Here is a 57738-nt window from a genome sequence, read left to right on the forward strand (position 1 = left end):
TAAAACTAGAGAGGCTCTGGGAAGTGTTACTGTTTTTATACGACCGCAAAAATTAAAAATTTTTTGGTCGTATATTGGTATGACGTTGGCGTCGGTGTCGTCGTCGTTGTCTGGCGTCGTCCGAAGACACATTGGTTTTTGCACTCTAACTTTAGTTTAAGTGAATGGATCTCCATGAAATTTTACCATAAGGTTCAATACCACGAAAAGAGGTTGGGATTGATTTTGGGGGTTATGGTACCAACAGTTAAGGAAAAAGGGGCCAAAAATAAGCATTTTTGTAACTTTCAGACAATAACTTGTGTGTAAGTGTATGGATCTCTCTGACATTGTACCACAAGGTTCCATATCACAAAGGGAAGGCTGTAATTGATTTTGGGGGTAATTGCCTCAAAATTTTAGGAATTAGGGGCCAAAAAAGGGGCAAAAAACAAGCATTTTTCTAGTTTCATGACAATTACTTGTGTGTAAGTGTTTGGATATTTCTGAAATTTTACTGCAAGGTACCATACCACAAAGGGAAGGCTGGGATTGAGTTTGGGGGTGATGAATCATAAGGGGGTTCAAAAAATTTGGGGGGAGGGGATTTTTTTTTTCTTTTAAAATTTTCCATTTTAAGTTGGTTATTTCTGATTTATATTTAAAAGCAAATAATAATGATATGGTAGGAGATACACACCAAACAGGATGTGTAAATTTTTATATAATAAGTATTGTGCAATAGCAAGAAATTTTCAATTGCACAGTATTGCACAATAGCAAGAAATCTTCAATTGCACAGTATTGCGCAATAGCAAGAAATATCCAATAGCACAATATTGCGCAATAGCAAGAAATTGTCAATTGTACAGTATTGCGCAATAGCAAGAAATATTCAATTGCACAGTATTGTGCAAAAGAAGATACTTCTTATAAATTGCTTATTTCTTGATCAATTTCAATGGGGTTTTATTCTTGAATTCTTGGGGTTCTTTAATATACTGAATATAACCATGTATTAAGTTTTTGGATTTTGGGCCCCGTTTTTAAATTGGTCCACATTGAGGTCCAAAGGGTCCAAAATTTAACTTTGTTTGATTTCATCAAAAATTGAATTATTGGGGTTCTTTGATATGCCAAATCTAACCCTGTATTTAGATTCTTAATTTTTGGTTCCGTTTTCAAATTGGTCTACATTAAGGTCCAAAGGGTCCAAAATTAAACTTAGTTTGATTTTAACAAAAATTGAATTTTTAGTGTTCTTTGATATGCTGAATCTAAACATGTATTTAGATTTTTGATTATGGGCCCAGTTTTCAAGTTGGTCCAAATCGGGGTCCAAAATTAAACTTTGTTTGATTTCAACAAAAATTGAATATATGGGGTTCTTTGATATGCTGAATCTAACCATGTATTTAGATTTTTTGGGCCCCGTTATCAACTTTGTCCACATTGAGGTCAAAAGGGTCCAAAATTAAACTTTGTTTGATTTCATCAAAAATTGAATTCTTGGGGTTCTTTGATATGCTGAATCTAACCATGTATTTAGATTTTGGATATTGGACCATAATAGGTGAATGTCCAATTTAAAATTTTTAAGTTCTTAGACCACATTCATTCTGTGTCAGAAACCTATGCTGTGTCAAATATTTAATCACAATCCAAATTCAGAGCTGTATCAAGCTTGAATGTTGTGTCCATACTTGCCCCAACTGTTCAGGGTTCGACCTCTGCGGACGTATCAAGCTGCGCCCTGCGGAGCATTTTATTTTTATCTTTTATCTTTATTGTTAATATACATGTAGACTACTAGCTTAAACCATTATGTAGGTTTTGCCACAATCATGACAAAGAATTAGAATTCAAAGTCAATTACTTTCAGGGGAAAGCTATAACAAATAAATAGTCAGGAGAATAGTTTAAGATGTCTTTGTAAACCCAGTAACTGAATCAGGTGGGGCATAAAGGGCATTATAATAATTAAATGCCCATCAAATTTGTTTCAAAAAATCTTTGAAGTGTTCATCATCTGTTTTCTGATAATGCATCCTTATTTTCTCAGTTTATTTTTTCTTTTGTAGTAAATTTAAGGTAGATTCGACTTAACAAGGGAGGGGACTGCAGCTTTTATAAATATTCATTTCATATATTTGAAGTGACAAGTTTTTTTCTCGATTTAACTTCATCTGGAATGCTCAACCTCTGAGAAATTGTATTGACCAACATTAGATGTGCTTTTTCAAACAGCAGCGCTATCAAGAATGTTAGTTTATGGGGAACCAATAGTGGTAGGTCAATGCAATGATCTCATTTTCATGGTGCTCTCCGTCATGGTCTATTGACTTTGAAAATTGCTCAGTTTACATGTTAAAGATTGTGTTGAGGTCAGTTTATGGGAAACTACGTATTATAAGTCAGTGGTACTTCTTGTGCAGTTGTTTTAGCATTGGCAGTTCTCATTTCCACAGTTATTATATAGGGTCTGTTCCTTCAGTCATGGTTTATTGGTTAAATGTTTTCATAGTTTACATGTTAAAGCATTGCCATTTTAATTGTCTGCATTAAACTTTCAAAATTACATATTAAAGGCAAGACACATCTCTGTGTCATCAGTTTTTATTTTTAAAGTCTTCTGTTCTGACCTGCAGATGGAAGATCACCAAAGTGGTTGATTAAGGTATTAATTATATAAAAGTTGGTGTAAACTGTAACTTGTAAACATATAAGTTTTAGCCAGAGGGTAGTATACAACTAACTACGGTTTTTAAAATGTGACACGCAAGAAAATTTGTAGGAGATATTGATCTTGAAGAGAAAAGACATATATATATATAACTCAAGATTTAGAAATAACTGGATCAAAGAGCAGAGAATATTTTATTTGATAATGGTCAGCAAAACAATATACAGAAAACTAAAGATTGAGCAACATGTACCCCATCATAAGCATAAACAACTACAATTCCATTAAGATTGAACACAACTTTCAAACCAAATGAACTGAAAAAAGGCTATTAAGAAGCCAGAATGTCAGATCAAGGAAAAAATCAAATCAAAATGATTGGTTGACAGTTTGCTGAACTCCAGTGAGAAAATAAAAAATGATAATTATAAGCATGCCAGGATCAATCCATTGCAAGCAGCAGATCATCGAATTATGACATAGGTCTTTTCTTTTTGTCACAATATCCAAATGCAGTGTTTCCTATTAACGACTTTTGACTCAGGAGTATATAATTTTTTGATGGTAACCTAATTTGTGTGGTAGAACATTCTGGTATTCTGTCAAGTAAGATCAACTGAAAGATCAAGCTTACAATTTGGGGAGAAAATAAAATATTGTCCACAGTGTTTACATAGTGTTTCTGGAATCTTTGAAACGTTGTTCATGAATTTAAGTTCTGCATCAAATAATTCTCATATTTTAATAGTACACAAGCATGAAGCATGCACATTTTATAACTGAAAATATTTTGTAAGGTATTATTTTATATATCAAACAAACAAACAAATATTTTATCATAAGCTAATTTCAAATTTGCATTTATAAAAGATTAAAGATAAATATGTTAATTTTACCATATTATACTGTTTAAATATAAGTAAATTACTGACGATCAACCATAATATATGTTTGCCATTATCAATAAAATAAAACTATTAAATGATATCATCATTGACCAAAATATATATAAATTTTTATAACCTCCCTTGTTCACAAGCAGACAAGACAACATTTCATGTCTACATTCCATTCATGAAACATTGTGAAATATCTCAATAAGACATAAAATTTAACCTTGAATAATCTCCTTTTAAAGAGAGAAAATTTCATTTAATATCAATCTACTTTGCATTACGTATACACACTTGAGGGAGTACCAGAATTTTCAACCACAGAGTAGGTAACCTGTCAAAAAATTATATACCCCAGAGTCTATATAAGTCAGTAATGTGAAAAAAATCATGTTATTTAGTTCTTGTCGTTAATATGCATGGAATATTGCTACCAGACATTAAACTTCTATGGGTATATCTCCAAAATTATTTGTATCAAAAACTAAACTATTACACACAATTTCATTTAAATATTAAACTCCAGTCAATGTTGTGGCAGGATTTGCAAATGAAAGATGTCAAGACTTTTTGTAAATAAATTGGCAATTAAAAGTCCAACCATCATTCAGATTAAAAATAGGCAGTTCATAAAAGTTGTCGCCACTGAAGATTTTTCGGAAAATTTCATTGAAAATAAGCGATTGGTATATTAGGAGTTGTGAATACAAAGTCAGTACTTCACAACAGTTATTTATATATGTCCAGCTGTACAATACAATAATAAGATGATCAGTTTTGGCAGATAATTCACCAGACAGAATAAATATGATACATAAATATATTCACATGCAAAAATAAGTATGAAGGAAACAGTGCATCTCATATACTGCCTATTTTGTACTAATACACACCCGTAGCCAGGGGGGTTCATACGAACCCCCCTTGAAAACAAATTAGCGCTGTTAAAGTCGACGTTCTGTTTGAATTGTAACTGTTAAAGTGAGCTTCGTGAGTCCATCTAACACCCCCTTGGAAATTCCTTTGCTACGGGCTTGTAATATATCCTGCATTTTATATTTAATAAAGTGCAGATTTTCCAAATAATATTAAAAATTGAATGCCTAGAAGAAAATGATTCCTGAGAATGGAAGAAAGGTTGATCCAAATGTGAATTATATTTAAGTCAGTTTGAGAAAGAAACAAAATCTGAAGTAAAAACCAATTCCTCTACAAACACATTTCATAAGAAAATTGGGGAGACAGATAGAAATTCCTGCTTTAAAAAAACACATTATAATTTTGGTATGCCAAATATGTACTTCTTTCACATAAGACTCATCAGTGGCACTCCAATCAAAAATATAGTTGGAAGGCTCAATCAAATACGAAGTTGAGGTTATTTTGTAATATAGAAATAATGAGATGAGGTATGATTGCCAATGAGACATTAAACTATCCACCAAAGTTCAGAATGGAATTTGGCACTCAATGATCTTCAATTAACTGTGTATACTTTATTTGGAATTTTTAACTTTTTTGATTCCAACTTCACTGATGAGTCTTTTGTAGACGAAACGTGTGGCTTATTTTGTAAGCCTGGTATCTTTGATGATTTTTTCCACCTTTATAAGACCCACCCCATATAGCTCTCTTAATAGGAGGAGAGTATCTCAATGAGTCATGTTAAAAATTTGTTGGGATGTTTCAAACAAAAGTTTTCCCATAAAAAGCACATTAGTTTAAATTAAAGATCATACCTGACCTTTTTCAAGAAAGTGAATGGAAATGATCTTGATACCATGGCCGGTACTATAACCATATAACTTAATTATGAACCATGCAAAATATAGAGCTAGTTGTCAATTTTGGATAAATTTGAAATACATCTATAATTCTAAATAAAGAAACTGTTTTATGAGCAGAAACTCCTACAAAGTCTAGTATGTTTGTATGGAGAATGACTAGTTGATTTGGAGGAAAGTGGGAGTGGGAGAAGGATTTTTAGCTTACCGTTCCGAAGGAATGGTGAACTTTTGCCATCACTTGGAGTCCATTGTCGTCGTCCGTCCGGTATAAACTATTTCAAACATCTTCTCTGAAACTACTGAACCAATTCCAACCAAACTTAAGTTGAATGATTCTTAGGTTATCTAGAATAAAGTTTGTGTTTTATTTTCTGTTTCCTCAGAAAACATGGCTGCCATGGCTAAAAATAGAAGATAGGGTAAAATGCTCAATGAGTTTCTGACTTGTATCTCAAAAACTAAAGCATTTAGAGCAAATCAGACAAGAAGTTAAAGTATTCATTAGGTCAAGGTCTACCTGCCCTGAAATTATCAGCCAAATCAGGTATCTGATTTTTAGGTTATTGCCTTTGAATTGATGATTTTAATGAAATTTTGCAGTTTTCGGTTATTTTCTTGGATATTATTATAGATAAAGATAAACTGTAAACAACAAAAATGTTCAACAAAGTAAGATCTACAAATAAGTTTTTATATGACCAAAATTGTCAATTGACCCTCAAGTAGTTATTGTCCTTTAAAGACAATTTTTCACAATTTGTTCATCTAATCTAGTTTGCTTACTTTAAAAAATTTTCTCCTTTGAAACTGCTGAATCAATTTCAGCCAATCTTGGGCTGAATGCATATGAGTTTCAGAGTATCTTGTATAAACTTTGTATTTTATTTCCTTGTACGTCGAGAAACATAGCCACTATGGCTAAAATGGAACATAGGGGTAAAATGCATTTTTATACGACTGCAAACATTTTTTTGGGATTGTATAATGGTATGATGTCGTCCGAAGACACATTGGTTTCCAGACAATAACTTTAGTTTAAGTTAATGGATCTATAACAAAATTTTTTAAGAAGGTTCAATACCACAAAAGGAAAGTTGGGATTGATTTTGGGGATGATGGTCCTAACTGTTTAGGAAAAAGGGGCCCAAAACAAACATTTTTCTAGTTTCAGGATAATAACTTGTGTATAAGTATTTTGGTTGCTCTGAAATTGTACAACAATGTTTAATACCACAAGTAGAAGGTTTGGATTCATATAAGGGGTTATGGGGCAAACAGTTTAGGAATTAAGGGCCTAAAAGGGGCCAAAAACAACAATTTTTATAGTTTCTGGACAATAACTTGTGTGTAAGTGTATGGATCTTTCTGATATTGTACCAAAAGGTTCCATATCACAAAGGGAAGGCTGGGATTGAGTTTGGGGGTAATTGCCTCAAACATGTAGGAATTAGGGGCCAAAAACATGTATTATTCTAGTTTCCAAACAATAACTTGTGTTAGATATGTATGGATCTCTCTGAAATTGTACTACAAGGTTCCGTACTTCAAAGGAAAGAATTGGATCGAGTCTTGGGGTAATTGCTCCAAGGGGGGATTTTAAAAGTAGCGGGGGGTTTCCAATTTTTTAAGGAATTCATATTTTTTTCAAAAATTTTCAAATTTCAAATTTTGTAAAAGTTTCAAGAAGTAATCTTCAATTGCACAGTATTGCGCAATAGATTTGTAAGATCTTTTCCCACATTTATTTTGTGTCAGAAACCTATATTATGTCAAAAATTTGATCACAATCAAAATTCAGACAGTGTCAAGCTTGAATATTATATATCCAAATTTGCCCCAACTGTTCAGGGTTTGACCTCTGCGGTCGTATCAGGCTGCGCTCAGCGAAGCATTTTATTTTGCTTATGAAGAAAATATGACAGATACAAAGAACATTTAAATGGCATTTTTAAGCCACTCAATACATATTGAAAAGCAAAAATAATCATTGATGAAAGATTTAAGCAAAAAATTACAGGTGAGCGATTCAGGCTCTTGAGCATGTTGAGAGCCTCTTGTTTGTCAACCAAATTTTTATTTTCACTTGTAAATAAACCAGCTGTTTATTTTCAAGCAGCATACATGTAGCTGTGCAAAACCTTTTGTGTCAGTTTTTGTAATCAATTTTTTTCCTGCATATTGTGTGGCACTTTAAATTGTTACCAGGTCACCCTACCACAGCCTCAGAATATAAATAGGTGCCAATTACAATAAGTTTATCTATAATTGACATTTTATTTATTTAAGCAACAATTTCATGATTTGGAGAATGTATTTTAACTCTTTGTATACTGTTTTATGCTTGCAGTACTAATCTCTGGGATCATAAAACAATAAAAATATTCTTACAACAATGCACCACAGTGTAACTAAATGAAACAAAACTGGACCAAGCAGTAACAAATAGTTTCAATCAACAAAACACAACAAAGGACCCAAATGAAACATGACTAGTCTAGAATTAACAAATTGAGTCCTTGACAAATTGATATAAGGTAACTGAACTTGACAAAGTAGTTAATACTTTTATCAACATGAGTCAGTCATTCCAAAGGTCGCCAGACATTGGGCAAAGGCCAGCAAAAATTGGTTTGGTCCAGTTAAGTGATATACATTACTGGACCAAATGACCTGTAATTTTTTTAATTTTGTCCAAATCATATGTGTAAATGTCCTATAAAAAAGAGTCTGGTCCATTTAATTTTAAGAAGAAAGGTTTAGTACTGGACTAAATGTCCAGTTGATTTTTCAAAGCCCTTGGAACCACTGCATAAGTAATATAACTACACATTATCTTATTAATTGGCATTGAAACAAACGTGATAATCATATTTTCGCCCCAATATTACATCTGGTTTCTAGTAGACTATAATAGAAAGGAATGACCTTTTGAGTTCAAGGATTCATGTTTGGTCAGGTTACTAACAACTTGTCATTATTGCAAAGACTGAACTGAACTATACCTTTTTATAGAGCATAATCAAAGCTTACATTGGTCATGATCTATATTTGTAATGAAAGTTCAATGGCATGGCAAGAAATATTATGTCTTCAATTCTACATATTTTCAACCTAGCTTCCATGCATGTGAAAAAGCATGTAAAAAAAAATTTATATCTTCCAGTTGATAATCTACAGAATTAGACGTTTCTCTAAGAATCTGTTTTAACTATTAAGTGATGAGGATTTAAGTAAAAACAACTTTGTCACTTAAAATATTTTGCAGCATTCACTTTGTTAATCAACTGTCACAAAAAATAATCCCATAATATCTGAATGTCCTTACAGTTTTAACTGAAAAATTGCTACCTGTGGGTGACCTTCATTGGTAGTCATGGTCATTAAACACTCCTGTAGTAATGCTGAGAAAAAGCTGTGAAAATGAGGGTTAAGCTGGAACATGAAATGCATCATCCAAAACTCCAAGTGTAGGACATTATGCTACTGTTATATGCAAGAACAGATTTGTAATCAATATTGGGAGTCTAAATTGTTTGCACATTTTTTGTACCTGGTTTCTATCTAGTCAAAAGACCATTTTTTTTCATTTTTAATTTATATGGTTTAAGATTTTATTCCTTTTCAACTTACAGACTTCAAGGAGAATTGTGGTCAAGATTGAGGAATTGAACTCAAAACACAAAGAAGAAAACTGTACAGTTTTATTGGTAATTTTTGAATTGCAAGATAAGCACACTCCTTCATCCCTTCTAAATTGACATAAATTCATGGTATAATGCCCTGAGGAATGACTTTTATAGATAAATCCTATTTAACTGAGTTATGAATTTGTAAGTTTATATACATCAATGAGACAGAAAACCAACAACACAAAATACCAAAAAGACATCTAAAGGCAAACAAAGCATCTTCAACAATAGACAGTGACTATGCAATACAATATTTCAAGCTGAGACTGAATCATCCAAATTGTTAATAAAATACCAACCCTTTCCTTCAAATAAAAAAAAAAACCTTTGTACAACACAAATTACCAAAAGACATCTGAAGCAAAACATTATTTAGCAATGACGAGCAGCTTGAAAAGGTCACTGTATAATTTAAAGTGCATGGTATATGATAAGGTAAAAAAATTTAGATAAAAAATATGAAAAGATTGCTTATTGAAACAAGTATCTCAAATCTAATGTTGGTTTTTCACAGATGAAAACCTCAATCATAAATGCATTAGATATTTGTCAAATCTAAATTGTCTCTTCATGAAATCGAGTAAATATACATGTAGTTCTAGTTGTATGTTTTGTAAAAAAAAGTTATATGATAGGGTTTATATTTATTTGATTGATTTGAATTTAATAATGGGGAAAACCTGGGTATGGGAGACAACTCACAAATGTATTGGAAGTTATGTTTGTGCTTTAAGAAAGTAGTACATGTATTTATTGAGCAGTGAACAAGCATTTATGATATTTACATCTTTCTTTAAGAATGATGCAATAGCATATAAGAAAATTAGACAAGTTTCAATCAACCAAGGAATAAATTACAGAATTACAATTTTCAAAAGATAAAAAAAATTAATCAAAATCTGAAAAGGTAGAAATTTAACATTCATACATAAATGCTTCTGAATTTTTTTTTAGGATTGACTCTTGGCATCATTTAAATAAAATCTTGGAAGGTTTGAATAATTGAACTGAAATGAAATGGATTGAATAATGAAAATTTTATGTTTCAGTGCTAAGCCATAGGCTGTATTTAACTATGTTTTTGGCTTTCAAATACAAACAGCAATATTCTAAAAGATCTGAACATATCATCCTAGTACAAGCTTATGCAACCGATAATCAGAGTATATTAGCACAAAGATAGTACTTAGATAGATTGATTGTTGGTTGCTTAACATCCAGCGGCAAATATTTTATGCATGTTCAGAACGATATAGTTCTTAGATAATGACAAACTGTCTTGTTTACCTTTGGGATACATTGAATTTAGCATCTGTTTACTTGTACTGAATAGAACCAATTTTCCTTGTAAACTTGACCTCAGTTATTTTTGGGACTATGCAAATTTCACTCAAGCACATTAAAATATTAAATGCAAAGAGCGACTATAGGGTTTTATAGAAAAAATATGAATTTGTCCAAAAAAAGTTAGAAGCATAATCATGTGAGCAATAGCAAACATTTCATTTCAATTCAGAAAAACAATTTGTGAAGATACCTTTTCAGTAAAAGATTAATAATTACATTTTGTTATGGTTTTTGCTTTTTTCAGAAAAGAGAAGTCTGCAAGTATAGCACTGAAAATTTAGGGGAAAATTAATCAGATAGGTAAAATATGTAGTATTTAAAATATATCTTCATTATATAGGAAATATGTGGTTGCATTAAAGAATTTTAAGTTAAACAGAAATATCAAAATCATAAGTTGAAGGGACAATCAACATCTTAGCAAGAAGAAAAAGATGAAAGCACAATAATCCCAAAACACTAATGAGATATAAAAAATTGAGAAACATGAACTCCAACTAAAATAAGTCCGATGTGGATCCAGGATTTTAAAAAAGGGGGACCCCAAATTATGCAACTTTTGGTATGGAACAGGTAAAAATATCTGCAATAACAATAAAGGTAGCACCATAAGGCCCTCCCCCCTTCCGAAAACCCCCTCTGTAAGTGGTAACAACTTGTTTTGTCTGAAGTGTTATCAATTTCTGTTTCCCTTATGAAACCAAACTTTAAATGATTTCCCCCATGTTAAAATTATACGAGTTATGATATTGATACCATAGTGGAATGGTAGATATTTTTTACCTAACCTTAACACATTTTAATTCATAAACTTATGTTACATGTTTATTCTCTTATCCTTAAACAAAACTGGAAAATCTAATATAAATTCAAACAGTAGATTTATTCGTTACCATAACTAATAGGCAATACAGATGTTAAAAAGTATAAATATAACAAAATACAACACAAAAAAAACTGAAGAAAAAGCAACCCCCCCCCCCCCCCCCCTGTAAACAATTTGGGAAATTCTAGTGCTTGAAAATGAGATGTTGGGTATACTTCAAAGAGGCAGGAACCCAGTGCAAATAACTAAAAAATAAAAAATAAATTGTTTTACCATATTTTTATCTTGTTTAATCTTGAACTCAAACTGTTTACTGTTGATTATAAAAACTTTGGTCCCTAGAAATCTGATCATTGTAATTTGTTGCATAAATGTCCCTGTATTCAATTAGAATTTGATGACAAAAATATTGTGTAAAGATTTTTTCTGTCACAATGCTCTTTTTATACGACCGCAAAAAAATTTTTGTGGTCGTATATTGGTATGACGTTGGCGTCGTCATCGTCGTCCGGCGTCGTCCGAAGACACATTGGTTTTCGCACTCTAACTTTAGTTTAAGTGAATGGATCTCTATGAAATTTTACCACAAGGTTCAATACCCCAAAAGGAAGGTTGGGATTGATTTTGAGGGTTATGGTTCCAACAGTAAAGGAATAAGGGGCCAAAAAGGGGCCAAAAATAAGCATTTTTGTAACTTCCAGACATAACTTGTGTGTAAGTGTATGGATCTCTCTGACATTGTACCACAAGGTTCCATATCACAAAAGGAATGCTGGGATTGATTTTGGGGGTAATTGCCTCAAAATTTTAGGAATAAGGGGCCAAAAAAGGGGCAAAAAACAAGCATTTTTCTAGTTTCATGACAATTACTTGTGTGTAAGTGTATGGATCTTTCTGAAATTGTACTACAAGGTTCCATATCACAAAGGGAAAGCTGGAATTGAGTTTGGGGGTAATTGCCGAAACGTTCAGGAATTGGGGGCCAAAAAGGGGCCAAAACACACATTTTTCTAGTTTCTAGACAATAACTTGTGTTCAAGTGTATGGATCTCTCTGAAATTGTACTGCAAGGTACCATACCACAAAGGGAAGGCTGGGATTGAGTTTGGGGGTGATGAATCATAAGGGGGGTAAAAAAATTTGGGGGGGGATTTTTTTTTTTTACTTTTTTTTTCTTTTTTTCCTTTTTTTTTCTTTTAAAATTTTCCATTTTAAGTTGGTTATTTCTGATTTATATTTAAAAGCAAATAATAATGATATGGTAGGAGATACACACCAAACAGGATGTGTAAATTATTATATAATAAGTATTGTGCAATAGCAAGAAATTTTCAATTGCACAGTATTGCACAATAGCAAGAAATCTTCAATTGCACAGTATTGCGCAATAGCAAGAAATCTTCAATTGCACAGTATTGCGCAATAGCAAGAAATATCCAAAAGCACAATATTGCGCATAAGCAAGAGATTGTCAATTGTACAGTATTGCGCAATAGCAAGAAATATTTAATTGCACAGTATTGTGCAAAAGAAGATACTTCGTATAAATTGCTTATTTCCTGACCAATTTCAATGGGGTTTTATTCTTGAATTCTTGGGGTTCTTTAATATGCTGAATCTAACCTTGTATTTAGTTTTTGAATTTTGGGCCCCGTTTTTAAATTGGTCCACATTGAGGTCCAAAGGGTCCAAAATTAAACTTTGTTTGATTTCATCAAAAATTAAATAATTGGGGTTCTTTGATATGCCGAATCTAACCGTGTATTTAGATTCTTAATTTTTGGTTCCGTTTTCAAATTGGTCTACATTAAGGTCCAAAGGGTCCAAAATTAAATTGATTTTAACAAAAATTGAATTCTTAGGGTTCTTTGATATGCTGAATCTAAACATGTATTTAGATTTTTGATTATGGACCCATTTTTTTTAAGTTGGTCCAAATCGGGGTCCAAAATTAAACTTTGTTTGATTTCAACAAAAATTGAATATATGGGGTTCTTTGATATGCTAAATCTAACCATGTATTTAGATTTTTGATTTTTGGGCCCCGTTATCAACTTTGTCCACATTGAGGTCAAAAGGGTCCAAAATAAAACTTTGTTTGATTTCATCAAAAATTGAATTCTTGGGGTTCTTTGATATGCTGAATCTAACCATGTATTTAGATTTTGGATATTGGACCATAATAGGTAAATGTCCAATTTAAAATTTTTAAGTTCTTAGACCACATTCATTCTGTGTCAGAAACCTATGCTGTGTCAAATATTTAATCACAATCCAAATGCAAAGCTGTATCAAGCTTGAATGTTGTGTCCATACTTGCCCCAACTGTTCAGGGTTCGACCTCTGCGGTCGTATCAAGCTGCGCCCTGCGGAGCATTTTATTACAAGATATATACTTGATCAAGACAATCATCAACCGCAATACATTCAGAAAGAATAACATTAAATTAATTTCTGTTGATTTTAATTGCATTTCATTATTTCACTAATATTTGCTTCAATTGATATGAAAAAAAAAATGTTTGGACAAAATTTTTAAAAATTTAATTATGTATCGAAAAACTGTCTGCTGCCAAATTCCAAGAATTTGAATTCTGTTTAAAGTAGGTGATCCTAGCTGGTCTTTTATAACTTCAGGTAGTACAATGTCTACAAGTATTAAAAAGAATTTGAGACATCTGTTCGATTTGTATATTATATACATAGATTTCACAAAGTATTCCTATCCACTGAGTGCCATGGCATTAAAAATGTTATTGACCAACACTACAGATTTTTGTTCAGCTTTTTTGTGGCAGTAGTCACATAAGCCAGACATATGATTCTACATTCTATTCTGTGTCTTCACATTTAGGTTCAGTCTATATTTAAAATATTTTAAGACATCAATAAGTTTTTAAAACTTCTCTGAATTTTTCATGTTTTTATATGTAACTTGAATAGAAGCTTTTCTGATAAAAATCTCCCATCCATAGAAAATTTTTATGAATATTATTTTTTTTCCAGATTAATGCACTTTTGTTTTCTGCAGATTGCATTTAGGTACAATCTTTGATTAAATTTCTAGACACCAATGACTTTGTCAAACATTCATAGAATTGTGTCAGACTGACAGATGAAGAAGATTTGGTATGATTGCCAATGAGACAACTCTCTACCACATTGTTTTTCACAGTTTAGAACTTTTAGGGAACATTACACAACATGGCAAAAAGCTTCTTCATGAACAAGAAATAGCATCTGCAGAAAAAAAATCATTTTTTTTATTAGCTACCATATTTTACTGAAAACTAGACTAAATATTTGTTAGTTAAAATTTCACTTTAACTCTTAACAGAAGCAATAGCAATGAGACATGGTTTCATGAAACCCTTTACAAATGTATGTAGCCAGAAACACTACTCAAAATCAATCATGCAAACAATTTAATGTTACTATGAAACAGATTATACAAAATCAAACATTGTGTAAGAGAAATATTCACCCTGACCTACAGTATAAACACAATACATGATAATACATTTCTTTTTTCAGAATTCAAGATGTCAGTTATTATTCGTCTCCAGAATTTACCATGGTCAGCAAGTGCTATGGATATACGCCAGTTCTTCAAGGGCCTCAACATACCCCCAGGAGGTGTTCACATCATAGGAGGAGAAAAAGGTGATGCTTTTATTGCTTTTGTTAGTGATGAGGATGCAAGGAAGGCAATGATGATGAATAATGGCTATATTGATACAAATTCAGTGCAGCTGTTTCTCAGTAGTAAATCAGAAATGCAGAATGTTATTGGTGAGGCTAGGAATCAAAGTGCTCCAGCATCAATTGAGCAAACAACACCACCACAAACACATCAAACTCCACCGCAGCCATATATGGCTTCAGAATATGCTAAGCCAGCAGACAAACAAGTTTATCCACCACAAGACAGACAGGCTCCAGAATTGGAAAGGGGTTATAATAGACCAAGCCAATTGCACACACAGAATGTTATGCCTGTAGGACCACATTTTGACAGACCAGATCAACAACAGGGGCATTATGATGATCAGTTAGGAAGATACCCAGACAGAACAGCAGCTTCTCAAAATGTTCAAGAACAGCTTTCATACAATAGAGAAAGCCAACCAACGGAGAGGTATGGTCAGCCTTTAGATAGAAGATATCCAACTGGAGATACTCCAAAAGATTCATATATTAACTCTCACCCAACACACAATGGTGATTATGACCGTAACAGTTCCCATTCACAAGAATCAGCTGCAGATGTAGCCAGGTATGGGCAACAGCCTGACAGATATGCAAAAGATAGATTTCCAGACAGATATCCACCACAGAGCAGAGATGGCTATCAAGAGAGATATCCTCCAGCATCTAGAGAGGGATTTCCTGATAGGTTTCAACCAAGATCAGATCGTGGTTCATCTGTTGAGAGTAGAACAAGCTATCCAACACCCACTGAATTGGATGAGAATAGTCGATCAAGTTCCAGAGGCCAAGATGTCATTTCCCCAAGACTGCAAGAAAGAAAAGGTGATACAGAAAAAGTTCCACTATATCCTCCATATCCTCAACAGCAGGCATGGGAAACACTAAGGCAGGACCCACAGTCAAAGCCTACATTAGAACCCGGACCACCTGGGAGCTTTCAGAATGATCCTCGGAGACCATGGGATCCATTCCAGGTTCCAACTTCAAGACAAGAGGGTAGCACAGATGTGTATCCTCCAGACCCAAATAGATTCATAACACCAAGTGGACAAACTCAACTTCCAATTAGTGGAACAGAAAGAGACAGAAGCTATGATAGAAGACCTGGTTATGAGGACATTAGGGAAACACTTCCATCACATGAGAGAAATCTACAGCTTAGTGAAAGAACTCCCCCTGGTTTGGACAGACATCATTATAATCGTGACAATGATCCTCGTGATCAATATGGGTATAGAGGAGATGGTTCTCAGAGAAGATATGGACTAGGACCTTCATCAAATTGGAATCAGGGAATAGATCATCGTTCTTCCCCAGCGCAAAGACCACCTTCTGGTTTATTAGAAACACCAGATCCGAATAAAAAAATATCAGAAATAAATCAGTATGAGGACAGTGATAGCAGAATGCATATTGGAAAAGTCGAAGACAAATTAGATGACAAAGGAAATGTTGATGAGAATGAGCCTCCACCTTTTTGGAATCCAGAATTTGATAAAAAAGTTAATCCAGACTTTAATCACCCACCTCCAAATTTTAATATCCCTTCATCCATCGGAAATGAAAATAGAAGACCTCCATATGGTGCCTCAAGAGATGGTTTCAGCCAACCAGACAAGGAAGTATATGGGTACCCACTCAGACCACCCCCTGCTGATACACATGAAAGGCCACCAGCTGTAGATGCATATGAAAGACCAACACCTAGAGATACAAATGAAAGACTTCCACCTAGAGATGATCATGAAAGACTTCCACCAAGAGATGCTTATGATGCACATGAAAGACCATCACCAAGAGATGCACATGAAAGAATACCACCAAGGGATGCATATGAAAGGCCACCTCCAAGAGATCAATATGAAAGGCCACCTCCTAGAGATCAATATGAAAGGCCACCTCCAAGAGATCAATATGAAAGGCCACCTCCATCTGGTCCATTTGACCGACCAGCTCCATCAGGGCCATATGAAAGACCAGCTCCATCAGGGACATTTGAAAGACCAACTCCATCTGGAACATTTGATAGACCAATTCCATCTAGCCAATATGACAGGCCGCCACTTGGGTTTCCAGATAGACCTCCATATGGAGAAAGACCACCACCTTTTAGGGATGGACTACCACATTATGACAATAAGCCTCCACTTATTGAGAGACAGTATGATCATCCATCTTATGGAGTTGATGGAAGACCTTCATTAGATGAACACTATCTTAGAAAAGGACCATTTAGTTATAATGACAAAAATCAACCAGCATATGACCAGAAAACTGGAAGACCATCCGTGCCGTTTGATGCAAAGCCCTCTACTGATACAAGTGGTGGTTCTCCAATGGATATAGTGGATGATCAAGAAGAGTATAAAAGTGAGGATTACCCACAACCTAGAGGTTTCCAGAATCAACCTTTTAGAGCTCCATTTCCAAACCAGCCAAGTTTTGACCCAAGATTTCCCAATAGACCTCCACCTGCCAGGCTACCAGATATCAGACAACCACCTCCAAGACTTGGAGCTCCAGGTTTTTCACAGCCACCATTTAACAGACCTTTAAGAATAAATGAAAGCATTCCAGTAAGTGCAAATCAGCCAAGACCTAATACCCCATTTACATCTATAGGAACACCAGGAAATACTGTTCAGCCACTTATACCAGGACTCATAGGTGGCTCAGATCAACGTCAGAATCAACCTATACAAAGGCCACTGCTGGATGATTCAAAAAACAAGTCTGACGATCTGATTGACAATAGAAATAGACCTCAAGACACTGACAAGAGAGGAGAGGAGAATAAAATCCCATCAAGACTGAATGATAGGCCATCAGATGTAGATTCCAGAAATCAAAGAAGTGCAGGAAGAGAGGCAAAACAAGATGTTGATACTAGACAACGCCGCGATGAAGATACGAAAAGAGATGAAGACAGAAGAGATAGAGATAGGGAAAGAGATCGTGATCGCAGGCGTGACATAGATCGTTACAGTAGAGACGATAGAAGCAGATCAGAAGTTGATAGAAGACGTTCTGATTATGATAGGAGAGATGATCGTCTTAGAGACAGAAGTAGGGATTATGACAGATCAAGAGATTATGATAGGTCTAGAGATTATGATAGATCTAGAACAGAACGAGATAGGGATAGAGATAGTAGATATGATGGTAGATACAGGGATGATAGGGACAGTCGCAGATCACCACGAGATAGTCGAGACAAAAAAGTGGATGAGTTTGGAAGAGAAAAACGTTTTGACGAAAGAGATGTAAAAAGAGAAAATGAATCCAGAACAACACCAAGCAAAACAAGTCAGCAACTGAAATCAGATATAGGCACTGCACCTAAACAGACATCTGTTTCTCAAAGTAGTGTAAGCAAGTCTTCAATTCCACCAACAACTGTGCCTTTGCAATCTATTCCTGTACCATCAAAGCATCCAAACACACAAAGTACTTCACCAAGTTTTAAAACATCATCATTTTCAAATTTACCTGTGTCGAAAGATGCTGTTATAGATAACAGATCTGTTTCTAATACACCAGTTTCATTTAGTATAGCTAAAAGTCCTGCATCAGCTGCAAGTAGTACAACGTTACAAAGCTTACCAAAAAATAGTCCTTCAACAGTGACTGGGCCTAAACCACCTCTGAGTACATCTATATCTAGCCCAAGATCTCTAATGAGTACAAACATTACCAGCGTGAGACAAAATATTACTAGGTTTGACCCTTCAACTCAGCCAGGTATATTAGGAGCAGCCCCTCCAGGTGTAAGACCTGTAAGACCAATACAGAAGGCACCAATAATGTCTAGAAAAGCTTCAAACGATTGGGAGCAACGTCCAAAAGTCCCTTTATTGCCTGATACGTCAAGACCCCAACCTGCAGGTCCACCAGCTTTTACTGATGCACCAAAACCTTCATCGAAATTCACTGATACATCAAGATCTCCGCTGTCAGGTCCTCCACTAAAAAGTTCACCACCAGCCAAGATTGATGCAGCAGATCCAAAAGGATTAAAACGACAATACAGAAAAACAATGCCTTCTCTATCAATAGTAGTGAAGAATTTGCCTACTAATGCTGGATATAGGGATGTTAGAAAGTTCTTTCAGGGATGTGAAATTCCTTGGGATGGATTGAAAATGATAAATGATGGGGAAGGAAAGAGAATTGGGGTTGCTTACATAAACTTTTGCAGTTCACAGGCATATTTTGAAGCTATAGAGAGAAATAAAAAACAATTAAATGACAATGTTATTGAAGTTAAATCTTGCCCTCAAGAAGAATATGATAAACAAGTAGATTCATTCATGCCCTCAAAGGATAATGAAGCTAAGAAAATGAAGATAGAGGAACCATCTAAAACATCCCCTGCTAAAACAATTCCTAAAGAGAATATAGTTCAGGTTAAAGGCTGGGCAACTTCAGTGAATAAAGAAGAGCTTCAAAAATTCTTTAAGGATCTGAAAATTGCAGAAAATGGCAGTGCAATATATATTGAACATGATCAGCAAAGACGACCAACTGGTATGTCAATGGTGAAATTTGATAATGAATTGGACTTTGATAAAGCTTTATCATTAGACTTGAAACAGTTAGCAGGAAAGACTGTTCACATTAAATCAGTGTCTCAGAAGGACTTGGATAATTTAAAAGAAGAACTAGGAAAAATTGGTACTCAATTGATCCCTTCTGGTAATAAAGATGTGAAAGCAGCTGGAGATGCACTAAAATCTGACTATACATGTGTTCATTTGAAAGGACTACCGTCATATGTTGCATTGCAAGATTTGCAGTTCAGCTTCTTTTCTGGTCTAGAAGTAGGCAATCGAGGTATTCATCTTGTGCTAGATTCAAATGGAAAATCTTTAGGAGAGGCTTTTGCAGAATTTATTAATGAGTCAGTTTGTGCTAGGGCATTGCTAAAAGATAATGAAGTTTTTATGAGAAAGGCAGTGACTGTGAAACCTATTCAAAGGAGTGAAATGATAGACATGTTAAGAATGATAAAGCAACCAGCAGGTCGTGCAAATACTGGTCCACAGTTTGGACGTAGAAGTACATACTATGTGAAAACAGAGAACTGGCCTTTTACCATTTCAATTCGAGAAGTGCTAAACTTTTTTCAAGGCTTTAACCCTATCCAGGAAACTGTTCGGGTACAAATTGGTAATGACATGCAAGGTTCAGCAGCAATGGTAGGGTTTAGGAGCCAAGATGATGCTGAGAGGGCTGTCAACAGTTTAAACAACCAGTACTACAGACAGAGACAAATCAGGATGGAGCCAGCACATATGTAATAAGGTTAGTATTGGAATGCCATGAAATTAGAGGATCCTGTTTATATATTTTAATCATTTTTTTTTTAGAATTTTCCTACTCGATATTATGTTCAATTGTAGATGTGTTTCTACCTTTTTTTGAAGAAAAAATATCCCAAACTTTTGAATGATGAGAATATATTTTTATGTCATTTTCAAATTTCGATTTACAAATACATGAAAAATCAGACTACCTGAAAATATCGTTAACATATTTAGATAGGCAGGATCCTGTACTGATGGTCTTTCCAATGTTTCAAAGGTACTCCGAATTTAAACTTGATTAAACAAATCAGCAATAATTAAGGCTGCTTTGATACAAAGAATAAAATCTGTTCAATATTATATATATAGCAACAAAAACTCAAACTTTTATATGTGCAAATTTTAAAGTAGAAGAGAAATGCTTTGAATCTTATGTTTCAAACTGAACTGATTAATTTTATTTCTTGAAAAAAATATAAGTTCTGATTAGTACAGACGTATTTTAAGTGAAAATATTTTTTCTCCAATTAAAACTTTTATAAAGATGCAGAGTCACCACAGTTACAGCAATACAACAGAAAATAAGGCTGAATTGAAATGTCTTGAGCTATGGATAATTTTGAACAAAACTTCATTATTGTTAAGTGAAGGAAGTTCATTAAGTGATTAAAATGTTTTGTATGACTGAAATCTTTCAAAAAGATTCAGAATTTTACATGAACTATCAAAAAGGTTTTAAGCATTTAGATAACCTATTTTTTTTATTAAGTGAAGAGATCCCATTTCAAATTCGTAAAAAGATTTGGTAGAAGCATAAGAGAGAGGGAGACAACTTCATCAGGAATGCTTGTAGTAAAAGCATTTATCCCTAAAAAAACCTGTTGAAGAATGGTCCCAACAGTCTGACAAATGCATTTTTATTATAATTTTAAAAAAGAAAAAAATTACAACTTGGAATATCTAGCATTTGTTACAATAATTGAAGTATTCTGATAGACAGGGTACAATGATTAGTTACATTCAAGTGATAAATTTAACCATCCAGGCTCCAGAAAACAGAAAACAGAAAGGTTTAAATAATACTTTCATATACAAATGAAAAGTCATTTTGCACAGCTTTTTCAGTGGATAGAACAAACAAACAGGCACCATAGCCATTGCATTGTTATAAGTTGATATTAAACAGGTTATGACAGAGATATACAGAAACAGTTCAATTTTAAAATATCTACTAGTATATGAATAGATACAATATAATAAATAGAATATTTATAGATAGAAATTTGAAATTACTTTGAAATGATTTAAAGGCAAAAAATATTGAAGGCATTAACATAATCCTTGTCAGCAGACAGACCAACACTGTTTTGTACATGACTTGTGCATTAAAATGTTTTTTTTTTTGTCTTTACTAAGATATTTAATTTAAGCATTTGCTGTTAATAATTTGCTTACATGCAATCTGAATGAAAAACATCGTTTATCCATGCTTTATACCTTTATACAAGGATCTGACAACGATTTGTTTGAGTGTATTCTGATAATTATTGCTTCTCCCCATGAAATTTCTGCCTCCAGATTTTTGAAGGTATGTATCATTACGACAAAACTCATGAAATTCAGAATCCCAAAAGGTCTTCAAACAGAATGTTAATCAGAGCGTAGTCAGATCCATGTAAGTAAAGCATGGTTACTGGACAATGTGACAAAGGTCATACATTTATATTTTAATCAGATTGGCTTACAAGTCTTCTTAATAAAAGGGGATAGTAAAGGGTTATTTCCATTTAGCATGTTTGGTCATTTCTATTCTAAATCTTTGTGCTGAAAGGCATTTCACCGCCATGTTTCATACAGTGAAAATTATTTCACGTAAATCTTGAAATTGAAGGAAGATTAACGGAGCTTGAACTCCAAGTCCATTAAATATCTTAGATCCCCCTTAAATACTCCTAATATATCATTTATAAAAAGAAATACAAATTTCATTTTGATCTGTAAAACGAAACGTTCAAATGAGAGCCACAACATTTTATTTTTAAACTCCTTCGAGTACCTATCATGAGATATTCATGGGGATTTCAATCCAATCAACATCTCTCATGAATTATGAAAGCTGGCAGGTATGTAAATTCTAAAATAAACGTTTAAAATTTGGTTTACAGAGGGTACAAGTATATCAGCTCTTATAGATGATAATATTAACGGTAGCAATTTAAAATGAATATTGTTTGATAACTTTCACAAATTGAATGCTCTGTACACTGGTCCTTGTTAGGATACCTTTTAGATTGATATGTTTGATAGTTTAAGACAATAGCGTTCATTGTCCTGCATATTTCGTATAGTTAATAGATTATTCTCAAATTATAAAGTCGGAAACATAGTGCGTTCTGCAAAACGTAATCAATTTATGTTAAAAATAAATAAGAGTGAAAATAGCCCCAAGATTTGTTGTTGTAGATACTATTATTAATGTGTGCCCTTATTAAGGGAATTTTTTTGGTAGTTTTAGAAATATTAATGATTTAAAAATGCCTGAGATATGCAACATCAGAACAAACTACACAACAAATTTCAAGTATTAAGATGAAAGATATAGTATCTGTTTGCTTTACAGTCAAATAAATGTTCTTTGAAATTTAAAGAAAATATTACTTCTCGCTTATAAAACAATTAATTCTCGCTTATAAAACAAATTACCTCTTGCTTTTTAAACAATGAGATTGAGATAGAATACCATCCGGATTACTACGTTATCTTAGAACTAGACATATTTTGGTGGCAAACCAACCGAACTTTTACAAGTGTTTACATCATGTCCATGGATAGAAGCAAAACATACAAGAATTATTATGTTAACTAATGGTATGTTGAGAAAACTAAAAAATAACAAAGGAAATCTTATAGAACAACAATGAGAAATGATATGATATGTTGTCATTAAACAACAAAATTAAAAAGCTAATCAATGACATGTTTATGATTTTAAATCATATTAGCACACAAGTGACTTCAATTCAGGCATGTCACAAATCCTAGAGGAGACACAGACAATCATAAGCAAAACAAAGCTTAGGATATAATGAATTTGAACTGTTACACATTCTATGTCTCAACAGTGAAAGGTTTTCGCAGAAACTTGAAATTTTCTTACTGTTATAATGGTTTGTACATTTTAGCAGTAATTTGAAGGAAGTATTACCGATCATTACCGAAAAATTATTCAAGCATAATTTGTTAAGTTTCCCCCATATGTTTTCGAATGTTTGGCAACATTACATTCAGATCACCATGTACTACTTATTTTCTAACGAATAACTGTACTTTTATGTGATTGACCTGAGGTTAAAAATGCCAACACAATAGTTTTATATTTTTTTCTTTAAATAGTCCCAACGGTTAAGAGTCCTTTTTTGCATTTTTTTTTTTGCAACAAATTGTGGTAGCACAGCTATATATTATGACTGACCAACACGAACTTTAAATTGTGCTTTTAACTCATTTGATATAAAGTATTTTTTTAATCCACATACAATATAAATTCTTAGAATTAAAGTCTAGGTACAAGTCATTCAGGATCTAATGTGACAAAAATATGTTATACCGAGTGTTGAATTGACGCAGATTCACACTTTCAGAATTGAAACCTAGGAAAAGAAGCAAAGAAAATATAATAACGCCACTAATATTCACTAATATATGCCAACATTTATCACATTCTAGTCCCAAACTACATCAAAGTCTAGTTTGACGAAAATGATTGATACACAATTTATATAATAGGGACCAAAACAATTAATGGTTAAATGAATAACCGAGAATAGTGACATTAAAAACAGTGTTAGACAAAACAACGGGACAAACATTTTTGAATGCAGAATAGGGGGAGCAAGCAGTCGCCCATTTTTTAAAATAGAAAGATTCCACCTGTATGTGTCTGTACACAAATGAAATTAAAGTAAATGATATCTAAATATGGTTTAGTGATACTATATATAGTACATACACTTATGCAATTCGAACCTTTAAGAGGTCACAATTACCAACCAACAAGGAAATGTGAAACCAACTGGATCATTATGCATGATTTATGGCGGGCTTTATTGAGCAATAGTCTTTTCAAAAATGACTTCTCTAGCACATTTTTTGTTTGTATACCCCTGCTTGAAAAACTAAATATCACTACTAAATCTACTCAAGTACAACATTCCAATATGTGTATGAGCCTTGGCTATTCGGTAAAATAGCAGATTTTTTTTTATCTGTTAATCCAGAAAATAATGCAAAACTAAACTGGTTCAACTGATAATCTACAAATAACTTTTTGGATGCTGATAGCTGTTGTACATGTTAGATTAACCTGTGTAAAAAGTTATATCATTTTCATTTTAAGTATGTGTAGACGTTTTGCATTTTAAAGCGACTTTCAGGCGGATTGGGAAGATTCCATCATCACCCGGAGTTGAGAAAGGAATGTGCTTATACGTCCATATAAAAATTGTTGCACACAAAAAACATATATACAAGTTAATTTTTTTGATTCATGGAAAACAGTATTTTCTGAAGTCATTTATAAAGCCGATTAACTTCTTGGGTTTTTCGTTTTTTCTGTTTTTTTTTGTTGTTGTTGTTTTTTTTTGTTGTTGTTGGTTTTATTTCTTTCTTAATTTTTTTTGCTGTGTCCTCATTATTATTATGAGACGGTAAACTTTTAGAAGATTGCTTCGTTGATGGCAATTGACTATAATTTTGCAAGAGAAAGTTATTCGTTGTTGCATAAGCTCGTAGGGTTGACATTTACTTCATTATGACCTTGTATTGTACATAATATGTAGAGCAATAATTGCTTATGTCATCTGCAATAGAAAAATCAGTTTGCGTCTAAAAGAGGAACCTTATATTATATAAGTTATATAATATCAAGTTTCATTCTTTTCTATACTTGCTTCTTTACATATTCTGGAAAAAAATCTGATTTTGGTATCTAGCTGGATAAAGGAGAATGGAATATAACCGAGCTTAAACTATAATGGAATTGTATAACTATATAAACTTGTACTTTCGCAAACCAATACTTGTAATTTCCTCATCGTATTCTGATTGCTAAAGCGCTACCGAAATGTGTTAACAAAATATAGTTTGATTCATGTCATTCCATTTCCTGAAAAGAAGTCACAGTTCTCTAAATGAAAAGCATCTATTCCTTTCACACTTCTTTTCTTTATCCGGATTTTTAAACTTCTTCATGTCTACTTTAAGCATACCACTTTTCAAACAATGTAAAGTTTAAAATTATTATAAGTATTGAATTTATATTTGCGACATCTTTATTATTCATTGCAGCAAACAGTACTTCTTATTAGAAAGGGGAATAACTCGCATCAAGTTTTGGGAATTCGTGACTTTCTTACAAAAAATACGCTGTATAGGAATATATATGGATGCTAGAATTATGCCCTAGGTGTTAATAAAATGTAACTGATGTATTGATTAAAAATAATTTTTGTAAAGGTAAATCAGGATTATAAGTCCTATGCTCATAATTTAAAAATAAATATACAGGTTTTTTCCCTCTCAAATTGGTTTCAGGGATATGCTACTCGTATTTCACTGTAAGACTCGATGTCATGCATACGACTTAATTATTAATACATTAACATTAATCAACTAGTAATTTGAAATACTTGTATTTTTTTATTATTATTTATAAATAATTAAGGACAAGTGTAAGTAATCAACAAGTAAATGACCGTTCAAAGGTTGACGTGCGTGTTTATTTGTCGGCAGGTTTGCATGCAAAATAAAAAGGTGGGTTATTGTTATAATATTTTTATTTTTATCTCTTGTAATTTTGCAAAATAATACGAAAACTAAATGTAATGTTCATAAACGCTTACTGCATGAAATATTGGTCACAGGGTGTTTTGTAAAAAAACATCATTAATTTTAAATGATTAATTAATTCGTCGACTTCATATAATTTGTGATATGCTGTGAACTTGATGCGGATCTAGGAGTAAACATATGAGTGGATACGAGTTGAGTATATAATGTAAGAGACAAACTAATTGTCTTCAATATTAATTTTCATAAATACTGAACCTCATAATGAAAATGAATTAACACACATTCCGTAATTTCATATTCACAAAGAGGTGGGTGCTCATTTGCTCAAAGTTATGACGGACACAGATGCTTAACGACATGTGCTACATATTATTTTAAATTCAATTCAATATTGTATTGCCATATAAACTTTACAGTTTGTGACATATAACAAAACAAATCTTGTTCAACACAGTTGAGACCGTTTGTAAAATGTACATATCTAGAAAAGAACTTATTGCATAAATATGCATCAATTTGAAACAGATTATAACAAAGTGTTGAATTAAACCAGACAAAATTACACGATGCTAAAAAACAGAAAATTCATGCATAGTACGTTTTTATAAGCATATTTTCAAGCAGCAGTTTTTTCACGAGTAGTTGTATGCAGTGTAGGTAAACATCACTGAAATCGACTAATGGTGGACTTCGTCTTCTAGGTTGTCATCAGCCCAGTAGTCATTAAAATAGATTGATGCGGTCATTTACTGTTGGTAAAACCATCATTCCAAAATCTTTGAGTGTTCCACAAGGCATATATGGGTTGTACCAGATTTGTCATAAATTTTTGTCTCCTTTGTTTTCAATTCTTCAATTTAACTTCGCTATTGATCTGGCCTTACAATATATTTGAATCGAGCGTCACTGATCAGTCATATTATACTGAGACGAAAGGCTCATTTTGGCGTACTAAGTTGTAAGCCTGGTATCTTTGAAATTTATATGTAAGCCTGGTATCTTTGAAATTTATATGTAAGCCTGGTATCTTTGAAATTTATATGTAAGCCATTATTGAGCGAGAGAAAAAGGCCGGGTCAAATTTTTGAAAAATATATCTTGTACATAACTCGAAAAATCAATTTGTCAATAGTTTGCTATATTTTAGATAGACAGGAATATTTCGCATAATTATATAATAACATTCGTGACCGCATATGTATCTTTAGAGACAATAGAACTCAAATTTCGGGTAATCAACCAAAAGAATTAGCCGGTGGACTGATTAGCCATCGTTCACCTTGGAGAAATCATTCTAAGAGACTTAAGACGCTGGACTAGGAGTTCAACTTCTGTACCCATGACCGTTCTACTTAAGATTGACGATACATATTTTGGTAACTAACTTCACGAAAACCAACAAATTATGATGAAATGTACTTACATAACTTCTTTCTGCCTTTATTTAAACTACTTTTAATATGTTTGAACTGTTAGAAACAGGTTTAAATATATACATGTGCGTATATACATGTATATGTATGAAAATATGTTTAAATTCGGACATTTCCTCTTTGAAATTATACAGAAAGAAAAAATGGAAAATGTTCCGAATTACAAAGTGACATATGCATCCCTTAAAAGTTACTATCTTTTCAGAATGCAGCAGCAAGAAGAAAAATATTTAAAAGTGCTTATATGCATCAAGGTATCATTTGTTTAAGTCAAAGATATTTATGAAAGAGGATTATCTCAAGAGCCAATCTTCCCCTTTCATTTAAGTCTGAAGGGTACAAACTGCAGGGCATGTTCACAGTCGAAACTAATTGAAAAAGATGTCGTTGTAAGTAGGTGAACTTTCTAGGCAAATTAATATACTTGACGGCTTCATAAAGTAACCAATCTCAACTGCCCTATAAACAGGAAATTTTATTCATCTTTTTTCCCGCGAGTGGCCAAGATACAAAAAAGCGGTCTTCACTTTAACCTTCTATGCCGAACCCCCATGACATTTTAAAATTAAGAATTAATTACAATTTAAAAAACTGGAAACATTGCTGCTGCGTATATTTGTTCCGCCGAACAGAAGTTTCCCTGGAAACTTTGTTATAAACATTGCGTTAATATCTGTTCCTGGTGGAACAATTAATCTCTACCCTTTATACTCGTTAGGTTCCAGTACAAAAAATATTACAGAATATTTCTTTCATTTTGAACCTCAGTTAAGAATGAAATTCTATTTCATGAAACCTCTAACTAATGTATACCTAAGAAATCTTGGTGGTTAGTTTTTCTTTTGCCATCCTCTATGATCTGATGTTTTTTTACTTCACTCAATCTTAATTTTATTAATTTTACGGTTGTGTGTACTACCTTCGACAAGTAATCTAGTAAGAAAACTCAAACTGACCCGTGATCATGTGTATTCCGGCTTTATTAGTTATAATATTCATATAAAAGATTTCAAAGAGTTATCAACGTGCTAACCTTACAGAGAACCAGAGCACTTGGCAACTGTTGAATAAAGACGAGGGAAAATGTATTGCAAATTACAAATTGGCGTTAAACCAAGTACAGGTTAAGAGTATTGAGATGAAAACGACGTTTATGGCGTAAGAAGGAGGTACGACGAGCCATTATCCGGTTTATAAGAGAATCCCGAAATTACTTTTAAAAAAACTTAAATTCTTCAATCCTATAAATGTTTGATTTATCGATCAGTTAATCCTCTGTCTGAACTCCTTGGTACACGTTGTGTTCGATTCGAACGCGTCAACGTCCGGATTCATTTGTATCGGGGTTATACGGGGTGAAAATTTTAAATACACTTTACTAGAACGCATCTATCCATCCATCCTGTATTTTTCGCGGGGTTTTAGAGAAGGTAATCATTCAGACCACTCAAAATAATATGCGCACGCTACATTAAAATAGACTTATTAATGGACGAATAAGCTTACATCTTAAAGAATTAAGTAAATATTCAGATAATAATGAAGGTGCTGAAATGGTCATTATCAACAATACAAAATTATTCCAAACTACAGCGGCAGGTTTTCAGTTCACTGCCATCGCGCGCTCTAACTCATTTATTTCGATTACACATATGCATGATACCGTCTGTACTTGTTGTCGAGCCTTCGACTTTTGTCGAAAAAGCGAGAACGTCGGCGGCGTCCACAAATATTCACTCTGTGGTTAAAGTTTTTGATATTTTAATGACTTTCTTAAACTATTCTGGATTTCTACCAAACTTGGACAGGGGCTTGTTTATGATCATAAGATAGTATCCAGAAGTAAATTTTGTAAAAAAAAATTCCAGTTTTTCCGTATTTTACTTATAAATGGACTTAGTTTTTCTGCCAGGAAACATTACATTCACTCTGTGGTTAAAGTTTTCAAAATTTTATTAACTTTCTTAAACTATCCTGGTTTTGTACCAAACTTGCACAGAAGCTTGTTTATGATCAAAAGCTAGTATCTAGAAGGAAATTTTGTAAAAATATATTTCCTGTTTTTCCGTATTTTAATTTTAAATGGACTTAGTTTTTCTTCCAGTTAATATTACATTCACTCTGTGGTTAATTTTTTTAAAATTTTAATAACTTTCTTAAACTATCCTAGATTTGTACCAAACTTGGACAGAAGCTTGTTTATGATCAAAAGCTAGTATCTAGAAGGAAATTTTGTAAAAATTTATTTCCTGTTTTTCCGTATATAACTTATAAATGTTCTTCCAGTTAACATTACATACAGTTTGTAGTTAAAGTTTATAAAACATGTATTAGATTCATAAACCATTCTGGATTTTTACCAAACTTTGACAGAAGCTTCTTACAATCAAAAGATAGTATCTATAGGAAAATTTTTGATAATTTTTTCCCCATTTTTGTTGAGCCTGTGACTAGCAGCAAAAGTAGGCGAGACACTGGGTTCCGCGGAACCCTTACGAATTTGTTTTATAATAGGTTTAGTAAATCTAGAATTGAAGTGTTATTAGCTCGAGTGCTATAAAATTATCTTGATCAGGATTCAGGGACCCCAAACAAGACAACGTAGGAGTGGGACTTGTGAAAAGCCTATGCATTAATCACATATGTAGTTCCATAAGGGGGCGGGTCCCTCTTCAATAATGTTAAGTTAATAAAAGAAGAAAACTAACTTAATATGATAAAAATGGGGGGGGGGGGTCTAAAAAGTACCCCTCCCCTTTTTTTTTTTTTATTTTTATTCATTTGCGAGGGAAATGTTAGTTTTGTTGTGTAAATTTTTACACTAGACTGTGCCAAAAATTTTCACTTTAAAATTGTGACTAAATTTCAGAGACAGATTTAGGGTGGCAGAGTGCCCGGGCCCATTTTATGGAGCTATATATATATATATATGGCATAATCAATTGGCGTTAAACCAAGTACAGGTTAAGAGTATTCCGAGGAAAGCGACATTTGAATGCATTATGGCGTAAGAAGGAGGTACGACGAGCCATAAGTTGTGGTGTCACAATGACGACATAAACATAGTGAAATAGACATCTATGCATGCAATCTGAAAATAACTCTTATTAAATTTTGTGCTTCCTTAGCGCTCTTCTGGTTTGTCAAGAACACCCAAACATTTGAAAGCCAAGGATTTATAATAAAGGCATGACATTTTGTAGCAAAGTATCTGTTTGTGGTAGGGTCTTGAATCATATCCAAATACATAAATGACCATCTGAAAATCGAAAAGGGTTCCGCGATACCTTGTGTCTCGCCTGCTTAATGCCTAATTTGTAAAAATTCAGTTTACGAACAACAAACATGCCAGATATACAGACATGAACAGACGACAACCATTGAATTACAGGCTTCTGACTTCGGACAGGCACATGAAGAATATGGCGGGGTAAAACATGTTTATTAACGCTCAAACCTCATCCCACTAACATGGGACAGTTGTGTAACATCACAACATAAGACCAAACTGTAAAAATCAGTTGCAAATGGGTTAACTCAATAGATCGGTACGAATCACAAAAAAACAACTAACGTAAAAACATTAGACACAATCCACCGATATAAGAGTGCTATGTAAGCGTAGTTTTATTCCGACGTGTAAATTTTCCGATGAGACTAAAGAATGTAAACTTTAACCACAAACTGAACCTAAATGTTGACGACAACGGAATATAGGATCGGTATGTCTCGCTTGCGCGATAATAATGTCACAGGCTCGACAGTAATGAACTTTTTTGACAATTTTTGCAGTTTTAACATTAAAGGCAAGAATTACGAAGTCTTTAAGCAAATATGTAAAGAAATATTAAAAAATATGAATACTGATATCTGACAAATTAAAATCTTGTTAACATCCAAAGTATTATGATACTTATTAATTGTCTAATTCAAGGGGCCGACAATATTGCAACATCATGCCATCTCCTTTTCTGTTGGTCTTTAATAAAATCTAGGGTTAACTTTAAAAAACCATGCACTTTCCTCCACATCTTGATGAATTTATTTCAACTGTACAATTTGTTTTCCCATTAGTTTTAAAATGGGGAAAGACAGGATTTGATTTAATAATTTTACAAGGGTAGTGTTTCGATGTTACAAAATGAAACACTGAATCCCGGAAAATTTCTTTTATATTTTATAAACGGTGGGGAAAAATCATAAAAATTTTGAAAATGACGTTGTGTGTATCTGGCAATTACACAAACAATTTCTTCGAATCAACGCAGGTCAAAAAATGGTTCACTTAAACTTATAAACAATAATCCATAGATTCGAAACTTATTTTCCTAGAAATAAGATGTATTAAAGGAGAAGAAAACCAAACTGGAATGTTATTATTTACAGAATCTTACAAATTAAAAAAAGAATGTCAGAAGGTCATAAATTTTGGTATATTTCAACAAATCACGTTGGGGTAAATGTTGATTTCGTAGAACCAGTTAAAACCCTTATGTGGCTGGATTGATATTTGTATCCTCCATGGTTTATCACTACCTTTGATTGTAAAAACAAAATAGTGCAGTGAAGTGAACATTCTTTAGATTTTATACAGGCATTTTAATGAAAGGTTATACTCATTTATTTACAAATTTATGTGTATTTCAATAACCATTCTGGTCATGAAAACTGTTTTGTTCAAGTGAATTATTACATAGTAAAGCAAAGTAAATGATTAGAGTGATTTAAGTACAAAAACATGTATACACATTTAAGCAAAGTTACATATAAGCAATGTCATTGAAAAAAACATTAAATCTTTTGGAAGCCATTGTGACCTGGAGAAAATACGTTTTCTTATTCAATTTACAGACCTAGTCCTATGGAAGACAACTACTGATCGAATTCTTTTTTTTTTCTTTCTTCTTTTTCAAACTACATTGATATTTTCTAGAAGTTTCTTTTGGTCTTCAAATAGGGAGTGCAATAGTTTAGATAAGTTTAAAGTACCAAACAAATCTTCAGGTGAAAGAATCCATACAAATTTCAACTCATCAGATAACTTTGAAAAATTTTTGAATTTAGAATTTAAATTAGATTGGTGTATGACTCTTGTAAAAATAGGTTTTCAACTACCACTGTACAATTACGAACAAAGAACGATAACTCAAATTTCAAATACTAGTATAAGAACATCAGTGCTCACAAGCACTTTGATTTTGTGACGTCTCTACTCGGGTTGTAATCGTCATTAATATAATAATATATACGAACACAACTCGGAAAACTGAACTAGCCGAGCAAAAACTTTTGCATTTTTGACATGGATCGATAATAAAAAAATATAGTATAAATTAAACTTCGAACCAAACCGGAGCAAATTAGGTTGATCTAGGTTCCAATTTAGTAGTCCAGTCAGCTGACCGAGTTCTTTGTAAGAATGATGCAATTGTGGAAATTATCAGTAAATGCTGAAAACCACGGAATGTTTGTGTTCTATAAAAATCGTCCACCAAATAGACCACTTTCGAGTTATGCCGTCCTTCACCGAATAAGTTCGTCAATTATGCGCGCATTTATGACGTCATTTATCAGATAGAGGGGATCGCCTTTAATTATCCCTGTATTATTAAAGTTCATCAAGCGTCTTCGTGATTGTCATTATGCAGGATAAACTAGAAATAATGTTTGTTCCGTAGGTACTTAATCATAATTACCTAATGACAGCAGTGCTGATTATCAATTATAAGAACTTAGTTTGCCGAATAGTTCGTGCAATAGGCCTACAGCATTATATTTTTCCAACCGCTCGCTCAACATGGGAAGGAAATGACGACGCCCATAAACGCACGAATGATGTTCACTAAAACCAAAGTTTTTTGAAAGTGGTCTATTGAGATCTTCATCAATGTATATCACAAATTTCAAGTAACAAAAATCTTATTATTTCTACGATGCTATGGGAATATGAATACCGGAACGGTTGATTTGATGTAGAAAAAGACACCGTTTGTGCTCTATAATGAAAAAGAGTGCCACAAAATGAACGTGAATTCAAATTTTAAAAGAAACTATTACACTTCTTTCTCCCTTAAGTTTTTAAAACAAACAAACATTTCTCCAATGGGTGACGGATGGTATGGTACACATTCTCGTGATAATATTCATCATCTGGAGACCGCCATTTCTCTATTATATGCAGAAGAGTACCGAAGACCTTATTGTGGAAGGGAACAAAAATGTCATGCATGATTAAATGTAAATTAACTGGTTTTCACGAATCGACACGACACCATCAACCTTGAGACTCAGTTCCAGTCACTACGCTGATAAAATGATTGCATCGGACGCAAAACAAACAACAATCAATCAATATAGAATTGTTTGACGTCTGTAAAAGCATATTATTTCTATCGAAAACGTTTTTGCTATGCCGAGTGATCACTCCAGATTTTGAGATGGTGAAGAACATATGAAACTAATTGTGTGTTTTTATGACTTGCAGAAACTTTATACACCATTTTAATCATCTACTGCCAACTTTTGGCATGTTATTTGCCCTTAAATTAACGGTCGATCAGCTACTTTATTTTAGATATACACTCGCATATATAGTTTCTTTGTAAATCAAAATCATAATAGATTACTATAAATTAATGTGAAAAAGTAACATATCAAGTGTAAGCAGTTGATAAGAATTATGAAATTATTTTATCAGTATCTTATGCTTGTGTAAGTAATAGATTAAAATTTGGTACAAGATGTGTATTGATATTAAAGTTGACCCTACACTTTTTAGCTCACCTGGCCGAAAGGCATCCGTCGTTCGTCGTCGTCGTCGTCTGTAGTCATTAACTTTTACAAAAATTATCTGAAACTACTGTGCCAAATTTAACCAAACTCGGCCACAATCATGTTTAGGGTATCCAGTATAAAAAATGTGTTCAATGACCCCGCCAGCCAACCAAGATGGCCGACATGGCTAAAAATAGAACATAGGGGTAAAATGCAAGTTTTGCCTATTATTTTGAAAACCGCTATAAATAAAGGGGGTTGAGTATTAGAAACTGGTATTTGGATTAGTTGGTAAAGATTTGATCTTAGGAAAAGAGGAAAGCTTATTTAATGGGAAAACATTTTTCTGTCTCAAATTATTGCCGGCTGTTGTCAAGAGACTTCTCTACCAGAAAAGGGCCATACTTTCGATATGAGACCTCTTATCCAAATTCGATCACGTTCGATCACTTGATAAGAAACCTTCGGTCAATTCTACTAACTAATCATATAAATTGTACTATTTCTGAGTTACCTCCCCTAGTTAGAAAATAAAGTCAAATTCAATCGAAAATATTCTAATTATAATTTCAACTGAATGATAACGTAAGTTGTCCATAGCCCATTATGAATGCAATTGCAAGTATGTTTGAAAGGTCTGTTACATAAGTAATGCATGCAATAAATTTGACGTCCCTCGTAGGTACTGAATTCGCAATGTGTAAAGATAGTTCATTGACGACTTCGTTTGTGGAAAGGATAAATATAAAATACTAGTATAGGTTTCCGGTCAAAAATTTTAGTGTCCGAAAGAACTGAACCCTCGCAACACTTTGTGAAAAGATAATCACGAATTAGCACAATATTGTGCAATACAAAAGAAAAGTAAATCTGGAAGAGAGACACAAAGTGGAAGTTTTATGTGTAAAAAACGATTGACTCCTCGAAATCAGTTAGTTTGTATGACGACAGTATGCCTTTCATTGTAATGTAATTGACGAATTATGAATGGCTTTTCATTGAAAGGACAAATATAGTGGGCTAATTAAGGCTGGTCAAGATTTTAAACAGTTGAAAGTGGGAAAAGTGATGCTTCACATTTTACTGAAAGATAACTGCACGCATTCCCTTGATGACGTTATGATTGATATGAAAATGGATTATAAGGGTTGTAATATTAACGTCAGACTTTTTATATTGAAAATGAATTCCATGTAAAAAAAAAAAATAAGAGGAAACCAAGGGTCATCAACAACAACAAGTTGAAGAAAGACCACACCATCGTTAAAGAAAAGAGACGACGAGACAAACAGTAGGTTCTATTAAATACTTCACAGAAAACTGAAGATTGAGCAACATCAAACCCACAAAAACCGGGATAAACTCCAATGTTCCGGAGGTGTAAGCAATTAATCTACCCCTAGTTGTAGTTCGGCGTGCTGTTCTGGTAAAAAAAAACGGCGATAGTTGCATTCGGTAATGTCATAAACGAGGGCAGGAGGTCAGGATATGATCATTTGTGATACAGATGTTCAATAACCATAACGGTCAACCAAATTTCAATTTTTTGTATGCAACTTTCGATCAGCAGATTTCCACTTTATTATAAGAAACCTTGTTAAATTGCTTCCTTGTGTGGAGCAACTCTCTATGAAGGAAAGCATAAAAGAAACGCAAGCTCTTAAATGTCGTAATAAATAGGAGACATATAAATACGTAATGCAAGGTGTTACTGGAATGTTTCTATACAAGCAGTGGAAATGATTAAACCTTATTTTTTGTCGTCAAGTTGAGTACTCGACCGACCCTCATTGTCAATTTCTAGATGAAATTCAAGATATGGAAAAGACCTAACTTGTCTATAGTCTTCTATATTTCAAAGTCAAAGCGATAGAAAGATCCAATCTACACAGTTGTCAAAGTTTGATTTTTTTATTGAGCGGACACCATCTTTAAAAAAGAAACGAAGTTGAAGAATAGTTCTAGCTTTTCCCATTCTTCTTGAGAAGCCCTTTAGCGGTCTGTCTTTACAAACAAACAAAAAGGTTTACGAGAAGAGAAACACGGCTGGTTGTCATTGGTAGGCCGAATCTACAATCAAACGAATCATATATGTTGTCAGCAAAAAAAATAGCATCTTGATATCACCTTAAGCGATTTTGTAATGTGTGTCAGAGGGGTTAATAGGTAATGACGCAACTTCATTAAAAATAAAATTCATGAGCTACGTTCGAAGCCAAATTCAAAAAGTACGTTTGAGGACAAAAAGCCAAAAGGACACAGAACAGCAAAAACCCGATGGAACTGTAACTTGAGACTTGGCACAATTATATAATTTTATCATTTAAACCTCACTAATACCATAGTACTTGCTATTGGGTGGTGCTACCCTCGGAGGCGTAATATACTTTAATGCTTCAAGTGGTGTCTCTTTTATGTCGCATTTTATTCATATGCAAAGGAGTACGCTAAATTTATTTACAGGTTCTTGTAGCTGTTTGAATTGAATGCATTTTGTTGTTATTGTCTCGTCTAACACAAAAGGCAAGACATTGGGATGCTAACCTAGCTGCGACGACGAAGTTTACTATTTTTATAAGCTTTATTAATCAATAGGTGTCTGCGTGTTTTAAAACTTGTGAACCGTCCAACCATGCTTTTTAAAATTTAAATATGCTGTTACTGATACCTAATTTAGGTCAATTTCGATATTTGACGCTTTTCACTTTTGCCGTTCATGAGCGTCTTAGGGAAGGATAAATCGTACCTTATAAAAAAATCTCTCTGATTCAAACAAAAATACCTCGGAAACTGACATTATCAAGATGCTTGATTTCTTCATTGACAACATATTTGTTACGTTTGGAGGACGTGTTTATTTTATTAACAAACAATCGGCATTCCCATGGGAACAAATTGTGCTCCTCCTCTTGCCGACTTTTTATCTTTATTCACATGAAGCCGACTTCATACAGGAGCTTCTTATGAAGAAGGAAAAGAAGTTAGTATTATCTTTTAACTTCACTTTCCGGTATACAGATGATGGCCTCTCACTAAATATTTCAAAGTTTGGTCACTGTTAAAAGCATGTATCCTATCGAATTCGAGTTAAAGTATACAACAGATACAGTTGAGTATGCCTCCTATCTTGACTTGCGTCTTGAAATTGACAATGATGTTAGGTTGAAAACAAAACTTTACGACGAAAGAGATGATTTCAGCTTCCCAATTGTGAACCTTCCATTTTTATGTAGCAACATTCCAGCAGGCCTGCATACGGAGTATATATCTCCAAGTTGATGTGATATTCCAGGGCTTAAATTTCCTACCATGATTTCCTTGATAGACGGTTGCTAATCACAAGGAAGCTATTAAAACAAGTTCGTGAATTACGGACGCCATCACAAGTTTGTTGACCGTTATGGAATATCTGTTTCACAGATGCTGACGGATATGTTCCAATTGTCGTAGCCACAATCCCGTCCTCTTTTACCCGAATGTGACCTACCGAATTAGACATCACTGGGTTTGTACTTGCATGAGCCAAACGATGGGTGTCATATGTGGAGCTGGATTTGCTTGCCCTTCCAGAGCACCTGAGATCATCCCCGGTTTTTTGGTGGGGTTCTGGTTGCTCAGTCTTTCATTTTTAACCGGATTTTCGAAGGGAAAATCGGTTATTGATTTGGTGATGTACGGCGGGCGGGCGGCTGCCAAACAGTGTACGTTCATTTACATGAAAACGCTTTGATGAAATTTTTTCAAATTTTGATATCTTGTTTCCTGTGACTAAATGAAGGTCAAGTTCAATTTTCACGACTTAAGCTTTTCTCGTTCTTGAATTTTTTACCCTTTTAGAAACTAGAAATTGACTTATTATATGATTGAGTTATTTCCCTTTGAACAGAAATTAATAAGTTTATGTATAGTTGAGATGTATAGATAGTCTATCAATGATTGTGTCTGTTCAATTGATTAGTCAGGAGTTGTCAAACATTTCTTTATAACTATTTTTTTTAAGTCATGTGTTTTTTGAAGGTAGATGTCACAGTTGTTATGTGGTATTTTATTTTTGTTGTGTGTGTTAATGCTAAATTTTTACTTGATCCTGTTTGGGTGTCCAGATTTGAAAATATCTTTTTCATTAGATAATAATCTATTTTTATTAAAGGATATATTTCATTACATTACATTGTGTAGATAACGTTGTTGACATTGATAGATAAGTTGCAGATAAGATATTAGTTTGTGACAAATGAAAGAAAAAATATTGGGAACTATTAATTATATTTGATTATAATTTGAAAACATCTTTTTTAGTGGTGAAATCATTTCTTATTTTAGATTTGCATTACTGGTTCATGGAAACAAGTTTGAGTTATTTCCCTTTGAACAGAAATTGTTTTAATTAATAAGTATTTCATCATAAATTGAATTTTTGGGGTTCTTCGATAAGCTGATTCTAACAATGTACTTAGATTTTGGATATTGGACCATAATAGGTAAATGTCCAATTTCAAATTTTTCAGTTCTTTGACCACATTTATTTTGTGTCACAAACCTATGCGGTATCAAATATTCAATCACAATCCAAATTCAGAGATGTTTCAAGCTTAAATGTTGTGTCCATACTTACTCAACTGTTCAGGGTTCGACCTCTGCAGGAAAATCCGGTTTGCTGTCACTCTGACAGCCTCTTGTTTATGTTGTGTTTTGTGTACTGTTGATTGTCTTTTGGTCTTTTTCTTTTTTATACGCCCGTTTACGGGACGTATTATGTTATACCGTTGTCCGTCCGTCGTCAACATGTCGGACAATAACTCAAAAACGCTTCAACCAATTTGCATTTTTTATAAATTTTAGATTTTACGTTTCCGAGTTATGGGGTTTTATTCATTAAAAAAGGAGGATTTTCCAGTTTTCGGACAATATCTTCATAGTGCTTTGGTGACTGGTTTGTATCTATTAAGAGCCAATCTGCCAGAAAACCATGCAAAACCGTCCGAATGTCACTTTTTCCAAATGAGTTCATATTTGGCATATTGGTGCACCTTAGTAATGTAAATAACCACACAAATTTTTTTGGGAAAATATTGAACCGATCTGGATATTTTTTGAGCGCCATGTTTTAACAGATGAAATTGCTCGAAAACAGCAAAAATAAGCATTTTTTTGCATATTTCGCTGGTTTAAATAAAAAAATATGGTAACATTTATAATTTTTTGATAGTTGTTCCTAGTAATACATCACTTTAAGTGTAAGAATGCATAGAATTAACAATGCTGTCTATTATGTGTATGTATAATCTAACTGTTTCAATATGTCTTATTTAGCTACATGTCCAAAATGGCTGATTTTGGTCATCTTTCAGAGCCAAAATACTCCAAGACCCGTTTATTATTGTAAAACAACATATCTACTTGCAAAGTATAACTATATATACCCAATCAAAAAAAATATCAAGCTCGGCAAATACTGTTGGTGTCTGGTATATGCCACAACAAAATAGGGTAACCTGCATATTCAAATTTTCTCAATTTTGCCGTCTAATTTGTAACTACTGACATATGATAGGATCTGGACTTATAAATAAGTATAACAACAAATGGAAAAGAATAATTAATGTTTCATTTAATACATTAAGAAAATAATCATACATAAATACAAATTATTCATTATAAATCTAGAGGCTCCCAGGAGCCGAAATAGATCGTATTGACAAATTGAGCACCTAAAACGATAAAAAACACATATTTCAAACGCAATCAATTTAAATTAGAAGTTAAACAATTCAGAATAAGTTCAGACTGTAAAAAAAAAGTTTCTTTTGACCACTTTTGCAATTTATTCTTATAATATATTGATATAGTTGTTGGATAGTAGCAGAAAACTGTGAAAATTTGTAAATTTACACATTTCAGGGACAACATGGACCAAATGAGTATAAAAGTATATTTTAACAAAACGCATTTGACTAGCAGGTCGAACAACTGATGTTCTTAAACCCTGCTGACTGCCATTGGCGATTGCCAAATAAACGGATCACCCATGTAATAAATGGATCTTAATTATAAATTTAATACTAAACAGAAAACAATAAACTTGCGAAAAAGATGGTATACCGCAAACAAAAGGTGCAAAGGTTTTTGTACACCAAATATATTGAAAAGTTTTTAAATTTTGTATACATATATATATGTATGACACTTCTTCTAAAGTTATTAAGATGATGGTTTAAAAGTGAAAACTGTAAACAGATGATTTTAACAGACACTTAGTGATGGAAATTTTTTTATGACCCTTTGAGCCTAGTATGCTAACAAGGCAAGATTTGCCAGGTACCTATATCTATGTTGCTGCAATGTGGTCAATACAAACATGAAAATCATAAATGCTTCTAAAAAAAAATCCCATAACTAGACGAAAAACAAATTACTTAGTCTATATATACCAGTGCAAAATTTATAAAGAATTTTGAATGAAATTGGATAGCTGTTAAGATTACTGTACCTATAATGCTCTACATCACATCTTCGGAGATAACAGAATTAAAATAAATCATATGAATCTTCAAATTTCAATAAAGTTGAATGTGTTTTTTTATACTTGAACGGCTATAGGTTTTACTATAAAACAAGTGTACATTAACTTTCTTGTAAAAGAAAAACCATAACATTAAAATCTCCATAAATGATGAACTGTTATTTTTTGAGACATCATCCCATGGAATTTAACTGATGTTTTAAAGTTGGAAAGTTTCTGTTGCTTGTTTGGTTGGTTGAAATTGTTTCTGTTAGAAGCATTATCAGTCTCCCAATCTGATGTTGACTGCTGTGAAAGTTCAGTTGTTGTTGACACTGACAGAAAGGTTAGCTGCGAGTCTAGATCTGAAAACCACAAAACATACATACATAAATCAGGCTGTTAGTTTTCATATTTTTTCATTTTCTTATTTTGGGGCCTTTTATGGCTGAATATATATGCAGTATAGGTCATGCTCATTGTTGAAGGCCATATGGCATATGAAGACCTATAGCTTTACTTCTATGTCATTTGTTCTCATTGGCAATCATACCACATTTTTGTTTAATTTCATATATACCACTGACAGGAAATAGAATTGACAACTTTTACTGTATGTGGATGCAGTTACAAAATTCTCCCAACTAAAGCCAAATCATTTTTGCAGAATAGTTATTATCCACTCCTTTTAAGCATGTCCAAATAGCCCTTAACATCTTTACAACAATAAAAATTGCCTCCATTTGGTTTGGCATGTCAAATTACCTCTCAATATAATTTTACATTGAAAACAGACAATGGTGATAATTTGACCGCTTTTAGTGCCAATCTTTGAAATGGTGGCCATCTTTATATCTGTTCTCTGTGTCAAAGTACAGCTAAATATCAATATTCTTTAAAAATCAAACTCAACAAAATTGAAAATTTTACTCTTTATTTGCTGTGTCCATCTTTAAAAAAAAATTTCATTGTTTTGTAGGCATGTCAAAAGTGCTATAATTCCTTAATGTCAATTTTCATATAAGACCATCTTGAAAATGTTTGCCATTTTGGAAGAAAAAACAACCTTACTTTGTTTAAAAGCAAGTCAAACTACCACGACTATCCCTAATTGACAATTTTCATTAAATTAACCAGTGTTGAAATTTGTGCCATCCTTGGTGGCCATCTTGAAAATGTTTGACATCAGATAATGATCCACATATTGTGCTTTCTTTTCACTAAAGTTTCATTTAAAAAGATAACACCAGTTATCTCAGAAAAGGACAAATTTTGTGGAAGATGAAGAAACAAGAGGCTCTCAAGAGCCTGAATCGCTCACCTGTATTTCAGAGGAGAAGATTTTTAAATGTTAGCAAACTTGATGAACAAATTGTGTAAAATTGTCTTTAAAGGGCAATAACTCCTTAAAGGGTCAATTGAAAATTTTGGTCATATTAACTTTTGTGTAGATCTTACTTTGCTGAACATTATTGCTGCTTACAGTTTACATATATCTATAGTAATATTCAAAATATTAACAAAAAACTGCAAAATTTTGTTAAAACTACCAATTCGGTGGCAGCAACCCAACAATGGGTTGTTCGATTCGTCTGAAAATTTCAGGGCAGATAGATCTTGACCAATTAAACAATTTTACCCCATGTCACATTTGCTCTAAAAGATTTAGTTTTTGAGATATAAGCCAAAAACTGCATTTGACCCATGTGTTCTATTTTTAGCCATGGCGGACATGTTTGTCGATGGATACAAACTTCGGATACAATTTATAAATAAGATACCCTAAGGAACATTTAGTTACAGTTTGAAGGTAATTGGCCCAGTAGTTTCAGAGGAGAAGATTTTGAAATGTTAGCAAACTTGATGAACAAATTGTGTAAAATTGTCTTTAAAGGGCAATAACTCCTTAAGGGGTCAATTGACAATTATGGTCATATTAACTTTTTTGTAGATCTTACTTTGCTGAACATTATTGCTGCTTACAGTTTATATATATATCTATAATAATATTCAAAATAATAACAAAAAACTGCAAAATTTTGTTAAAACTACCAATTCGGTGGCAGCAACCCAACAATGGGTTGTTCGATTCGTCTGAAAATTTCAGAGCTGATAGATCTTAACCAATTGAACAATTTTCCCCCAAGTCAGATTTGCTCTAAAAGCTTTAGTTTTTGAGATATAAGCCAAAAACTGCATTTGACTCCTATGTTCTATTTTTAGCCATGGTGGCCATGTTTGTCGATGGATCAAAACTTCAGATACAATTTATAAACTAGATACCCTAAGGGACATTAAGTTAAAGTTTGAAGGTATTTGGCCCAGTAGTTTCAGAGGAGAAGATTTTTGAAATAGTTTACGACAACAGATGACAACAGACGACGGTCGACGACGGACGCCAAGTGATGGCATTAGCTGACATGGGGCCCTTTTGGCCCCGGTGAGCTAAAAATGCAAGTTTGGACAGAACATTCAAGCTATAACAGCTCTAAATTTGTAATGGGATTAAATATTTGACAAAGAATAGGTTTCTAACACAGAATAAATATGGTATAAACATAAAGTTTAATAGTTTCAGCATAACCCCAAGATCAAATTAAGATTTAAAATTTAGTTTAATTTTGGGCCCTTTGGACCTCAATGTAAACCAATTTCATAATAGGGCCCAAAAACTAAATACAGGTTAGATTCAGGCTGAATCAGCATCTTTAAAATTATTGTTGAAATCAAACACAGTTAAATTATGGACCCCATTTGAACCAACTTGAAAACTGGGACCAAAATCATAAATCTAAGTACATATTTATATTCAGGATATTTGATTATTTCTATTTATCATTCAAAGAACCCTAATTCATTGTAATTAGAGTTCAAGTTTTGTTAAAATTAAACTAAGTTAAAATTTGGACCCTTTGGACTTTAAAATGTGGACAAATTTGAAAACCGGACCAAAATTAAAAATCTAAATATAAAACATTTGCATTTTGTATATCAAAAGAACCTCAAGAATTCAAGTTGTGTAGAAATAAGAAAAAAAAATTTGGACCATTTTGAAATCAATGTGAACCAATTTAAAACATGTAAAATGGGGCCCAATTGCAACATCTTAAATTATTTAAATACATTGTTAGATTTACATGTAGCATATTAAGAACCCAAATAATGTATTTATTTTAATTTGTTCTTGTCCTAAACATACATGCCAACTATTTGCCATTGGACATTAGCATTACCAACAACCAATCAATTAATCGAACAGGTGAAATATCTTCAAAAGTACCAATAAAAATCTCCCCCTTTTATATTTGAAAAAGTAAAATCACAAAAATACTGAACTCCGAGGAAAATTCAAAAAGGAAAGTCCCCAATCAAATGGCAAAATCAAAAGTTCAAACACATCAAACGAATGGATAACAACTGTCATATTCCTGACTTGGTACAGGCATTTTCTTATGTAGAAAATGGTGGATTGAACCTGGTTTTATAGCTAGATAATAAACCTCTCACTTGTATGACAGTCGCATCAAATTCCATTATATTGACAACGATGCGTGAACAAAACAAACAGACACAATAGGTAAAATTGTAAAAAATAGGGGTACAGCAGTCAACATTGTGTTATCATCTTAATCACTATAAAAACAAACAAATGTAACGAAGAAGCACAAAAAGGCATACATCAAATTTAACATCCTCATTTTGCTTATATTATACGATTTTATATATCTATGTAAAATCCACCCATAAAGGATGGAAGATTTTTAAGTACTGGCGTAAAATCGCGCGTTTGAAATTCGCACAGGTAGACATAAAATAATTTTGTCGTTCAAAGTATGACGGGATACATAAATACAGAGTCACGTAAAATGGATATCACAAAAAACAGACTTAACAGTAAAAGTAATACGTATTAATAAATAAAATAATTGAAATGGAATGTATGAACAGTTCATTAGTCATTGTTAGTTATTGAATGGAAACTAGAGGAGCCGCCCAATATAGTACTACAAATTAAAATTAGCAAAGTGATTTTTCATTGGGAAAACCAAGTTAACAAAGACCTGTTTAATAAAACTGATGTACAAATGTATAACATGTAATTGTATAATTATGTTATTATATAAGTGATTACATATACTTTGTATGATTACCATGTTATACAAACAGTTAAATTAATATATAAGTTAATAATAACTTACCAATATCTTCTTCTATACATGTATTTAGTTTGACCTGGCTATTGTCACTTTTACAAAAATTCATCTTAATTGAGCATTGCTTGCATATATATAGCCCTACAAATAAAAAGTGTTAAACTATAAAATAATTCTTCAATTTTGTTTTACATGAAATAAAATATATCAGACAGGAAATGAAGGGTAGTGTAGCATCACTGTGCATGTAGTTTAAATGTATGTTTTTTCTTTTAAAAAGGGCTCTATAAGTAATCTACATACATGTACATGTAGGGTCCTAAAATTGAACTTTACAAAAGTTTGCAATGCTTTTGATTTTTTTAGTCTCCATGGCCTATTAGCATGATTAGTTCATTAAAAAAATATTATTCTCTGGATAAAGTTGTCTAGTGTTACATGTACAGTATGTTGTATGTAAAACATGTATTTGTAGGAGGCTTTTCCACGAGATAAAAGTTTTTTTAGTAGACAAAGAGCTGAACAACTTCCAGTAAGAACTGAAAATATAACTTAGGGGAAGAGAATAAAAACCTGACCTGCTAAACGTTGAATATGTTGAAATAGATTTTGATTATTATCATGATTCTGGTCTATAAATTGATTTTTTAAAGCAGAAAATAAATATATATTGTACCCTGGTTAATAGCTTGAAAATTAAAATTCTGTCCTAAGCTGACAAGGACATAAATATTTTGACCATTCTAACCCCGGGTTAGAATGGGTTTAGTAAACCCTCCCCCTTGCTTTTTTAATCAAATGGTCCCAAGACAGAACAATGTATATACGGATATATATTATTTGCTTGCACTTTGCCATAGGAAATAAATAAGATGTCTTAGAAACAGGTCAGGTGTACAAGAATATTCACATGCCCCTTCAACACCCACCCCCCCTTTTTTTAATCTAGCTAATGTATCAATTGTTGGTCCCCTAATTTCAGATTGACTATATGGAACAAATGAAAATTGATTGTTAGATTTGTACCTGTTCCTACTGGAATAACTTGTCCTGTATACAGCCTGTTTTGAAAGGGTGAAGATCCTTGGTCAGCTTTGGCTTTGCTGGAAGAGGGTTGGACAAGATGTTGACATCTTGCTTGACTATCATGTCAATGAATTCCATAAAAGTCCCTGTACTTCGAGCATATTCAAAGACTAGATGATGTAACAACCATGGGAAAATAAACCACTCCTTGTCTTATATAAAATAAGGAGTCCTGTTGGAAATTCTACACCATAGTTTTCAGTATTATCCAGACTTCCTAAATGTAGATGAATGGTAGTCTGTATCTGTATGAATATGTTTGGTTACCAATGCTGGTTTCAATACCACGGTAGAGAGAGTGTCGTTGATTTATTGATGGTGCGCCAGAGCAGTTTTGACACTCTCAATCTCAATTTTGGTGCGAGCAAGGTGGTTCCACTAGCTCACTTTTTTTTTTACGAAGAATGATTTAGAATACTTTTGTTTTGCTCGTTGAAATCTAAAAACACTTTTTGCTGTTCATGGACTTATTTTTCCAATCAATATTTATCATGTTTATTCACTAAATTATTGTCATGATTGTCATATTTCTTGGCAGTAATTATTTTTTTTGGAAATGCTATTTTGGTCTTTAGTGCATTCAGATATCTTAAATAGTTTGTAATATGTAGATGTATAAGGCTGGGATAGCCCACATGCTCATCCTAGATTATTAAAGTCACAAACTTCACTGTAAACATTTATCTGCCAAACCATCACTGGGAGATGTTTGAGATCTTACCCAAGGGAGATAAGTCAATGGAAGAGCATAAAAGATGGACTCCCTGGTTTCAGACAATTTATTGATTTTTGGACTTGCAGTACAAATACGTCTTATTTCATTTTTCAGACAAATTGAATTTACTTGTTCGAATGATTTTATGAGCCATTTTAGTACCAATTGTGTTTAGAATTTAATTAAAATCAAAATCAAAATGTGTCAATTTGGGACTAAAATCACCATTCTTCCAAGGCATAAATTAACATATAATAGTCATTTGCCAAGCTTAATATTTTGTTTTGATATAAAACATACCCCATAGTTAAAACCGATATAAGTTGCAAACAAATCCTGAATGGGTCTTGCAAGATAGAAGCGAATGAAAACCACGTAAATTCATGTATGAAAAACCCGGCCTTTGTCTCCCTGCTCCTGGCAATGTGCCAAATCGTTTAAATTTTCATTTGTATTGATCATAACATAGTAAAATGGATGAGTTTCAGCTGACATTACTCTAAAAACTCAACTACCCCATTTAATATGCTTCTGGGTCATTCTTAAAAGGCATAAAAAAGTTGGATTTTTCCTTGGTTTCATTATGAATTTACAGAATTATGCAAATGAGGCTGTTACTAAAAATAGATACGATTCTGGGAAAAATTAAGTGGTCAAATTCTTTTATTTTATGTCAAAGATTAAGATGATGTATAAAAATTTGTCAAGTTGTGATTGTCGATTTGGACGATTTTCTGAATATTGCATGGTTTTCTGGCGGATTGGCTCTTAAGATAACCTCCTTTTAGTTTTTTCATAAATTTCTGATATAACATTGAGAAGTTATTGAACTTTATTCTTTGAAAAAGCGACGGGCGTATCGTGCGCTCATGGCGCAGGTGTTTATTTGCCATGGCGTTGTCAGTTTTTTCGACTTATGAGTTTGAATGTCGCTTTGGTATCTTTCGCCTCTCTTTTATGGTCATTGAATGATTTTAAACTGTATGCAGGTGCCTTATAATCTTAAGTTTGCGTCTGACAGAACTCATTTTCATGGTTCAGCGACTGCTTTTAAATCTATAATTTTAATCATTTTACAAATGTATTTTAAAAGTCATATGAAATGAGTTTCTTGAAATTATAATGTTACGGAAATTATTGAGCCAATGCATGTATTATACTAAATTAAGTCCTATATGCACTGTTTTTATACGTCCGTTTACGGGACGTATTATGGTATACCGTTGTCCGTCTGTCCGTCGTCAACATGTCGGACATTATCTCAAAAATGCTTTAACCAATTTCCATAAAACTTTGGTGAATTGTTTATATCTATTGACGTGAGCTCCCTTTTGTTTTTTATAAAATTTATTTTTTACGTTTCCGAGTTATGGGGTTTTGTTCATTAAAAAAGGGGGATTTTCCAGTTTTCGGACAATAAGTCAATAATGCTTTCACCAACTTGCAAGAAATTGTGGTAAATAGTTTATATCTATTGAAATGAGCTCCCTTTCGATTTTTATAAATTTTAGATTTTACGTTTCCGAGTTACAGGTTTTTTCATAAAAAAAGGGGGGATTTTCCAGTTTTCGGACAAAAACTCATAAATGCTTTCAGCAATTCTTATGAAACTTTGGTGAATTGTTTGTATGTATTGATGTAAGCTCCCTTTAGAATTTTATAAATTTTACATTTTATATTTCTGAGTTGTGGGGTTTTATTCATTAAAAAAGGGGTGATTTTCCAGTTTTCGGACAATAACTCAAAATAGCTGTCACCAATTCTCATGAAACTTTGATGAATTGTTTATATCTATTGATGTAAGCTCCCTTTTTATTTTCATAAATTTCTAATATGACATTGAGAATTAATTGAACTTTATATGTTTATAGTCTGACAACAGATTTACTAAGTATTGCACAACAGCAAGAAATCTTGAATTGAATATAAATTCAATTCATATAACCAATTTCAACTTCTTTGACTACATTTATTCAAAAAACCTATAATATGTCAAATATTTAATAACAATCCAAATTCAGACCTGAATCAAGCTTAAATATTGTGTCCATTTTTGCCCCAACTGTTCAGGGTTGGACCTTTGCGGGTGTATCTAGCTGCGCTCAGCGAAGCAGTTCAGCAGAAACTTTCCCTGCTAATTAACTGTCGTGTTTATTGCCGAAGTATACCGAACGTGACCATAGTGAACAATAAGTTTGATGATAAATGAAATACAGCGATGTTGGTTTTTTTTTTTTTTTTTTTTCATGCTTTCTATAACTTGTTCATTAAACTTTGTCATAACCACTATTAAATGAGTTGGTGTATTTAATTATTTCCTTTCAGAATCAATTAACACTATCAAACTTTCACGTTTGTTAATTTACCTTTTCTTTTATCACGGTGTTTCCCTCGCAATTTCGCTACATGTGGTTGCCGAAGTATTACGAGAGGTCTTAAGACGGTGATTAAGTTCAACACATACGGAAAAGATATCGGCAATATATTAGAGACCGGGAAGACAATTATTCAATTTCTTAAGATTTTGATAAGATAAATGATTTTCTTCTAAAAGAAAGTCCATGTACACTTGTCTATAGTAAAACTCAGCCATTTGAAGTATAAAAAACATATTCATTTTTTTTTTATTTGAAGTATCATATAACATTAAATAACCAACTTTTCCGACGAAAATCCTGTCATTCATCTGGGGACACTGGTTATGGTCGGGCTGTTCCAGCTGTTTCTGCGTGTTAACTTATGAACTGTCACGGTCAAACCAATGCTTTTCAAATTTGAATGTTGTCAAGTTTGACATTGAGGCTTTTACTTTTGCCGTTCATTGGTGACGTTCGTTGATTGATTGGAAAATGACATGTTAAGCCATTTCCATGCTATAATTTGAAAACCTTTCAACCAATAACTTTAATATGTTACAGGTGACAACATGGTGGTCAAGTTTGATATTGACAATTTATACTTCGCCGTTCATGAGTTCCTCGTTTCATTGAAAAATGAGACTTAATGTCGTTTCCGGGCATCAATTGGGAATAGTTTTAACCAATGCATTTCAAATATGTATTTGTTGATACTAAAGACAAAATTGAGGTCAAGTTCGATATTGACGACTTTAACTCTTGCCGTTCAGGAGTTGTGATCCTCTATTGACTGGAAATTGGCATTTTAGGCCATTTCTTTTCTTTAAGTTGATAACATGCCAACCAGCTCTTTTCAAATTGTAATATGTTGTTACTGATGACAAAATGGAGGTCAGACAAGTTTGATATTGGCAAATTTCAATTTTGTTGTTCAGGAGTTTTTCCCTGAATTGCTTTACGTTTTAAAATGGCCCTAATAAATGTAATAACAATCTGGTTTGCTATCATCGACATGTTGACAGCATCTTGATTTCAGTTATAATGAATGCGAGGACTCTCATATCAGGCATATATAGGATCGTTGCAAGGCATACATATTCGCCAGACAGGGTTTACCCTGACGTCGACGTCTTCATGGATTAGTGATGAACGTTGTTTTCTGTATAAAACTTTATATAGTTATATGGAATATTTGTAAGGTGATCATGTCTGTCTGCTGACCATGACCCCATTTTCATTGATCATTGATTGCGTAAAGCAAATGTGATACATGTATCCACAGCCTGATCTTGAAGACTTTCAGCTTAAAATTCAATCATGGCCAGTGAAGCAGGCGAGACATTTTAGGTACCGTGTGCAATCTTGTTTAGTCACAGAAAAGCGTTGACGTATTTTTAGATATAATACACAGTGCTTCATACTAAATGTGTAGAAGTAACAAAACTGAATTCAGTTTTTCAAAAAAGCTGTTTATAATGCTTATCACATCCTGGGCAAATTTTACCTATTTTGATTTGCTAAGCTGGATGGCAAGCTAACTGTCTTTGGAACTGTGGAGAGTGGTCAGGAGCAATATTGCGCCTGGTCAAATTGGATATGAAACAATTACTTTGCTGATAATATAATATGATTTTGTAACACTTGGCTAGTAGATATTAAATATAAGTTGTACACAAACCTATGGATATTCTTATTTTGATATTGTCATTGTTCAGTTGCCACGTTTCCGACGACTCTAGAAAAATGAGAAAGGCAAAATAAAAATTGCTTTAAATTCAGTGTTAAAACACCGACTTCTCTAAACTTTTAAAAAAGAAGATTGACTAACATAGATGGTGGAAGGGCCTCTCATGATCGGAAGTGTATGTTTCGCTGTTGGGGGTTGTTTTTTTTTTTTTTGGTTTTTTTTTTTTACTTTTTACTACCGCCCCTCTTTCGGTGTGCATTCTTATTGGAACTATCTGTTATTCTGTTGGCGCCAAATTCTCTTTTGATTATTTGAGGCAAACTTCATACATCGGGTTCTGCAGTAGAATGGGAAAAAACTTCTCTAGCTGTTTTGATGGTGATTTCACTGAATAATTCAAAGTTTGGAATAGTGACAATGTTGATAACATCTACCCGGTTGAGATACGTCTGCTTCTTAACTAGATATGCAACTAAAAAGTTATGGTTTGTCGATAAGATAAGATATGTTTATTAACCAATCTTGATGCCACAAATTTTAGCAATACAATCAAATGAATAATTACACAATAACGCACAATGAATACTTATAGTGATTAAAGTACATTTAAACAAAAACATGTATACACATTAAAACAAAGTAACATATTTATAAACAATGTCATTGACAAAACATTAATTAGTCTTTTTGGAAGCCACTGACCTGGAGAAAATACGTTTCTCAATCAATGTATATAACTAGGCCTATGGGAGACAACACCTGGTCAATTTTTATACGGCCGTTTACGGGACGTATTATGGTATACCGTTGTCCGTCCGTCCGTCCGTCGTCAGCATGTCGGACAATAACTCAAAAACACTTTAACCAATTTGCATGAAACTTTGGTGAATTGTTTATATATATTGACGTGAGCTCCCTTTCGATTTTTATAAATTTTAGATATTTACGTTTCAGAGTTATAGGGTTTTATTCATTAAAAAAGAGGATTTTCCAGTTTTCGGACAAGAACTCAAAAGCGTTTTGAGCAGTTTTCATGAAACTTTGGTGACTGGTTTATATCTATTAAAATAACCTCCCTTAAGTTTTTTTTATAAATTTCTGAAATCACGTTGAGGAGTTATGGAACTTTATTCTTTGAAAAAACGACGGGCGTATCATGCGCTCATGGCGCAGTTTTTATACGACCGCAAAAAATTTTTTGTGGTCGTATATTGGTATGACGTTGGCGTCGTCGTCGTCGTTGTCGTCGTCGTCCGGCGTCGTCCTGCGTCGTCCGAAGACACATTGGTTTTCGCACTCTAACTTTAGTTTAAGTGAATGGATCTCTATGAAATTTTACCACAAGGTTCAATACCACAAAAGGAAGGTTGGGATTGATTTTGGGGGTTATGGTACCAACAGTAAAGGAAAAAGGGGCCAAAAATAAGCATTTTTGTAACTTCCAGACATAACTTGTGTGTTAGTGTATGGATCTCTCAGACATTGTACCACAAGGTTCCATATCACAAAAGGAATGCTGGGATTGATTTTGGGGGTAATTGCCTCAAAATTTTAGGAATTAGGGGCCAAAAAAAGGGGCAAAAAACAAGCATTTTTCTAGTTTCATGACAATAACTTGTGTGTAAGTGTATGGATCTTTCTGAAATTGTACTACAAGGTTCCATATCACAAAGGGAAAGCTGGAATTGAATTTGGGGGTAATTCCAAAAACGTTTAGGAATTGGGGGCCAAAAAGGGGCCAAAAATAAGCATTTTTTTAGTTTCCAGACAATAACTTGTGTTCAAGTGTATGGATCTCTCTGAAATTGTACTGCAAGGTACCATACCACAAAGGGAAGGCTGGGATTGATGATGGGGGTAATTGCCTCAATATTTTAGGAATTAGGGGCCAAAAAGGGGCAAAAAACAAGCATTTTTCTAGTTTCAGGACAATAACTTGTGTGTAAGTGTATGGATCTTTCTGAAATTGTATTACAAGGTTCCATATCACAAAGGGAAAGCTGGGTTTGAGTTTTGGGGTAATTGCCCTAAATGTTTAGGAATTTGGGGCCAAAAAGGGGCCAAAAAACACATTTTTCTAGTTTCCAGACAATAACTTGTGTTCAAGTGTATGGATCTCTCTGAAATTGTACTACAAGGTACCATACTACAAAGGGAAGGCTGGGATTGAGTTTGGGGGTGATGAATCATAAGGGGGTTCAAAAAATTTGGGGGGGGGGATTTTTTTTTTTTCATTTTTTTTTCTTTTAAAATTTTCCATTTTAAGTTGGTTATTTCTGATTTATATTTAAAAGCAAATAATAATGATATGGTAGGAGATACACACCAAACAGGATGTGTAAATTATTATATTATAAGTATTGTGCAATAGCAAGAAATTTAGAATTGCACAGTATTGCACAATAGCAAGAAATCTTCAATTGCACAGTATTGCGCAATAGCAAGAAATATCCAATAGCACAATATTGCGCAATAGCAAGAAATTGTCAATTGTACAGTATTGCGCAATAGCAAGAAAAATTTAATTGCACAGTATTGTGCAAAAGAAGATACTTCATATAAATTGCTTATTTCTTGACCAATTTCAATGGGGTTTTATTCTTGAATTCTTGGGGTTCTTTAATATGCTGAATCTAACCTTGTATTTAGTTTTTGGATTTTGGGCCCCGTTTTTAATTGGTCCACATTGAGGTCCAAAGGGTCCAAAATTAAACTTTGTTTGATTTCATCAAAAATTGAATTATTGGGGTTCTTTGATATGCCGAATCTAACCGTGTATTTAGATTCTTAATTTTTGGGTGCCGTTTTCAAATTGGTCTACATTAAGGTCCAAAGGGTCCAAAATTAAACTTAGTTTGATTTTAACAAAAATTGAATTCTTAGGGTTCTTTGATATGCTGAATCTAAAAATGTATTTAGATTTTTGATTATGGACCCAGTTTTCAAGTTGGTCCAAATCGGGGTCCAAAATTAAACTTTGTTTGATTTCAACAAAAATTGAATATATGGGGTTCTTTGATATGCTGAATCTAACCATGTATTTAGATTTTTGATTTTTTGGCCCCGTTATCAACTTTGTCCACACTGAGGTCAAAAGGGTCCAAAATTAAACTTTGTTTGATTTCATCAAAAATTGAATTCTTGGGGTTCTTTGATATGCTGAATCTAACCATGTATTTAGATTTTGGATATTGGACCATAATAGGTGAATGTCCAATTTAAAATTTTTAAGTTCTTAGACCACATTCATTCTGTGTCAGAAACCTATGCTGTGTCAAATATTTAATCACAATCCAAATGCAAAGCTGTATCAAGCTTGAATGTTGTGTCCATACTTGCCCCAACTGTTCAGGGTTCGACCTCTGCGGTCGTATCAAGCTGCGCCCTGCGGAGCATTTTATTTACTTATTTTTTCAAACTACATTGATATTTTCTAGAAGTTTCTTTCTTTCTTCAAATAGGGAGTGCAATAATTTAGATAAATTTGAAGTACCGAACAAATCTTCAGATGGAAGAATCCAAACACATTTCATCTCATCAGTCATGATCAGATAACTTTGAATTGTTTTTTTTTTTTTTTTGTAAATTTTGATTTTAAATTAGACAGATGTTGATATCTTGTATCTATCAGAATAGGACATTTTGAAAGAAAATGTTGTTCATCTTCAATTGCGTTCTTACATAGCTTTCACTTTCTGTCTTCCTCTTTTATGCCAACATACCTCCCTCTTTCAATTTCAAGGTCATGACAGTTAGTTCTAAATCTTAGCAAAATAGAATTTCTTAAATATTTCAAATAATTTTTAGATATTTTAATTGGTGCATGTATGCTCCTATTTCAATTATACGCTTTTGCAATTACAGTAGATTATACGTGCTGTCCCTCTATTCTTATGTGGAAAATAAGATTGTTTAAATAAAACAATACATGAACACAATAGTAAATTGTGAATAAGTGAAAATCAAAAGAAATAAAATAAATACTAATCTAAACGCCCGGACGAAATTGTCGGCAGCGTACAGAAGCTAGAAATTGACTCTAGCTAAGGCAAGACAACATATACTAAGATTCCAATAAAGGTTTTCAGTTAGTAACTTGTATAGATTTTGTTTCGGAGAACGAGCCATGTGTTCCTGTGAATGAAGTTAAAATTTATTCTTAAAATACCCTATATGGTCTAAAAACCGGGAGACGGATTTATAAAAGTTTTTCCAAACTTGTTTCCGAATCCCATATTTGAATTTCATGTAACATTGTAATACTTTATTGTTGTTATTTTTCATTAATAAATACTGTTTAAACTAAATACTTGTATGGTCCGGCCCGTTAATAACCAAATGAGTATACTTATATGGTCATGACCATACGCGTATGGTCCAAATACTCATATGGTCCGGAACATATATAAATTATTATCGGAAAAGCTAAATGTAAGCCTTATAAATCATGATTTACGTCATATCCACGTTACGAACAATTCCAAACCACACGCTAATTTTATAATTTTTAAATTTTTCTTTGAATGACAGTTAAAAGGAGGGTCTTCAGATTCGAAATGAAAAATTAACAGTCTTGTAATAAATTATGGGGTTTAACAAACAATACTGATTTTTATCTAAGTTGGTAAATTGGTTAGAAAAATCGTGAATAAAGAATTATTTAGTAAGTCTACAAAATATTTGTTCGAAAATCTAGTGCGAAAATCACAGTAATTTTCTAACTGTATTTTTTCTAGTCTGCCTCCTTTGATAAAGGCGTCCTCCTTCTATTCTAAATAGTGTCGAAAATGTCTTTAATTTTAGGATGCAAAAGAAAATGACGTCATAGATGGAAGCAGAAGTAAATGACGTGATAGGTGGATGCAGGACGAACTAGGGACTAAACACTGGACTTGGAAGCTGACTATATATAATATCTGAAGTATATCTAGCAAAATCCCGAAACTTTAATTGTTTTATAACTTGATTTATGTCTAGTCTTGTGGTATGAATTGTTTAATATTGTGGAAATCATCGGGACAGAATTATAATTATGTAAATACACATTTTAATGGTAGACATTAATCACGAGAACTCTTCATTCTATGGAAGACATTGTTAAGAACTCTACATTGTATATTAGTCATTGCTTTTTACCATTGAGTGCTCTGTGGAACAGTAATGAGAAAACCAAAGGTTGCTTGCATCGTGCAGTGGCATCGTCTATACATTTTGTAACACTTATATACGAAAATACAGTATATTGTATGAAATTCAAATTATAAATGGTACCTAACTTAGTTAAATATTCGAAATTGAAATAACTTTTGGGAAGATTTTTAGGAAGACGAAAAAAGTATTAGGATTCATGCAGAAGTATGTAAATTTGCGGCACATACAATGCACAGTTTGGGTACTCGATCGAAGATTCCTCAGAAAATTAATGATAACACTCTAAAGAAAGTTTGAAAAAAAACAAATTTCATAACTGTATTCTACATAACGACATTATTATAAGTTAAACGTTAATTTTGTATTCATTAAGAGATTTCGTTACGACAATTTGCGCTAGCGACTCCATGCATAGAAGCACTAATACAGCGGACCTGGTTATCTTTTTGCTTCCAGTAGATTACTTTTGTTTTAATATTTCTTTTCATTGATATCATCTTTGTTAATTGTAAGTAACCATGTGGAAAGACAAAAATACAAAGTACAATCGTTTGATCTTTTGTGTTTATTTGCATCGATTTACATTTACCAACTTTTTGCTGTTATGTATTTGCTGCAATTGAATATCAACACTAGAATTTGTAAATTGCAGATCTGATGTTCCTATATTGTTTTGGATGAGAGTGTTAAAAAATACAAGATTCGTTATAATGTAAACTTTCGAAATTGTGTATGCATACGAATTTTGAATTTTTTTCTTCATAAAAAAAGTATAGACGTGGTTTGCGGTGGTTGACATAAGATTTCAGACTTTATTGTAGAAATTCTAGAATCGGAAAGGTCATGGAACAAGGTGGAATTTTAAGATTTTAAGTTTTATTAATATGCAAAACATTTTAAGAATTGGCATTAAGTCTTTCATATTTGTTTGGACTCTTTTAATAAGATGATTTACACATAACATATTTTTGCACTTTACGTAAAAGGACACCTAACCAAAATCTGGTTTTATCTAAAAAGACGATGCATGCACATTTTTTCATGTTCTTATCTTTTTTTCTAGATAAATACGTAATATTTGCTATTAGCCGTCAAACTTTGTAGTTTTAGCTGTCTACAAGCCATAGCTTATATTTAATTTGATGTTCTGATGTTGTAAGAATCTCGATGTAAAACACGCAGAAAAATACACTGAACACTAAGTGGTAATAAAAAAAATTGAGATAAGCAATAAGGACAAACTGTTCTATTTGACCTAAAAAAAAAAATAGAATTGACTGTCCACAAAATAGTAAACAGAAAAAAACTTAAACTTAAGCAACCTTAACCACACTAAAAATAAGGTGAACTCCGATGATCCATGTATGTAAGTATTTTCTGTTCCACGAGTGGCGCTTATCATGTATCGGGAATAGACGATCCGTGGCTATAAACCGTCAAATTGGTGGTCATTTGCGACCGCTATATTCATTAACAGTAAATAAGTCATGGTGAAAACTGAAAGGTTCTAAGTGGTGACAATAAGCCTACATTCAATAACTGTCTTGTTAATAGAACATATGGATCTAGGAAATTCTTTTAGGAAAAATAAGCTTTGACATTTAAAACGCATAAGTCGAAGCGGAGAAACTGGCTATGCCGTGGCAAAAAACATTAAAAGCAAGTTCTCAAAACACTATATAGAAAACACGAACTCCACCAAACACTTTGTTTGATCAGGTGCTCCGAAAAAATAAACAGATCCTGCACCACTAGTGCCACCCGTTATTTTGCTTATGTTAAGTTCTCATTCAAGGATGTCACAATCA

General features: G+C 33.0%; 1 protein-coding gene and 1 long non-coding RNA gene across 2 annotated transcripts; one reads left to right on the forward strand and one right to left on the reverse strand.

Moving 5' to 3' along the window:
• The first annotated feature begins 14738 nt into the window (after nt 1–14738).
• On the forward strand, nt 14739–56482 carry LOC127702664 (uncharacterized). Its single transcript, XM_052206955.1, has 2 exons — nt 14739–20219; nt 55583–56482. The coding sequence occupies exon 1, from the start codon at nt 14747–14749 to the stop codon at nt 20213–20215; it is 5469 nt and encodes a 1822-aa protein (XP_052062915.1). The 5' UTR covers nt 14739–14746; the 3' UTR covers nt 20216–20219; nt 55583–56482.
• LOC127702699 (uncharacterized) lies at nt 39870–46724 on the reverse strand. Its single transcript, XR_007982532.1, has 3 exons — nt 45961–46724; nt 44980–45075; nt 39870–41145 (listed from the first exon to the last, which is right to left on the reverse strand). It is a non-coding gene; the product is annotated as an uncharacterized LOC127702699 (long non-coding RNA).
• Nucleotides 56483–57738: the final 1256 nt, after the last annotated feature.

This window comes from Mytilus californianus, unplaced genomic scaffold (genome assembly GCF_021869535.1).
Source record: "Mytilus californianus isolate M0D057914Y unplaced genomic scaffold, xbMytCali1.0.p SCAF_5, whole genome shotgun sequence".
Taxonomy (NCBI): domain Eukaryota; kingdom Metazoa; phylum Mollusca; class Bivalvia; order Mytilida; family Mytilidae; genus Mytilus; species Mytilus californianus.

Bases quoted from the DNA above. Each gene is read 5' to 3' on its own strand.
- LOC127702664 (XM_052206955.1), top strand. From the start codon at position 14,747: ATGTCAGTTATTATTCGTCTCCAGAATTTACCATGGTCAGCAAGTGCT.